Raw genomic sequence first — 72089 nt, 5'->3', positions numbered from 1 at the left:
GCCCGCGGATTGACCTATGCGCTAGGATCTCGTGGGTTAAGACTTGTAAGCCACGAATCTCGGGTGGTTTTTTTTTTTTTTTATACAAAAAGGCGTGAAGGGTGAAGGAGGATTGTAAGCACGCAAAGACTGGCTTTTAATCTAATTATCCTCACCTGGAAAGAAACCGAAGTGGGTTTCCCCCACCTTCACAGCTTTTTTTTTGTGTGTGACTCATCCAGCCTGGTCTCTCTCCGTTACCATCTTGTTACCCAAGGTTCTATCCACCCACCGCCACTTCCATTTACCCCCTTTCCGGTACTTCTCCCCCTACCCCACGTCGACCTTCCAGATAGCTTGTCACGCTGATCTGTCAGACTAGCTTGATACCCGGTCCCCACCTCATTGAATACATCCTCTCTAAAACCCAATTTTCGCACTTTTTTTAAAAATTTCTATATTCTCCTCTGTTCAAGTTCATCTTATTTCTCTACCTCCGAGTGATTTTTTAAAATTTCTTTCTTGCTTTAACAAGAGTCAAACAGGATAAATTAAGTGGGGGTAGAATCTTTTCCATGGCTTGTATCCGACGATTCGAGAAAGCTGACGATATGAAAAGCTTTTGAAGAAGAAGAAAAAGAAGACTTTGTTTGTTACAAGCCAGATTCAGTTTAAGGTTTGCCCTTTCAGGGTTCGACTGTATTTTTGCCAACTAGTGCCTTGTGTGGGCCATGCATGCCGGTGTTCAGAAGAAGAGAGCGGGTGGGAAGGGTGCGACACCCTGTTTGAAGTGTTTCGAGGTGTAGAAGGGTGCAGGGCGAGCGCACGCCCAGGACACCGTGACGGGTCGTGAGGAAGGTGTGGAGGGTCACGTGACCGGACGAGGGGAAGGTGTGGAGGATCAGTGGGACAGACAGTTTGATGCTCCGCGACCTTCAATCTCCGAGACGCCTGCGTGACACGCTTGAGCGGCCGCTGCTCAGCCAGGCGTTACCAAGCCGTCACGCTAGCCGAGGACGTCGAGACCACGTGATTGTTGCGCTTGCGCAGAGCGTGGGTTCTTTTATCATCCACCCAGACGTTTTCACGGTACAGGTAAAGCGCGCATGACAAACCTGTTGAAAGTTTTCAGGAAACAGTGGCAGAGCAGAGATCGTTCATGCGAGACCGTCAAGAGACCGGCAAGCAGTTGTAGACTATAGTCAAAGAGTCTTCAAAACAGTCATAGCTTCTCTCCTGGGACATATTGTTGGTTGGTTCGAATTTTAACTGAAGCATAGGCTATGCGACACAGTACCCTAGCTTAAATATGACAAAGGGCCGTAGAGGCAGCGAACAGTGAGTGGCTCAGTGTGTCAAGGAAACTTGCAGAAGTCTGCGTCTAACTCCCTCTTCCTCATCCGCTACCGCAGGTTATCAGAATACCAGAGATCTAGAAGGTTCTACAAATGTCTGAAATGCAGGAAGGCAAAGTTCATGATACTGTATTGAAAAAAAGAAGAGCAAACAAGAGGTCGACTATGAAAGATCTCTGACGGTTACAACGTTGATCCTTCAGATAAAAATACAGGAGCTAGGTACCTGACTGAAGGCAACATGAAGCATACTACGTTCTTGTTTTATTTTAAAGAAACTTTTTATTTCTCTTCTCAGAAGCAAGCCAGCATCCTTTGAAGTATGGAAGCAGGAGTATTTTTCCCCCGACAGAAGGAAATCCTGCCCCGCTGTTGCTGGCGATGGCAGGTTGATGATGCCGTGAAAACACCAGTAACGCTCGGCAGTAAAATGCGAGGGTTGTGGTGAATTGTTTTCATACTTTGGTGTGTTTGTTGCCGACAATAAGTGACGCCGCCTCTTGAGCCCCTTTTTCGCTTGTTTTGTTTGCGAGAAAAATGCTGTCAGGCTCATGCACCAAAGTCAGTATGTCATCTGTTCGTAGTTCATCTTCTGTCTGATGACGATGCCAAGGAAACATTTTATGGTTGTGCTGAAGGTAGTTTTGAATTCATCCGTCTTGCGATGTTGATTTTTTTTTTTTTTCGTCTGGCATGGTTTTGAATGAATAAATATCGGGACTCTCAACAGTATCAGAGCGATTTCATTTTTGGCAAAAAGGGAACGCTAATCAGAAGTAATTTTCTTTAAATTATGAGCAAAGGGACATAATTGACAAGAACTGGAGAGAAGCGAGGAAAGAAGGAATTTATTGACACTTTATTATTTTAACAAGTTGTAAATATGACAACAGTGTACATTTTGCCTATAATTTTGTTGTAACAGTATATTTCTACAATTTTCTGACCTTAATATATATAGCAGTTATCTTTCTTGAAAAGACATGCCAACATACTTTACCAGATCTGTTCGGAAGAGACTTACTAGTTCTTTTTGTGAAAAAGACCCCGCAACATTATTAATTCTTCTTTTGCGAGCGACCTTATCTCATTCTTTCCAATGCTATTAAATAACTTCTTCATTCCATTTTCAATTCTTATTTGGTCTCGGGCAGTGTCACAAAGAGAACAAGCTATAAATCGGGATTTTTTCCTAATATGAGGCATAGATACAGAAGGGGGTTCTTTGACTATTCACTAAGCTCTGGTATGACCGACATGTCTACACACACACACACGGACAGTCAGATGCACGACACGTGTACAAGCAGACGCCCCCGAGGTGCATATGCTTCTATTAGTCCCGCTCCACCCTGGGTGCTCAAGTGAGAGGCGAAGCGTGGAGAAGAAAGGACAACAAGAAAAGGGTGGAGAAGAGAAGCCTCTAACAATAACATCTTTGGCCTAAAGAGTAAACACCTTGCATTCAAAGTGTCCATTGCGAAAGGGTTCCTGACAGGTAGACCTGGATGTTGATCAATATTTACTCACACCAGGTCCTCCATTCAGACCTTTAGAGTCGACACAAGGCCTCAGGTATGTTTTTGTTCGTCGCCTTGTTTCAGTCCTACTGGAGGTTCTCTGTTGGTGTCATCACTCTCGGAAGATTTGCTTTATCGAAAGGGAAGCCGTTTCCTCTTACTCAGCAAACAAAATTGCAGAATAATTTTACAGATTCGGAATTTGTTAAATTTAATTTAATAAAAGGAGTTTAGGAAAAACAGCATTGGTGTAGTCGTTGAAGAATAATTTGATGTTTGAGAGGAGGAATGGAAACTGGGTTTCATCTCCTGTGCGGCGATAAAAAGGAAAAAAACCGACGTGGATCTCCTCAAGAGATTTTTTTGTCCGAAAATAAATGCCTTTTCTTATAATAAAATAAAAACTGCACATTTTTCATGTTAAAAGGTTTTCTCACAGGTGTCTTAAACATATTGTATTGGAATTTTATTCGCATTTTTTCGGTATTGGGAACGAAAGCATTCCATAATTTTTATTATTAGAAAATAATCTTTGCGGTAGGCGGATAGATAAACTTTGATTAATAGAGGGTGTGCATGTGCACTATATATATATATAGAGAGAGAGACAGACAGCATTGGATAACACTCTTTCCTCAATCATCTGTTTCTTCTTGTATTTACATTGTCTACATTTTTCCCTGGAAGGTTCTGTAGCCTGAAGTAAGTGTGCGCGACGAAGGAACAGGAGGTCGCTGGTTCAAGGCCTGATCAAGTCCTTGGAGCCTTTCCTTCTCTTCCACCGAGCCAGCAACTTCCCAAAACAAGCGGGTCCGTGATTAATCAGGGGAGGTAAATGCGGTGGAAAGGGGAGCTCAGCCTTTAAATCTTGTTCGTCGCTAATGTGCGGACATCTTTGTGTATTTGATTTTATGTTGTAGCGGTTAGTGTTTCTCTTTTTCATTTTTAAATTAGCGTTTTATTATTAGTAAATTAAATTAATGTAAGAACACTTCTCCCCAAACCTGCAAAATAGACAAACAATACACACAAACGACTTAAACGCCGCCTTACCAATGTGCACCGGGTACTGGGGTATCGACACCCCATCAGTAGGGAAGGTCAGGAAAGGTGAAGGAGATGCCACCTCATCAGCCAGAAGAAGGGCAAAGATGGTCAACTATGGCCCATCAGGGACGTCAGAAGGGCAAAGGTCGCACAAGAGATCAGCAAAAAGAAAATTCTTTGATTATGTGCATCACCTAAAGTCACGTGGTTTGCCCCTAAATTATGCTCAAGCTCCTACACCTCTCACTCCCTTCTGTTATCTTTTATTAGCTTTTAACTTCACCTTTTTTGTGTGTGGTGTTGTGCTTGTCTCCCCTGTTCCCTCCACTCGCTTTTGATCTCTTCTCGTGATAGTTTATTGTTTAGTTTTTAAATTTCCTGTCTGTCGTCGTTATCGTTTTGTGCATCTATACCTTCTCTTTCTTCTCCAGCTACTTTCTTTGTCTCGCTTCTCCGCTACAGTGAGCTGGTTGTCAGCTGGGTTGTATTTTTCGTGGCTTTTTCGTTTTTCCGCAGTCAGTAATACGGGTGCAGAAGGTGTTAGTGAATGAATCTTTCAGAGACTCGGTCGTTGCACCTGGGTGAGTGCAAGTCTGCCAAGAACTCTTCTTCCTGAAACACTCTGCCAGCTTGTGCACGGTACCCGGCGCTCGTTTGTCTTGGGACTTCTCCTTAGAGTCAGACTACACCCATTTCATTTTGCACTTGACGAGAGAATTTTGTGCCATTTCTCAACACTTTTCTTTGCAAAAAGAGCATCTGCACCTCGCTTTGATCATCATCATCGTCATCATGAAGATCAAGCAATTAAAGCTACACTGCATTATGACTTCGTTATTAGTGCATTCATCACCCGCTTTGTTAGTCTTGGTTCCAGATCCGATGTTTTTCCAGTTGGACCTTCCCTTCAGACTTCTCCATCAGGAATTTTTCTTTCGGTTGCTAGCGTCTCTGGATTCTTCCGTGGCGACAGAGACCAAGAATCGGATGCTACCCTAGGAAAGCTGTTCATTGAGAACAGTTTGCTTCGAGTTAGCAAGTTTCTTTGTCTGTCTCTCTTATCTCTCTGTCTCTCACACAAATCCCCATCTCTGCCCCTACCCCTTTCCATTGTTCCCTACGTCACACTCGTGCTCACACCGCAGACACGTACTCACTCTTGCACGCACGCGCGCAAAATTATGCACAGAGCAAATAAATATTTGCCGAGTTAGTCGAATGGCAGCCAGCTTGTTTTTTTCTCTATTTTTTTCCAACGTTTCGCAGCTATCTCGTCTTAATACTGGCGACCCCTTTGCTCCTTCTGAATGGAAAGCCCGAGTCGGGAAGCTGTTAGGGTTTCGCCACGGCAAGGCCACCGCAAGTGCCAGTCGCCCTGTAGTAACAAACGAGCCACTGTTACAACCCAAGTTCAAGCTGCCGAGGGATCGGTTTTCCTTTGGAAAGTATTTTAAACCCAGGCAACCCTCGCCCACTAGACCTTTCTTCTCACCTTGCCTCATTCCGATGCAGGGGCGAAGTCCTTATTGTGCCTGTCCCCGCAGTTTATGGACTTGCGTCTGTGGGGCTGTATCTTAGATGAAACCAGCTCAGGTTGTATGGGAGAGGAGTTTTTTTTATATTTTTTATACTTACCCTCTTCCTCTCTCCCCTTCTCTTCAAACCTTCTCTTTTTTCACCCACCTTGAGGTGGCATGTACATATTATTTTCTCCCTTTACTCCGAGTTGTCTGCCGCTGGCAGTTGTTCACCGGGATTACATCCCGTCTCTTGAATTTTCTTGTCAAGTCGAGCTTTGATCTACATTGGAGCTTTTAAAGTTAAAGTTTCGAGCAAGCTCTGGTGGGCTTTATTATCATTTGCTCGGTTGAATCCTTGTTTTCTTTGTCTTGGTTTTTTTTGGGGGGGACGAGGTGGAGGGCAGGGGGTCTCTTTCATCTTTATGGCAATCGTTTGCATCGTAAGGTAGAGGTTTATTATGTTACCTGGCAACATGATGTACTTTATTTTACATCTTTCTTACAGCCCTTGCTCGTGGCGGCGAGGAGAATAATTTTCCGTCAGATGGCTTTGAGTTTTTTCTCCATCACCATTCATTTTCCAACACTTTCTTTGATGGGAAATAAGCATACTGAGATTTTTTTTTGCAAAAGGGAGCGTTGGAATGGAGTATTCCTTTATTTCCGGCTTTTGCAGGTTTTCGCAGCTTGGACTTAATATACTAATCTTTACTCGACTGTTTATTTTTAAATCTTTAAATGGAGCTGTTTGTAATATAAGCACGATCCTATTCTTTGGTAGGGTTCTCTGTGTCCTGTTCTGTGATTGGTCAATTGCGATGCAGCTCGGCACTGATTGGTCCATTGCGATTACTGATTAGTAGCAAGACAGTCTTCACAATATAATGCATAAACACAAAGCTTGAGGACATGCTCTAAACACATCTTTGTTGATATCCCTACCTCCATCTCCTTACCTCCTTCAGAATATACTGTCTTCTTCAGCAACGTCAGAACGTCTGAAGACGTGTGCATCATCATCATCATCATCATCATCATCATCATCATCATCATCATCATCATCATCAATTCGTTGACTGATTCACTGGAAGTGAAATTCACATTCCAGAACTCTTTGAAGTTAGCTGCGTGGGCGTGGCCATAGATGACAGGTGCAGGTGTACCGGGAGTCAGGCGAGCGTGTCTGTTCGTCAGGAAGCTGATGGCGGCTGTCGGCGTTGTCTTGGTGATGGAGCACAGCTGCATCCTGAAAACACTCTGCTGTCTTTTCTGTCTTCAGTCGATAGTGTCGCAGTCAGTCGCATCCCTTTTCCAGTCTCCATGGATGAGGATTTTTGTGTTGGTAGACATATTGTCATTCTCGAAGTTGGAAGCCATTAATCTGCCTCGATGGTGAGAGCAGTATTTTAACAGGTGCCACTGTTCTAACTGATGCCGCAAATCACCATTAGACATCGTGCTGAAGCTCATTGTTCCCACTTGTCGTCGATGACTTCGGCGACGCCAGCTTAAAAAGAAAATATGTACTGACTGACCCTAGTTGCATCCTTGTCGGATGGTGTAAAAACTTGAGGAGTACAAAGCGAAGTTAAATCTGACACGAAACTCAATCACTAGCAGACCGAGACCACCTGATTGACAAAGGTGGTTCATCATTTCATTTTTTTTTCGACGAAGTCGTGGCCTCGGTGTTTGCACCTGTAGAGGCTCGGCCAGATGCAAAACGCACCCATTAAGATTCCTCTCTCTCTTGCTGTCACTTCCCCAACTCCCCTCCGAGACGTCGAAGGACAGACGTACCCCTCTCTACCCTGTTCGAGGTGTGTGGCAAGGGAGGTGCTAGCAGCCTGTTGTATCCTAAGGTTTCAGTGGGGGGCAGGGTGTGATGGGGGTGGCAGTCTAATAATAACCGTTTTCCTCCGCTTCCGCTTTTGTGAGGACGAGTTGGCAGCTCTGCGTTGGAGATGCTGCGTCAGCTGCTACGCACAACACCAGTGCGCATGTGCAGTGGACATGTGACATGCGCTGTGACGTGCTCGTGCTTGCGCCCACACCCAAGTACACATCCCATCCTCTTATTTACCAAAAATCCGGAGTGGGTGGGAAGCGATTTGTATGTTGTCAAACAGAACTTTTGTTGTAGCCTTAAGTTCATAACGAGGTTGTTTGATGTTGGTGAGAGAGAGAGAGGGTGGGATGAGAGAGAGAGGGTGGGATGGGGAGAGAGAGAGGGAGAACCAGCTTTCATTCGCGGGCAAGGAAAGTGAGAAACGTCAGGAGTTGAGAAAATAAAGTTTTCACTTTCTGCATACCACCGTGTCTTTAAATCCTGCAGTCCACACACAAGCTACTCACAACAGTTTAATTAATTTAATGACTTGCCATAGCAAAGGTGGGTAACCTTCCAAGTCAGGGGTCGACTTTCGTGAAGGTCAAAGGTCAGAATGATTTAGTTCTGTAAAGGCACTGACTGATGGGCGAGCTGATGTCAAAAGAAACGTGATACTGTTGTAACGTTGGTGATCTGAGAGGGCTCCTAATTATTTCTTTTCCACTTTTCTTTCTTTCCATTTTTCATTCATTCATTGTTTTTGCTGCTTGTCCTTTCTCACCCTATCATTCAGTTTTGGTTACATTTACCTGGGAATATAAAAGCAGGCTGAATGCATCCTACTACCACAAAAATGTCAGTAATGTTTGAAGTAATTTCCACACACCTCCCTCTTGCTCTTCTGCAATTTGTGGAATGGATGACCGCGGTTGCAAGAAGGTAGAGATGTTGTAGAGTACAGCTGTGTCTGCACGAGACGTTTTGGTGAGGATGAGGAATGAAGGAGGAGTGTGCAGGGGGCGCCAGAGACCATGCAAGTTGTATACCTGACATTTTTGTGACCCTGTGCGCCGGGTGCACTTATTCAAAGCGACGCCGAAGATTTGTCACGGCGAGTGATTTAGGCCGGTGTCAGCAGCAGGGTTGCTGCGGAAGGAGGAGAAGATGGCTTTTAGTGAAGAAGTATTTACCAGTTCTCTCTTCATTCGACCCTACGAGTCACACTGCCTATGCGCGCGCACGTTGATGGACTTCCGGTGGGATGTGGTTTGCATCGTCTCCACAGCTGCTGCAGTCTTCAGGAAGAACCGCAGTCTGCTGCTGACATTGTTCTCAGAGCAATATCTTTTCGCATGCAAGTTATTTTGACAGTTGCAGATTTTTTTTTTTTCATACCACTTTTACTAAAGTTGAATTACTGAATGCTAGTTGCTAACATTTAGACCTCACAAAATTACAGAAATAAATACCCTACCCACCAGAGAATTCTATCTTTTATCCCTGATATCACGAAACTGCTTTAAGTATGAGTGACATGTTGTCAGGTGTATAAACAGCCTCACTGATAGTTGATAACAAGCAATGATGACACACGCTCTTAAAAGTTTGACTTATTACAAAATGGATGCAATCTCCGACTTTACTTCGTATATGTTTTTTAAATCATCGACGGTATGTCATCTACATCTTCAAGACTGCGGTGTCAACGATTTCGAGCCGCCGGGTGCATCAGTAAAAGATTTATTAGAGACAAGGGAAACGTAAAGTCTTCGGTGCAGATGCTAGGTTTGGGAGCACACACACATTCTCACGTATGTGGCTTGCGGGGGGAGACCTGTGGGAATTCCAGTATCCTCCTCCCCTTCATACCCTCACAGTTGTTCCTCCCCTTCATACCCTCACCCTAGGTGGCTCCAACGAGAACCTGTAGCGCACGTGTTAACTTTCGTCTGTCCATCTCGAACTTTAAAATCTCTGATACACCAGGAAGGGTGGTAGGTTGGGGAAGCAGGGCGGATGTCGACAGGAAGCGAGCAGCCGAGAACACAAGACATTAAATAAATAAACTGTGACAACTTTCTGAATCCACGATTCAAGCTACAGTGTGCGTCTGAGGATGGAAGGAAGGGGTTATGAAAAAAGGGGAAAATGATGGAAAGAGTCGGGACACGTTCACATTCAGAATGCTATGTCATTCACATGGTAATGTCATTACTACTGTCATTCACATGTTACAATGGTAATGCCACTGCCATTGTCATCTCTACTGTCGTCTCCATCGTTATTCTTTGTCTTTTCTACCTTGACACATCACTACCTAACCGACAGGCAAACAGGGATGCTTGTCTCCGTCGTCGACTCCATAGTTGATGTCGAGGAACATGGAACGCCGGGTACTTGAAGACGCTTCATGTCCAGGTCTTTATGGCCACCTGGCCAAGCGCTACCCGACTTGCTTACCTGAGCAAAGGGTGGCACTCGGTTAGTAATCCCATCAACCCTCGGTGGCTTTTCGGCGTGTTAAACCGTCCAGACCTGCGAGAGAGTGCCTCACCTCCGTGACTTCATGGCGGGTAGACGTCCAGTCTTTGCTTGCTGCTGTCAACGACTCCTGATATTGTGTCCAGGTGGCGCAACTCAATGAGCTTAGTGTCAGGCGTGGGGTCTATCAAAAGCCCATTACAACCTTCACCAACCCTTCTGTCGGTGGTGCGTGCCAGGGTAAAACCAGGCTTTCTGATTGCTTTCTTTCTTGTGAAACAGTTGTGACCCAAGGTTCCAAGTTTTGGGTTGTCGAGTGCAAGAAATGTTGAAAACGGAAGGCAAAGGCTTTGTGCAGACAAGCCAGAGGTGATCTTTGATCAGACGTTGTTGCAGCCATTTTGACTTAACTAAGATGGAAGTAACACCAAAGATGATATTTTATATAAAATCTTTGGTAATACTGAAAGCAGGCCTGGGGGAAAATTGTGAGGTTCATGCCGACGTAACTTCATACTTGGTTACTAAAGTATAAAACTACACACACACATACTTCACGGACACGCATGCTTATACGTAGGGACAATGAGAAATGACAATGAGAATATTTTTGATAATTATTTAGCGCATACGCGGTCGTCGGTGGTTAAAACCTGGAGATTGGGGGTTCGACTGTTGCCTGTACCCAGATATACGAACATAAAGAGATGGGTGAAAAAAAGTAACGTTTATGTTACAAACTGCCACAACGTAAATTTTAAAAAAAGGAATGAGAAAATTTAGTATTATGTGCTTCCCCTCCAAAAAAGGAAAAAAAAAAAAAAACAGAAAGAAAATTGTGGTTGTGAGAGAGAACTTTGTGCTGACAGCAAACTCAACACAATATGATCGACATTTCCTATCAGGATTGGCAGAGTGATTTTTTTTACCTACTACGCTTAAATGAGTGTTTAAAAAAATCACCTATATATAAAAACAAGTAAGAAATGACACAACAGCCGTCTGTCTCTCTTACACACACACACGTATAGTAGAAAGTCACGTGAGAGCTGAGTGCTTTTATGATGATTGCGGTTTACGAACGTTGACATATTATGGAAGGATCTGCGAACCACAGCCGGTGGACCACGCCTGGAGACACACAACGATGTACAGGTGAGCTACACAACAAGGTACAGTTGAGCTGAGTAGTTTTCACTGGCGTTTATGAGCGGGTGTGCCAGGGGATCCCGCCATACCGACGACGTGGGCGGGGCTGGCTCTGATTTTGCATCTTTCAGGTCTATGGCAACGGTTGATAAGTCATGTGGTAAGTCTGTTAAAGTAGTTTTCCCGGAATCGGAAGGTCCGCTAAAGTGATATCAGTCCCATGGCTTAGCTGAACTTAGCTGGGGAGGATTTTGTTTTTTTCTTTACTTTGAGCAAATAATAAATATACGAATGCGAATACAGTAAACAAACACTTTTGATGAACTTGAAAACGATTGGAGACGGATTTAGATGAAGGGTTCTCAACACTGCCAACCCTTACTTCGCCAAAGTTCAGTGCGAAAAGCACATTGCAAAGCTCGTCAACTGAGGACACATGTCCCAGATTTTGGGCCCGAGTCAGGAGCTAAGGTTGGGCACTCAGAGTAATAATCCCCTTCCAACCTGTCTCCATCCCGACTTTATCTCAGTAGCTTCATTGTGCCGACTGAAACCAAATCTTTTATCGACTCCATAACTTCTATAAAAGTTTTTAATACCCGCGTCTTCTCCTGAGTGTAAGGGTGAAGTGAATATCATGTTCTAGCATTTGCATGAGTCACCTAAATGTCTGCGTACAGACAATCCAGTAATCCGAGGATTGCATATTATGGGGCTACGATGAGACTTACAAAATAAAATCACTCGCGGTGCATTGTTGGTAAGCTAAAAAGCTTAACGAAAATTGTTTGACTTCATCTTGCGAATGACTCACTGTGTCGGCGAGCTGCAATACAAAGAGGCAAATATCTGAACATTTGACCAAGTTTGTCATCATTGTTTGTGAATGTAATAGGAAACCATTCGGTTGAACATTTGGAACATATTCGTATCTCCTCTCCATCACTACCTTACCTTCTCGAATCCTCTACAAAGTCAGATACCTCTCCCCCTCCTCAGCTGCGGAAAACATATATATATATCTCACACACACATTTTCATAGAGAGAGAGAGAGGATTCTGTTATCTTCATCTATTCACTCCCTCATTCCTTCACTTCCGTCATATTAACCTCTACACACGCCCCGTATTCACTTCATATTGTGACTTTCGCCTCCATCAAAACACCATTTGTCCTCATCTTACCAGCCTCACAAGATGCTGCACAGAGACCTCTTTGCCCACCAGCGTCACAGAAGCGGTTGTTTCCCTGGCCCCCACGACAGGAAAAAATATCTATTTTTTCAATCTAGATAGTTCACCCGGATGTAAAGGATGTAAACGGAATTAGAAATGTTTATGTAAAAACGCTAAGCAATTTTTGAGGCGATGCGTGGATTTTCATGAGCTGGGGCCTGGATTCTTGTCTGGTGCACGTGTAGTTGGTGATTACTGATACAGCAGGCGCGCGGCGAACGTGGCCGCCCCTGAGACGAGAAGTGCAGCTGCCTGGAGAAGCCCGGAACCGGAAAGCGTCGGCGTGATGACCAGCTGCAGGAAGCTGCGCGGGGTGAGCGGGCTTGACGACTCTCGGTTGTCGCCTCTTGGTGGGTGGATTCCTGGCGTCGGCTGTAGTTATCTCTAAGAGAACTTTCGTTTGAAGATGAACCAGAACGACTGTCAGAAAAGATTCGACAGTAGACAGTGATGAGTGCTGGTAGCTTGAATGTTTTTCTGGAGGAGGGGATGTGTCAATGAGAGAGACAGGGAGAGACAGCAGCGCTTGTGATCTTTGTCCCTCACTTTCTCACTGTGATGTTCTCTGACAACAGTTTAACTGTCAACAGTTCCGCTCTCACTTTCGAGAACAGCTTTTATTCAATTATAAATTTGTTAAAACATTGAAAACCTTACGTTTACACAAGAAGAGGTCAAACATTGACACCACTTAACACAGATACGCCTAATAATATTTTCTGCCTGTAGGGACTGTAACTTTGTCGACATCCTTAACTGTTCGGACCTCTTTCTTTGTATGAAGATGTTTAAAACAAATTTCATGATGGGAAGTGACTTGGGAAATATGGTATCACACGAGAGAGCGCTAGAACTCATTGTTAGGACCTTTAACAATAATCTCATGATTGTCCACCTGACGGCATCGATGATACTTGATTAAAAAAAAAAAGGTGTAGGAGCAGGAAATCTCAGGTATTTCCGGTCTGTGATTGGCCAGTGTCAGCACGCGGGGGGCTGCACCAGCTCTCGTCAGTGATCCACAGAGCGGACACCCGCCATACCGGCGCGCTTTGACGTCATCAGCCCTTCCCGGCGTGCAACTGCGGTGGGAGGAAGCGTCTGGTGTTAATGGTTAATCGTGTTTATGGGAGGGATAACGAAGTTACTTCACTGTCACCCGATCCCGCCCCACCGCGAGACTTTCATGACCTCTTCATTCATTTGCATACCTTTTCTTTCTTTCTCCTTCTTTCTCTCTCGCGCTTCTAACGTGGAGGTTCGTGTGCAGGTTGTCATTGTTTGTGCTGTTCCCCAGTTAGCGAGTTGTCATCCAGAACCTGTCTATTTATTTATTTTTGCCAGTCAACCGTTTTCTGTCATTTTCTTTCACGAATATCATCCCCCATGCCCGCTCTCTCTCTCTCACCCGAGTTCTGCTCCCTGTTGTTGCCGTCAGTCTCTATCTGAATCCAGCCACCACCATCACCCTTCCTTCAACCTCCTAGCGGCATTTCGCCGCTAAAGATTTCTGACTGGCTTCTAAAGCGAGCCGTGGTCTCGACCCCTTGCTGTTCCCCCGACTCGCCATGCAACGGCTTCGCCTGTTGCCTTCTCCGCCGGCCTGCCTTCACAGCGCCTTGTATGTGGGTGGTCCTCCGCGGCTCCCCCCCACGCCGTGTTGAGCTTTCGTTTCTCGCTGTTCTCTGTAAAACACAACTTATTTTCCGATTGTGATAGCCGGCCCCCGGCCCTGCCCATGAGGGAGCGCGGTGGTGGTCGGGCCTTGCTGCTCATTGGTTCGTCTTGACCTCCCAACATCCCACCCCTCCTCACTCCCTGTCAAATTGCTGTGACTAACAACCCTTGGCAAACCTGGGTGGCAACCGAAGGAAGGAAGATGAAGTTGAGAAACTCTGTTGGGCTTCACCCCGCGCCGCACGCCACCCGGCACCCCTATCTCCAGGTCGCTTCTTCATCTCTCACCCTCCTTTCTTGAGTCTTTTTGTGAGTGTGTTCTGTGAGTCGAATTGAGGTTTCGCCGTGAGTAGAACCGCAGTGTGGTTCGTTGCTGCTGGGACAAAACGAGGACGGCGAGAGGAGGAACGCCGATTCTTGACGCTCTCGTCAGTCGGAGTCCTGTGTGGTCTGGATTGTCTTTTTTTCATCCTTCTTCCCACGCTTCGGACGTTGTGAGAGCCGGAGAGACAGGCGGAGGAAGAAGCAACAGCAGCGCGGTTTGGTGACGTCCTCGAAACAACTCCGGAAACGTCACCGGTTTGTGTTTACGAACATCAATCTCATCGAGTCGAGGTTTCTTCGAGGAGCAAACGACCGTGAGAGAAAGAAAGAGCAAGTACTCGATCATTTGACACCTGTTCGTGACGTTGAGTTTTCGCGCGAGCAAATGAAAAGGTACGTGGAATCCTTTCTTAAAAATCCCGTCTGGGTGTTTTGACCTGTGTGTACTCGCGCTTGAAGTGTGTGAGGGCATCATTCCCTTGTCCGTCGACACTGGATAGAAAGAAGAGTGATTTGTCCATCTGTCGATTCTGGATATCTGCGTGTTTGTTTGTCGGTCTTACAATCTGTAGAAGTGTGGCTCTACTCAGAGTGTTCGGTTAGAAAAGCTGGGTGGTGGTGTTCGGAAACCGTGAAGGCTGACTGGTGTTGGGGTCAAAGGTTTGGTCATTCGATTATCCCTGCCATCATGTCTTGCTGGCTTTGTTCTGACTTGCCAACAGTGAAGTTCGCGTGCACTGGAGACATAAACGCCTGTCTGTGTGTGTGTGTGGAGAATTCCACTGTCCGGGAATCTGTGAATCTGTGGCTGAGGGTAACCTGTGAACAGAGAGAGAACAGATGGTTAACTGTGTGAACATGTAAAGGATTTCAACCGTGAGGGCAACATACAGAGGAAAGGGGATCGTGAAGAGAGATTGTAAGAACCTGTTGAATTATCGTTGATGATCGTCGATTGGATTTTCTGTCGAGTTGAACTCTGGCACCACGCTGCAATGCTGCTAGCAGATGAATTATTTCCAATGAAAGCGGACATTTTTCTTGCTGCCATGGATACAAGGAGGGTGATTTTAATGTCATTAGACTGAGATCTTGAATGTTATTGGACAACATTAAGTGTGGCAATCATCTGAGAAGATCGACATTTCTAGCGGGATCGTGCAGTGGAGATGTGGCATCAATCGTAGATTATCATGAAAATAAAATGTGTTGGAATGACAAGCTCAGAAATACTCTTCTTGCCAGTGTCACAATGGCAACAAATAACGGCAAGAAGTTGGCATCAGTGCTTGAGTCATCAGACAGGACTGAGATGGCAAAGTGTGTTTAATATTACCTCTTGAATATACTCGGTGGCAGGAGTCCTTGGCACAAATTTTGACAGAACTAAATCTCGTCCAACGGAAAGTCTGGTAGAATTTTAAACTTAAAGTCGCACCATATTCAGATTTAAAAGAAGGCATAAAATATCTGAATAAGTTCTTCAGGAAGACGACAGGAATAAAATTAAAATATTAATATCTCACGACGTTGACATTTTACATTCTCTCAGATGTGTATATCATGTTGGTTGTAGAGGTTCTGTGTCAAAAGTTTTATTGGACAGTCAAGGAAACAATTTAAACTCTAGAAACATTTGTGAACGCAGACATAAATTTTGTGGCTGCATCGAACTTGATTCCTTTGTGATTTTAATCACGCGAAGTGCGAACTGCCATTTTGGTTAGACCCTCATATTGTGGCCACTAGCATCAGAAGTGTGGACACAGGTGAAAGGTAAGTAGTTTGCCGAGTATATAAGAATCTAAAATGAAGTCGCTTTGATGGCCTTATAAGTTGGAGGGTCATGACTCAGCCACGACCATACAAAACTGCTTCTGACGGGATGTCCTCGTGTGCGACGTAGCCTGCGATCGGTGTGGTTCAGAGGTCAAGGAGTGGCCGATGAGGAGGAGAGGAGTCTGAGCTTCTGGAGTTGAATAACAAGGACGATGACTCCAGAGACTGCGCGCGCTTGTTGATTCAATAACAACAACTGGCAAAAGTGTTTTCTCACCGGTGCGTTGACCTCTTTGGAAGTCTGCTGAAGGGTCACATTTGGGAGTCTTCTGGAAGGGATCGTCTGTAAAGTTTACTCGTTGACAAGACCAAGCTCCCAGCTGCCAGTTTTGTTGAAGTCCGAGAGGTTTGTCTCCTCAATTGAGGAAGAAGACTTCGCTACCTTCAAGATGACCTGTGGAGGTTGTACACCTGAGGTCACGGGGGTAGTAGCAGCGTGGATTGAGAGATCGTGCTTCGGAGGGTCGGACGGATCTTTGAGAGGGTTTCACGAGGGCAACATCGTGAGCTACAGCCAGGACAGTGACTCATCATTTGACGAAGATGTGATACGGCGCCTCTTGGAATTATATATCTCAGGTTTGTCTGTGTTGCTCGGGCCGCTAGATAAATAAGTTAGTCCGCGGTGTATATCTGGATGTGTGCTTGGTGATTAACTCCCGCAGTGAAAATTTACCCCGTGTGTGTTTAGCACAGTTTGTAAAATTTAATGAAAAAAATTTTCTTTGCTGTCACTGTGCGGCCACATGCTAATATGACTCTATGGCATTGGCTTACATACGTGGCATCCTGCAAGACACCAGCACTTGTATTTTTATTGATGTCTGTGTTCTGAACTTTTTGTGTATGGTGATGTTTTTATCATTTACGTATCTATGCATTTGTGAGCTCACCCTTCTCTTATCAAAGATCTTTACTTTGTAATCTTCTGCATCGACCGAGAAAAGATTTTTAAACAGTGTATCACGCCGTCTCTGGTTTTGTCAACACTTTGTCATAAGTATCCTATAGAAAGGCAGGGTAGTAGCGGAGGAAAACACTCATTCCTAACACCCTCTATATACAACCTTGGAGTATTGTCCCCCGCAACAGTCAAATAACAGATTTGAATCGCCGTTTGCCTGCCAGTGACACATTTGAAGGCAGCGAGTGACACAAGGTTTGAATGGAGAGAGGTCCCAGGTGGAAATAAAACACCATCTTACAGCGGAAACCTGTCGTTTATCGTTATATTCGTGATTAGGGGAACGCACGCACACCACAGGGTTGTCTTGTAATGATGATACACGAGTGTCAGTGTTTTCCTCTTTTTGTTTTGTTTCCTTTATGTCGGAGGAGCGCGGAGGGAAAAAAACAACACCCACCCTGTCGGTTTGGAACGATTTTGGATGGTACTCCTAGAAGAAAAGAAAACTGATGGATTGCTACTGTTGTTATATTCATAATTCTTTCACCAGGCAAACGTTTTCTCATGTCATTGGAAGACAAAGTTCAGTGTGCTGTGCCTGGGACAATGAACCAGAAACTAGAGAGACACGCGAAACCTGATTTTTCACAGGTTTGACTGGAGGTGCGTGAGCGAAAGAACATTTCTCACGACGATCTTTTTGTGTTCCGGCGCTTGATAACGATCAGTCTAAACAGTTTTTGTTTTAAAAATAAAATGTGTCCCTCCTGGCTCCTCCCCGCTACCCGGACCTCTACCACGTCTGAGGTTCCACAGATAGGATCTGAAGACGCACACCCCGAGTACCCCGAGTACCCCGACTCCTCACACCTTGCTCTCACCTGTATCTCATGTTTAGCGCGTTGTTCCGATAGAAGATAGCAAACACACACAGGATCAGAAGTGAACTTTTTTTAAATGTTCAATTTGCACTTGTACTTCAATTTTTGAAATGCCAATCCTGCAGGAATCTCAGAAGTCTGCTTGAAATGTAATATTTAGTGGGAACAGATATCGCTATCACGCCCCCCGTTAACTCGCCCAGATAGTGAGTCAGAACTGTATTTGCTAAGCAAATCTCCGAACCACCCGCCCTTCTTTTTGAAACAAAACTGCTAGGATTCAGATTTACTTCCTATTGTCTTTTTATGAAACTTTTTACTGTTTTTTGTTCCGAAACCCCTGGTGATCTCGCTTTTTTTGTAAAAGCTATTTTTTTTATTAACAAAACATAATAAATTGTATTCTTGGTGAGGTGAAAATCTAATCGTTTGAAAAAGAATAATTTATTAGCATAATTGTAAAAAGTGTAAATTGTATTTCTCATATTTCAGTTAATTCAGTAATTTGAAACCGTCCTTGATACCAGTGATTTCAGTCTTATTCGTGTTCATCAAGTTACTGTAAGACGAGAAGCCATCGTGTCAGTCAGTCGGTTAGGCAGGCGCTTGGTCTGGAAATAATTTTTACAGAAATTACAGAAAGTGACGAATTGTGAAACAACAGTAGATTTAGATGTTGATCATTTCCTTCCACTCCTGAAATCCTCTTCTATTTATGTGCGTGACCCTTTGAACTTTGTGAAATCAACGGTAAAGTGATTATTGGAAGTTTTAATGAACCTGAGTAGTTTCTTGGCTGCACCTGCTTTTTCTACCTGTGAGTTCAGCGCGATTACATGCAGTGTATTCACGAACTTTCTTTCATATGTCTGATGGACAGCCGACCGGTTGCATGAGACAATCACTTCCGTTTTGATTTTTATTCCTGATTTGTCTGATTCTAGGTTTAAATGAACACTTTTCCCCAAAATTTAAACTAAAGAACTTAACAATACCAGGAGAGAAAGAGACGAGAAATGTTTGTAGTTGTACATCGCGGGCTTTTAGTAATGTCAGCTGATTTGATTTCTTGGTGTGGTCGTGACGTCATCAGAATTAGGAGCCGTTACAAAACAGGTTAAAGGTCAGCGAAATGGTTCATCTCCTGCAGTGAGTGTGTAGCAGACCCTGTGTGTTAATGCCGATATTGCTGCTGTTGCTGCTGAATTGTTTCCAAAAATAAAGGTTTTTGTCACAGTGTAAGGGCATTTTAATTGTCAATTTTGAGTTGTTCAGCGTGCACAGAGCACACCATGAAGAACAAGGAGTCCATTTTCTTCGCGGCCTTTACATCCCCGGATAAAGGTAGCCGTGTTAGGTCTTAAAAGTTTGGAGTCACGTGCCGAGCGAGCTTCGAACCGCCAACCTCCTTCCTCTACCCAGTCTACTGTTCCATAAATCTGAATACACAAAGAAGGGACAGGTAGGTCGGTTATGTAAGACTGCTAACGGAGGCGAAGGAATGCATAAGTTATTTGTGCAAGGAGGGAGAGAGAAAGAGCATCTGGAGGTGGCTGTCGGAGAAACAACAGACGCTAGTCCCCCTCTACCCCATTGCTGTCTTTACACGATAATCCGATGCCAGGTTTATCAGATTCGTATCGGGGTTGAGGGCAGGCGGCCCACATCGGTAGCACGCAGCCAGGTGAAACACGATGTTCGCACTCACAAGGTGAGTCAGGTATCGGGTGCACAGATGCGTGCCCAACATCGTGTATGAACACGTTATCGCTAGCGGCACCCGACAAGCCGAGATTGCAGGTGTCGAGGGCAATGAACACAGCGACATGCTGCTCACCTGCACGCGCACGCACACACCTATATATATACACGCGCGCACCTATATTTTCTAACCCGTGTTGTGTGTGCGCGCGCACGTAATCACGTGCTCAAATCAGAACGCGAAAAAATTATTTTTTCAGGCAGACAACTGAACGATAACGTGTTCTTTTTCTATTGATAGAACAATTCAAAGAACTTATTTTTGAGCTTCTTTCACAAAAAAGAACAAAAGAACCATCTTTATCAGATTAGACCCACAGACATTTTTCATCGTTATAAATCGTCTTGGGGGGAAGAGAGAACAAAAGTCAAAGATCGGTATTGATTGTGAACGGTATTTCCGATTCCTTTTAATTACCGTTCATTATCTCCCATTACTGTCGCTCAGCGTCATGTATTGTTGTTACACTGTAGGAGCTGTCTCCTGCAATTCTTTTTCTGTGCATATACAGGCGTGTTATTAAGGTGGGTATTAATTGCTACCTCAATGAGTCTCTTACATCGCTGTACTTGGATTATGATTTATTTGATAATAAATGGATAGCTTGCACCTGCTTTGCATTATTCTCTAAAGTTTTTTTGCATCGACTGCAATCTAACCCCTAGATCGTCTCCATACCCCAGCCTCTCACCTGTACCTGTATGAGTACACGACTCCAGACATTACCTTGCACCTGCGCCGCTGCGAATAATGGTCTCCGCATTAACCAGAGGTTAACGACATATCTCGCCTGCCTGCGAGAAACATTCCGGCATCCTGTGTAGAGTATTCCTCGTGTTTAATCTGCCTCGGCAGGTGTGGTGGGAGGATGTCGGGGTGGAGAAAGAAATATACAGCAGGGCAGCAACGCAAGCCGTCTGCGTTCTTGCAGCTCCGTCTGTTGGTTTGTGTTCTGCGACTGTATTTGTGCAGCAAGCGGTACCTACCGTCTTGTTCCTCCTGGTCCTGGCCCCTCCCCAGCATCCCCTTGGTGCTTGGGAAGGTGTTGGGAAAGGGGGGTTAGCTTTGGTGCCCCCCCACCGGGTTCGGGGGGGTCAACCGTGCTCAGCACGTGCGAACCGTGGCGCAGCAAGCCAAGCGTGTGCGAGGGCCGGAAACACTGACCCCGCGGAGGAGAGGCGGAGGAGACGGAGGAGAGGCCGGAGGACCGTGCGGCTAAGTGCGGCTTCGCGTGTACACCGTGCTGCGATAAGATACCGGGGCTCCGGTTCTCCTCCGCCCGGGATTTTTACAGTTGAGTTTCAAGCGGAGAAAGCTAGGCCGTGACATGTTTACCCCCTTTTCTTGGCATTTTTCTAGGCGAAGGATGAAATTTTTGCAGGACGGGTAAGTTCAAGGTTGGCTGAAACTAGAATTCAGCGAATCGTTTAGTTCAGGAACAGAACCCTGTGGGACAGACTTATGACTTCAGCAGAGTATAGACTAATTATTGTCGACATCTACTGCTTGACAGTTGAGAGATTTATAGTTGCAACCAGTTCTGGTCTCTTGGAAACTTCTCCCATTTCTTTATGTTGCGTGATCTTAGCTGTTTGGGTAGATGCATGGTTGGCTGGTTGGTTAATTCAGCAGGAAAGTGCTTCAACCTTGAGACGATTTCGAACTATGAAATGAGGAAAAAACCGAAGTACTTTCGAGAAGCCTCCGATTCCCTTCCTTGCGAATAGGCGTCATGTACAGTGTCCCGAGACGGGATCTGAACCCAGGACCTCTTACTGTAGCGGCGCCAAACGAGTTCTCTAACCACTACAATACCTGGCGCCCTCCGAGTAGAGTCAGTTATCACGAACGTTTGTATGATAGACTAACCAACTGGTCACGTGGGACCAATCGCATACGTCATGCCTGATTAGTCCAGCTGATAGCAATTATAGTGTAAATGTAACACTTTTTTTTTTCAACTTTGTTTGCTGGACTTCTCAACTTCGACTCTGAAATTCAAAGCAGATTCATACTTAAAGTACATGCTTAAAGTACAAATATGACCTACCTAGGATTCTGAAAAGAGAGGGGGTGTAAGGTAAGTAACCTCCCCCTCACCAGAGGTGCAGTTGCAGTCACTCATTTTTCTCTCCTGAAGTCGCCCTCCCTGTGTGTTCTCCCACAGGCGAGCAGCCAGCCTGTCTACACACTGGTCCGTCACAACTGCATTGTAATTACCTGCCACAGGTATGCAGGCGCACGGGGGACTACCCATGGTGCATTAGTGTCGCGTCATCTCGAGAGGACGCCAACTGCGCGCAGCAAAGAAAATCGTCTGCGTCTCGTCCAGCCTCCGTGTTTGCCGCCGCACCAACGCTGCCAGGTAAAGTAGGACCCAGGGCCCACACCTTTTCGCGAAGCATGAAAAGTCACCTGTAAATTGGCCCCAACGTCACCTAATTGCCCGTGACGTCACTGCATTTAAATTCAAGAACTGAGACAGAGGCGCGAGGAGAATACTAGATGAGCGAGGGTTGGAGGCGGGGTGTCTGGGTGTGCCGTGATGATGGCTGAACTGGGGTATCATCACGGATAGATAAAAAGATCCATGGCATCATCTGCCAGAAGTTGTTGTTCGCACACACTGCACACCAGGAGTGAAAGAAGAGGGAGAGAAGAGAGTTGGGTTTCTTTGATGGTTGTTAGTGTTCATGGCGCGCCAGCAATCAGGATTCCATCATAGCAACAGTTCATAGACATGGACAAAGTTTTCATGCTGAAGCAAGATCTGAAGACCTTTCGCCAACGATCCCGCCATTCTTCTCTCTCTTTCTCTCCGAAGGTATGAGAGCGAATCATCTTCCCGCCAGCCCCCTATTCACTGTTTGTCTCGACCGCGACATCGTATGAAGAGTTAGGGAACTTGATGCCGGCTTAGGGCTTGGAAGTGCTCGCCCTTGGATCAAGAGTCTTAAGCATCTTCGGGAAGGCACTTCCTCCCGCTGCCATGTTGTGTTTAGTCACGAGGTGTACCTTGCAGGGCTTGACAAGAGAATGTTTCTGAGAGTTTGGATTAGGCTCCAGTCACAAGTTTCTGACGTCAGCAATGACGTCACTGACTGACCCTCGGTTTCTGGCTCGCTGCTTCAACTCACGCGTCTCCACTACCACCACCACGACATTCTTTGCCGGATAGAAAAATTTATAACAAAACAGTTTTATTCGTCCCAATTCCTCACCCACCCGTCTTTTCTTTTCCATCCCGTGGAAGCTGAAGTTATCAGGTTCCGCCGAGAAAATTGTTCCGTGGACCGAAGTCAGGTGCCCGAGGCTTGGTATATCAAGTACACTCCAACAAGCTTGTGCTTACAAGGGGGCGCTCTAACGCTAACAGCCCTACTCTTCTCGCCGGCTTGTCGTAAACACACGAGAAATTGAGGGCGAAGGAACAAAAATTGTTTAGTTTGGGGCTAACCCAGGGGCGATTGTTTGTAATAATGGGATGCTTACATATTCCTGCGCCCCCTCCTCCACGTCCCATCCTCTTCCATTTAGGAGTCGTCGGGAAGGGGGTGGATTGGTTAGAAGGGTGGAGAGGGGAGGGCTCTTCCTCCGTTGGAATCTGTAAACAGTCTTGAGGGCCCCTCTCGTGCGTGGGTGCATATATCAAGGTGATACATTTCGGCGAAAATCTAAGGCCTGATTTCTTACAGATGCACCCCTAGACACGGGGGCATATATCTGTAAGTCTGTCTTAAGGGGAAAGGGGTTTTAATGTTCCCCTTCCTTTTTATGACCTCAACCTTTTTGCACGTGAGAAACGAAACAGCCAGATGTTGAATTTTGCAAGCTGGTCTCGTACTGTGTGTGAAGCACTTTCGCGAGTCCGTCCCACCCGCTTCCACAGCGATAATGCGGCAGAAAAAAAAAATAAAAAGAAGAGACGGAGGTGTGTTGAGGAGGGGACGGGGGAATGCAGTTAAAAATAGTGATTATGGAGGTAGAGAGCCGACAGCCTCGTCGGCAAAAAAAAAAAAAAAAATACAAAAAAAAATCTACGTTTGCTGCTGACGCGGCGTAAACGATCTTGAACAAACTTCCGCAGCACACTCTGTCCTCTCGCATCGGAAGTATTTTTGACATTTAGCCTTTCCCTCCATCCCCTCTCACTGATCTGTCCCTCCCTTCCCCGTTCTGTATTTTGATGCCGCCATTCTTGTCCTTGTATTTACCCAAGTTTTATAAACGCCTGCGGTGTCTTGCATCTTCTCTGAAGTCTTTGTCTTTCCCGAACGATAGGAAGGCCTACACACCAACATCGCGATCTCCCGAACATTCGCGAACATTCCAGTAGCTTCAAGAGCGGGAATCGCCTTAACGAGCCGATAGGTGTACGGAACACGAGCTCCAGTTCTCATGCAACCGGCACAGCATGGCAACATGGCAAATATAGTCGTCATCACGATCCTACATTTTGTGGACTTCTGTTTCTAGAAACGTTCTTGTCTGTTGTACGGATTGCCACCTCTATGGGCACTATCCGCCGGGGTTGCAAATGACTCAACCGTCTGGCGAGGGGAATATGTTTATTTTAATTTGCTTTGTTTATTTTTGCGCACCTGCAACGTCGGTTGTGCTGAAAGTTTATTGAATTTTAGAGGTTCATAGACATTTTTTCCAACAGGCAGTTAAAAGAAAATGAGTTTGAGTTTTAGAATTCGATCGGCTGGAGGCAGAGCCGCCATAGCGAGAAACGAACCTCCTCGTCGTTGTCTCTCACCTGGTGCTTGCTGCTTCTTTGAATACCAGAAGGTCATGGGCAACTGGGGCACGGGCTACTTACAGAAGGGCATGGACAACTAGGAGGACATGGGCTTCTTATAGAAAGGCATGGGCAGCTAGGAGGACACGGCCTACTTACAGAAAGAAGGGCATGGGCAACTAGGACACGGGCTCCACGTCTCGTCTTGAAGAAGTGGAGTGTGAAACAAGGGCTTTCATGAACCAGTGACGTACGCTGACGTGATTTCCCGGCGCTGTTTACAGACCGCGGGCTGATGACCTCGGGTGACATCACACGGGAAAGGCCCCTTCGTACACCGAAATGCCAGACACATAAAAATTGTGTGTCTGTGAAGATTTTACCATTGTAAATTAGTCATAATTTTAATTATTTTTCCGTCTTACCCATCTTCCCCAAGAGAAGCTATCAAAGATTATAGTCTTGACTGGCTGAGATTGTGGTTGAGTCTTAGCGCACTGCAGTGTCGAGATAAGCGGGTGGAGAACATCGCCTTTCCCTTGATACCTTCGCAGCACCGGAGAAGAGTTGGCAATGGCCGATAAGCAGCTTACTAATCCGATGTAATTACTCCGTTTTCTCGTGGCATGAAAGACAGACAGCACAGCAACAGCTGCAGGGTCCACCCCATGCTGCTAGACCATTTTTTTTTCGGAGTGGAAGGGTGAAAGACCGGGGTGGAGGAGGGTTGCACCGTGAAAACCGAAGCGCGAAGCATCCTCGTGTGGGCGTCAAGCCCCCGACTGACAGACGAGCCGACAGTATCTGAGTGCGCATCTGTTCCTTCTATGTCTTCTGTCATTCGGGTAGTGACGGTTGCTAGGGAGGGGTATGCTGGTTTGGAGGGGTGGGGTAGGTTTGAGGGTGGGGGAGGGACAGCGGTAAGGGACGGGGAATATGACAGGGTCTGTCAAAACCAAAGTCTGGCGCGGGCCCGTGAAAGGGGTAACGTGCGCGTGTACGGGTAGGAAGAGAACGCGAGAGGCAAACTGCGAGAGGTCTTACAATTTTGTGATCTTTTCTGTAAGCTACTGCCACTCCCCCAACTCCCACCCCAACACACCGTTCTCACTTTTCTTTATATATCTCACGTGCGACAACATTCGTACACGTGCACCCAAGGATGATGGCTGGAAGAATTCTTGCCAGCGCATCACTCAAGCAGCACAGAGCAGCGATTAGCTTCCCGCTACCCCCGTAAAGAAATATCATCATCATCCCCTTTCCCATACCCCACTCCCCCCAAAAAAATATGTTTTATAAAGAATTAAAAGTCTGAGCCAATGGAAGCTGGACGAGGGTGCTGCAATTAGACCTCGTGTCAAGCACATCTCTGTTCCCTCTCCACCTTTTTTTCGTTGTCATGGCAGCGCCCTAGAGCGACTCAATAATAAACAATAGACAGCTGCCACAGCGGAACAGAGTGAAAAAACAAACAGAAGTTTGTATGAGGATCGGTTTGAGAAGCATCCTGTAAGAAAAAGTTGTCGTCAGATGCTTGGCACAGTTATAGGGGATACTCGGGGGGTAACATATAGAGACGGGTGGTGCATCCTGATTTATTTAGAAGGAACTTTGAAGGGGTGGGGGAGTCATCTGAACTCCAGACAGAGGGGAGGCGGTCTGTTTGCAAATCTGTTTCTTGTCTTCATTACAAGCATTAGCAGAAATCAGCAGCAGATCTTTGCCTTGGATACTCCGCGCAGCTCCCACTTGGCAGCTGCAATGCAGCTGAAGATGTCGGCTGCTATGGAGAAGGGAGGGGACGGGGTGAGACTGTAGGGAGAGACTTTCAGTGTCTACCCGTGTAGATAATGGTGCTGTCGTGACCCACTTTTACCTGGCGGTGTGTCCCGCCAACTCGAGGTCTGGGTGTTTAGAACCCGCTAGTGGAATCCACCCAGACCAATAAAGAGGGCAGGGCTGTCTTGCCAGCACCCCGATGTCGGAAAAGTGTTCTCAGGTGAAGTATGTAAAGAAACGGAGCTTGATTTCACCGGGGAAAAGGATTTTTCGTAAAATTACTGAATTTTTTTAAAGCCTAAAAATAAATAGCAAACACTGGCAGTCTTTCCACTTCTGTCAGCTCCACCCGTCCCAGAAATATGTAGACATAAATAACCATTCTTTAAGATTTAAATAACATTGACGATCAGATATGTCACAATACAGTAGCATTGAGTGAATATTGTTCTTGCGGTGTATGGGGATAGAGGAAAATGCAAATTCTGGCCGTTTTTGCAGTTTTATCAGCATCGCCCCTCCCCCTCCAAAAAAATCCCGATGCACGAATAAAGAACATTTTTAGACATATTATTAAATATTAAACAGCAGCCCTCCTGTTATGCTTACAGTCGTAAGAAAATGGCTGTTGATGTTGAGGAAATTTAAACATTAACCAGCAAAACGTGGGCGTGTAAGTGAGCACGTGCGTGCAGACATGCTTGCAGGTGAAATATTTGACGCAGTTCAGATGTCGGATGATTTGAAATAGAATGAGGAATGATAACTTTAAACGTTGAACACCACTGTAGTGTATTTAAAAATAATCTGATTACCAAGCGGTGAGATTAGAATGTTGCGACTGCTGACTCCTGATGTATTTAAGTATTTGTCCCATCGACGTATAGTCAGGACGAGTATATGTATATATGTACTACTGTGTTTATGTGATTAAGTTAGAGATAAGTCAAACAAAGGCGATTTGCGCTCAAGTTTTCTGCCTCATAAAAATAGTGAAATTATCCCCTCCCACCTTCCAACATTTTTAGACCGTATAGACATATTTTCAAAGCACGTAAGTGAAATGCCCGGATGATTGTACTCCCTGTTTTTCTCAGCGCAGACCCGAAGGTTTTCATCGTCCACCACCCCTTACCCGGGACTGTATCTCGACGGTCGTTTCACGGGTATGATGTTGATGCCTTCTAGCGGGCGCAGTGTAGTGTGAATAGTTGCCCGCCATTTCCTGCGTTTTCCCCTCGTGACGGGGGGGAAGCCTCTCCGCTTGACTGACACAGACCTTATAATAACTGTCGAGACGAGTCCGCATCATCGCTCTCGTCTGCCTTCCCCTCCTCTCCCCACCCCAACCTTTCCCTTTATGCTTCCTCTCCTCGCTTCTTCGCTACCTGTTAAATCAGCGAGTGTTTGTGTGCATGCCGCCACCTGTGCATTATTCCGTCTGCAGCCGTCGTGATGTTATCGCAGTCGTCGCTCTACGTGGTTTTACGTGGTCTCGCCGTGTGGAAGATCGGGTGCGTGAAAGGCTAAATCGCAACCCTCCGATTGTTTCCTCCGCGCGCTTAGCCATCCACCCGTGTGTCGTACACGTTGCATGATACACGCTTGCTTAGTTTTCCTCTTAGTTCCGGGTCAGTGCAGGTAGGGTGTGTGACCCTTGGTGGAACGGAGGACATTGGGGAAAAAAAAAACGTCTGGTGGGAGGTTTGCTGGGGTTACCATGGCAAATAGTTTGTGCATGTGTTACTGGGGATTTATCATGCCTTACAGCAGAAATGATCACGGCATGAGAAAAAGCACTTTAAAATGATTTGGGAGGTAAGGATACGAACTCCTGCTTTTAACTTGAATGTGGAGTCGGTCCTTCACCACCACCATCATCGTCTTTGTGGTCGTCATTATTGTCATCTCTGGATGCAGGGGAGCCGCGTTGGCTCTGCGGGTTTAGCAGAAGCCAGGAATATTGTTGCGTTATTGTTGTTTACTGGATGTATACTTTATGGCTCAGTCATATCAAAAGTCAACAGTAGCGCTCACTTATCTGGCGTCGTGATGACAAGGCTTCTTAAAGCTACCTTTCGATCCTTTTGTTTATGCAACATTCATGAAGCAGTTAATCATGAGTTCAGGGAGCAAAAACAAAAAGGTTTTGATTATTTAGATAAAATTGACTAATATCTTAATAAAAATATTATTAAGGGAAAAAAACCCAACAGCTTCAGCTCCTTTTCTTGTTGTGTGGTCTGGCATTCAAGGAGACAAGCATTTCTCTAAACTGAGAGTGGACTAAGAAATACGACCCGAAATGAGGGGCGGTTGACTTAGGAAATACCCGACCTGCAAGCTCTGTAAACTGTCGTGATGGTGAGTTGACTCAAGAAACGCGATCGCAAAGCGCTATCTTTAAATCACCGAGCAATTAGAGTTGACTAAGTAACGCTATCCGCGAGCGCTCTCCACCCTGGGCCCCCGTGCAGTCGGGTAGAGTAAGAAACGTGATTCACAGACTCGCAGGGTATGTCACGAGTAAGGAGCACAAAGATGTTCACTTGAAGTAGTCCGAGGCGCACATCGTGTCACGATGGTGTTTGATACCCGTGGGGGCGACCTGTACGTGATAAGGGTAGGCTGGTGGGTGGAGAGGTAACCCCGTCTTAGCTCGGGTAGGTGACTGACGTGTTTGTCATCGCCGGGAAGTTGAGAAAGGGAGATTACCGCGGAGGTGAGTGACGGTTCGGGGATGGGGATCAAAAACACACACACTCACTCGCGACCCTCGCATCACCCTCCATTCCCTTCAACCACCCTCTACCCTCATCACACGACGGGTGTCCGTCACTTATAACGGTGAATATAACGTCTCTGGGAATTTCTGTCTTCGGGTATAGACTGACCCCGGGGGAGAAAAAAAGTCAAAAGCTCTACCAAAGTCTGGCGCACATTTAGAAAACCTTGACATGCGGTTTCTTAACTTTCTACCCGGATATTTGTCAGTTTTACGGGCGTCAGGGACGTCCGGTGCCGATGACGCTGATGGAATTTTAGGGGGAGTAAGGGGAGGGTCAGGCTGGAGCGAGTCACGTGGTACAGATCGCACACCAAACCAGGGTCGAGACGTATCGTGGACGTCTTGTACGGGACCTCTGATGCCACTTCCTGTACAAGCTTTGCCGGCGGTCGTGGCATCTGTACAAACCGAACCTCCAGCCGCCAGAAAACGAGGAGGAACTGTCGACTGCACTCACGCAGCTCCTCCAGCGCGCTCTGACGTCAAGGCTCCGTGGCCGCCGAGGCAGCCACCCCACAAATGTCGCTTGTAAAATATCTTCCAGATGGCACAATATGCAAGCATGCCGCCGTCTTATAAATCTGCCCTGGCCTCTGGCACCTTTTCGTTTCGCCGTGTGCCTGTCGAAAGCCTTTTCTCTGGGGTCGCATGGTCAGGGTCGTTAGGTTGGGGGGAAGAAGAAATAGGAGGCACTTTTGTGGCTTCAGGTAGATGTTACGGAGATGGAGTTGATTAAGTGAGGCGTTCGTTCTCCCCTTCTTTCTTTTTTTTATTTTTCCTCCTTCATTTCCTCCATATCTTTTTTTTCTTTTTCATCAACTTCCTAAACATTCTATATTATATATACATATGTGTGCACCCGTATGTACCTACTTTGTGGTTATCGCCTACCATGGACCAGATGTGGGTGAAAAAGAAAACAACGACAAGTATTTATCATGCCTGCCTCCCTTTCTGACATCCACTGTTTGTCTTTCTGTGTGCAGACGCCGCCCAGAAGCTACGGCGAGGGCACACGGTCAGCCGACCACCCAGCAGCCATATCACCCGGGTGGACGAGGAGTCGAGCGCCTCGGACAGTGGGGGTCGGTCTGGCTCTCGGCACCTGCTGCGTCCTGGGTCGGTGGGGGTCTCGGCCCGCTTGGTGGAGACCGTCGACCGGGGGGTGGGACCCACACCACATCCCTTACCGCCCTCGGTGTCGGATTACCCGCCCTTTCCGAACTTCCTGTTGCCGCCTTATGTGGACCCCAGAAACGGATTGTTAGAGCCTCCCTATGGTAAGGAGGGGGAAAGAAATAAAGAATTCACACTTTTGTTTCTGAGTGTGTGTGTATATGTGTGGCTTTTTTTTTTTTGGAGGGGATATCACCTTCACCAACATTTCTAAGTTAAAAAAAAAATGGCTAGCCGGCCTTTTTCTTGTCACCAACAAACAGATAAGTAGTATGATTTATTTTAAAATGGCTTTACCTGTTTATATGTTTAGTACAGCTAACCCTGAGATGTATACTGATTTTCTTCAGGCCTGGGGTACCCATATCCTTCACACTACTCTCCCTATGTAAACCCGCCCTTGCCGCTCAGCACTTCCACCCTGGAGGGGCGATATCATTGGCCACCCCCTCTCCCCACCTTTCACCAGCCCCTCCCTCCGTGAGTACAGACACTTTAAAATGTTTATACGTGTTATGTGAGATTTGGAGCTAATGCACTGTTATCTCTAAAGACACGAGAGTTGTTGAGTTTCAGGCAGTTTTTAATGATATGGTAGTTTATGTAGGTAACAAGTATTTTTTGAATCTTTCTAGCATAAAAATATAAAAGGAGAAAGCTATTAAAGTGTAGGCCATAAGCATTTTTTCATTATTTCAAATTTGCATTTGTGAGTCTGCATTAGCGAAAAAAAGTATTCTTGCTGGTATTCCTACCTGCGCTATCCTAATGCTTTTTTCTAGCAATATCTCTGGCAACAGTATCTTTATAATGTCACACATAAATGTGGGAAATGATGATGTTCAAGCAAATGTTATTTGATGAAAGTGTGTGCTTTCTTGCACACATATATATATGTCTTTAGAGAAGAGAGAATTTACTTCTAGATGTTTATTTTAAAGCAGTTAAAATATCCTGTTCTCTTGGGCATGTCTTTGACTCTGTGATTGTTGCCCTTAGCTTTCCCTAATTAAAAAGATTGTAAAGTAATAGGATGCAGGAACTGATAGTCATAAAAATAATAAAGACTTTTTTGGATTTTAATAATTTAATAATGTCATGCACAGGGGACTAGCACCAAGCCCTGTGCAGTCGGACATCTCCATATTGAGCATGCGCAGTCCTGTCCTGCCAGGTGAGTCGGTCACACAGCTGGCCTCACGAATCCAATGGGAGCATCTACAACGGGCATACTATCACAGTCCTGGACCCGGACGTCGATTTAGTCCAGCAAGCCTTGCTGGTGAGAGAGCTTGTCATATAACAAAAGCTTTACTTTGGGTTCTTTAGTCGTGGAACAGTTTTAGAGTTAATTTTTTGTTTTATGTCTGCACCTTCATGTCACACTTTTTGTTGCTAACTCAGTTAACCTGGGTGATTCATAATTCTGATTGCTGTTGAGCTAACATGCAGTGACCAAAGGTCACACAACTTCTTTAGTAATATCTGGAAATAGTGTGTTAATATTCAGACAGTACTTTTCTGGTGCTTCTAAATCTCTCTGTATATATCATATTATGATGCAAACAGCTAGTAAGTGTAGACATATTTCACTTGGATGGCAACAACTTGAGCAAGTTACCTCTTAGCAGCATGCCTTTCCCTCATTATCACGGTTGTTTTAGTATAATGAAAAAGCTTAATTTTTTAAAGGTGCCACAAATTATTTTACCAGTTTAATGACAGTGATAACAAGACAAAACACTCTTAAAATTTTGTTCTCCACCATTTACAATGCTCACCAAAGTGTTGCTTTGCTGTCTCAGGGCTACCTCTGGCAGGATCCCTGGGAGATCTTTTCCCACCGTCCCTCAGTCAACGTGGTGTGGGTGGGGGGACAGCGAGTGGCTATGTCTCAGGCTCTGATGCCCGTGGCTACATCTCAGGGTCAGAAATCCGTGGCTATGCATCAGGGTCAGATGTGCCCCCTACTCCTGGTAGTGGCAGCATTACTCTTCCCGGCTCTCTTGAAGGTTTGTTATGGTCATAGTCTGAGCTGTTAATAAAAACATGACTGTTTTGCCATGCTTGTCTGTGTGATAGCTGTGTATTCATTACAATAATGCAGCTCAAAGCATTATTAAATAAGACAGTGTCTTTTATGTGTTCAACCCAGGATCTCGGCTGACCAGCCCTCGCCCTAGCATTGTGGGCAAGAGTCGCAAGCGTGCATTGTCCCATTCTCCAATTCCGACTACCTCGACATTCAAAGTCTCACAAGAAGCTCTGAAGGTTCACTGCAGCTAACATCATTTTTACAGCACAATTCCCGTAGCTCCAGTGCTGCCAGTGGATCTTATGGCCATTTGTCTGCAGGTGTGCTCATTTTCTGATTTCTCAGAAGCATACAGAGAGTTTCATTGTTTCATAAAAGTCCATTCTCTTTTGGAAATGGGGAATGCTGATATACTAACACTATTTATGTTGTCATAAAAAGAATGATAATTTGTGGAAGGGACATCTTTGCCAAAATGTATTTAAAAATTAAAAGAAGATGGTAGACATGTTTGTGAGGATGGTTACAGCTTGTTTTATTGTTTTGCTTTCTGTATCTACCAGCATCTTTGGGTACTGTCAGCCCTCATCCTCCACTGCCTCCGAATCCTTATTTCCGCCATGGACCAATGGCTCCGGCGCCACCATTCTACTATCCACCCATCCTTGCCTCCAGCCCTAATGGGCAGACAACCACCTGGTGTCACTCTGCTTCCACCAGGCCCCCATCCTCTTCTGCCACAGCCACCTCCTGCCAAGTTTGATCATCAGGCAAGAATATTTGTGAAGTATACTGAAGTATTATGTTCAGACTGGGACAGCTCATTTAACAAACATCTTCCTTTAGACACTTTGGCAAAATATTATGTGCTTTAGATATTTATAAGTTTAAGTCCTGCACTTATGTACGATAGCATTTTATCTTAAAAAAATTTCTTGAGCTGAAAGTTTCTCTTTTTACTACTGTATTTTTTTCTTTGTCACTTAGAACTTCAAACTCATTTCGTCAGCAGTCTGAATGAAAGAGGGAACTCGTAAAGTGTTTGCTACCATTACATACATCATTAGAAATAGACATTGTATTACATGCTTTTGGAAATGCTGAAGGTTATTATAGTCAAATAAGTAAATGTGGTTATCTGTGTTTCTCACATGTAGATCTCAACAACAATGAAAGATGCTGGTAGCAGTGTAGTGAGTAGCACTATGGATAACAGTGAGAATAAAAAGTCCAAAATCAAGAAAGAGGCAGAAACTATAGGTAGGTGTCCAGTACATTAGTATATTTCTCTTTTGCCGCTCTTACTGTTTTTTGCCATGCTTTTCTCAACTCCAGACTATTTTTCACTATCTTCTGCCTGTTTGGCTCCATGATGTTGTTTGTTGCTCAACACAGCTTTCAACTGCTTGAAGCCTAGATTGCCAGTGCTTTATCAATGTTTTTTAAGAGAGAGGAGGACGAGACTGAAGATGAGGGTGGAGATTGGTTACAAACATTACAATGGTTGCAAAGGTTACAAAGGTTATAAATGTTACAAGCATTACAATGGTTTCAAATGTCTGTTTCCAGAGAGGGAGGAGGGAGATGAAGAGGATGAAGGGGGGGATGGTTATGGAGCGGGTCATGTGCCACAGGAAGGGGAGCCAGACTTCATTGAAACCAACTGCCACTGGATTGATTGTGCACGAGAATTTGAAACACAGGATGAACTAGTCAAGGTAGGATAATGTGTCAGTAATGTCCTTCCATTGATTATATGCATATCATTATAACTGGAAGCACACATGGAATTTCTGAGGATTTGCATATAGTTTGTGAGATTGCCACTAAGCAGAGAAATTTAGGATTCATTTCAGTGCTTGTATTGATTGATACAACTTTTCAATGGCCAAAATGTGCATTACATCACTGTGGTCAGCTCTAGACATTTTACTCAGCAGTATGTTACTTGACTAAGAAATGTACTTAGAAAGTCCTGTAACCAATGATGACTGTTTATCTGCAGCATATCAATCAGGATCACATCCAGGCAAACAAGAAGTCCTTCGTCTGCCGCTGGAAAGACTGTAGTAGGGAGGAAAAACCTTTTAAGGCCCAGTATATGCTGGTTGTCCATATGCGTCGGCACACTGGAGAAAAACCACATCGTTGTACAGTAGGTTTTGCCTCTTAACTTTTTCTTTCATTCTTTTTCTATTTTTCCATTTTTCCTTTTTTCTATCCCTTTCTTTAAAAAAATGATTTGTCTGTTCCTGTTTATTATGCTCATCCTTTTTAATTTTTTTTTTTTACTGTGATTGCAAAAGTAATGATGTCTTATTACTTTCAGACAGTCTCTTAGACATGAGGTAATTAAAGATTAAAGTGCAATAGACAATGATTTATTGCATAAAGTGTTTAGAAAAGCAGATCTTGAAAGTGCGTAAGTAGCCTATAACATAGTCTGTTTCTGGATTTACAGTTTGAAGGTTGTTCTAAGGCATATTCCCGTCTTGAGAATCTGAAGACACACCTGAGATCTCACACAGGTGAGAAACCATACCTGTGTGAGTTTCCTGGCTGCACAAAAGCCTTCAGCAATGCTTCGGACAGGGCTAAGCATCAGAATCGCACACACTCTAATGCAGTAAGTTTTTTTGTCTTTCGATTTTTTTAGCTACATTTTTCTAGAAAAGTTTCATAAAATATTGTGACAGATTGTCAGAAAATGACAGAGAATAGCATTATGATATTGGTTTTTATTTCAGAATTTAAATAACTGAACTTGAATTTATAGGTGTGGTTCCTGGAATGAAAGCAGGCTTGTTGATCTTCCTGCTACAACCCCTTTCAGTTATGACCCGAGTTTGGTGGATTTTAGTGAGTCTTAATAGTGAGGTTTTACTGCATACATTTTATTATTATTATTAAACCTCATGCTATAATATGTATGTAAAAAATGGTCAAATGTTCGTTTTGGCAAGAGTGATTTTTTATATGGGAACATCTTGTTTCAGAAACCATATGCATGTAAAGCTGCAGGCTGCTCGAAGAGGTACACTGACCCTAGTTCTTTGAGGAAACATGTGAAAACAGTCCATGGACCAGAGTTTTATGCCAACAAGAAGCACAAAGGCGATGGATGCAAGAAAGAGGACCCTGATCAGGTAATAAGAAAACATTTACATAATCTTACATCATGTAATTCTCCTCTTAAATCAGGCCTATTGCTTCTTGGTACCACTGACACCAACATATTGATCGCATCTGGAAATATTTAAAAGGAAATGGGTTCATTCACAACAATCATTACTATACTAAACAAAGTATGCAGCATTATTGACAACTTCGAAGATTTATAACATTGATATCAAGCTTATCTGACTTAAAACACATTTTTTTTTTCAAGTGCAGAAACACAAGGGAACTGATGACAAACCTACAGTAAGCATGTAGCTACAATCAAGAGAGTACACTGTACAATAATTCGCACTGTATTACACAACATTTTGTGGTTTGCAGCAACATCATACATTCCTATGCAAGGAAGGAAACATCAAAGCTTTTTGACTTTTTGATCAGCTGAGATTTCTTGTTGTTCATTAGGATCTAGATGGTAAAGATGATGAGAACAACAGACGAGTGGAGGACTGCCCTGCTGTCATTTCCCCACAAGGGATGGCTCCTGGTGAGAGAGCCAGAATGCAGGTGAGTCCAGCTTGCTTCTTTTTCTTGTTAACAAATTCTGTAAATTGAAGTAGAATGTTTCAAATATGTTTTCTTCATTTCAAGAAATTCTTAGCATAAGACTTGAAAAAAAAAATTCCATCAGAGTGCTTCTTATTAAAACAAAAGCTGTTTGACTGTGACCAGGACACTATGGAGTCGGGGCCACAATCCCAGCCATCTCCACAGAGCAGCCCGGAGGTCAACGTTACGTGCAGTGTTCAACCAGATTTGATTGATGAGCATGTTGGGAGTTCTGCTGTGTTGTCAAACTCTGTAGAAGAAGAAGTGGATATCCCAGAACCTGATGAAGCCGATGTGAGTTGGGTATCTGTTGAATACTGCAAAAAAAATATTCTTTTGCTGCTATTGTCAGAAATGAGCTCTTCAGCCTCTAAATGGGAAAAAAAGGGTTATGCCGTGTTAACCAGGAATTGGCTGCTTTTAACACACCTAACTTCTGCTGCCATGCCAATCTGCTTACATTGGCTGAAATGGCAACCTTTAATGCTAGTTAAAAATATCAGCCGTGGTACGCACAACACACAACAAGCCAGTCTACGATAGTTTCCCGATGAATAAACTTCATATAATAAACTGAGTCACAGCTAATGATCACAATACTGTTCATTAATCAGATTGTGAAATAAAATGTATATTTCTAGGGAGAAAGTGTCATCAGATTTGTATTGTTCATAGCCCATGGTGCTTTTTTTATATACAAAATCAGAAACTGCCTTAAAAATCATATCTGCTGAGGTATTTTTATATTATTTCAGGTGCCTGGATCAAATGCTCTCCTCACACGGCGGCGAGATATAAGCACAGGCCAAGTATTGCAGAATAGAATGAAAGGGCGTCTTAGTGCCAAAACATCCTCACCATCTGTTTTGCCCCAGATCCCATCTATGCACAGTCCAGGTCAGTTTTGGTAAACAGATTGAAAGTTATTGAGTCTCTGCCGCTTGTTTTGTTTTAATTTTTATTGATACTGTCGTTGTTAAGTGAACACATTTCTCCTACTATTTGCCATGTGCATTCTGTTTATAATGTTTCTCTAGTTTATATTAATTTTTTTTTCTTTTTTGCTACCTGCATGCAGGTGTTCTTTGAGGAATGCTTATATGTATACACATGCACAAGCCAAAGAGATAGAGTGAGGGGGGCATAAGAGACAGTAAGCCAGAGCAGAAAATCTGGCTGAAAGAGGGAGGATTGAAATGTTTGGTCTGAGTTCTACTGGACAGATGAACTTTTATTCGCTTTCAGGAAGTTTGCGAGGCAGCCACTCCATAATTGCAGAGCTTGGAGGGAAGTCATCACAACACAAATGCAACAGTACCTTGCACAAGCGTACTTCAGATTTTTCTTGTAAGTGCTCCTTTTTCCAGAGCAAGGAATAGGACTTTGAAATTTTCATCTACCACAAAAACATAAGCAGTTCGTATAGTGTAGTTCACTTGCAGATTTTCTTTTTTCATGTATATTTCAGTTTTTAAGTCTTTCAATTGTCTTAGTGTGTTTCCCTTAGTGTGGTTGTGTTCCTGTGTAACATGACTGTATTCATGTGCAACATGACTGTATTCCTGTGTGACATTTATGTGTGACACGACAGGCAAATTTTCCTTTTTCTCTCCATATATTCCCTCATGTCTATATCATATAATATGTTAAGTTCCCTCTTTGTTGTATTCCCATGCATTGCTGTTTCATCCTGCATTTTCTTTACTTACAGTCTAACTTGCATGCTTATCAACAAATGCTCTTTGTGTTTAGCACGTGAGCAGACTAGCCTGATGTTACCCAGCAGTCGACGGAACAGCAGTACAAGTACACTGAGTTCCTACATGAGCAGCATGCGTTCAGACACGAGTCCCTTCCCTCCCAACAGCAGCAAACTGTCCTCGCGGCGTTCATCAGAAGCATCACAGGTACGCATACTTGATGTATTAAATTATTAAAATTATTATTAAAAAATTATTATAATTATTAAAATTTTGATGCTTTTGGAATGCTAGTTTAAGAACTAGGATGTATTGCAACAGAAAGAAAATTGAGCTGGAAATCAGGATTTGGGGAAATAGGGCGTGCTTCAAAAACTAGTATAACCCTTCGCAGTGTTAAAAATAATTTTAGACTCAAAAAGGCTTATATTACTTGAAGCAGCAATTAATTCATAGTTTTAATACTCAGACAATTTTTATTGTGTTGTATTTCACTGAAGTAAACCTGATCATTTTTGTTGATTTAAGTAGAATTTGAAAAAAGCATCTTCAGAAGTTTACTTTTTTTCATTTTTGTATATAAAATCGCTGATTTATTCACTAGGTATCTAACAATCGGCTCAGCATCAACAACTCTCCATATGAATATGACATCACGGGCAATCGGCCACAGAATTCAGTAAATGGCTCAAGCAGCTGTTCACGACGATCAAGTGAAAGCAGTAACTGTAATGTTGGAACCATGTCCGCCATGATGCAGAAAGCCAATCTGGGTTCTCATCCAAACTTGGTTGTCCAGTCACAAGGAAACATGCTGCAGAATCCAGCTAACAAGTATTCTAATGAAAGACTAGCCAGGTATAACCTTGACTGTGTATCCTGTTAGCTTCAGAAAACTTTGAGTTCTTGAGCTTTAATTTCTCTGCTTTCTAGGTATTTTTTTATGCTTGACAAATTTATTGAGGCATTTTTTTTTTTTTAGAAATCTGACGTTAATGTCAAATTTCTTACATGGTTTAGGAGGAGAGGAAGATTGTTTGTCTGTTGATAACTGTACAGAGAAGTGTCTAACCTATTTTAATGCTGAAACATTCATAAGGAATTTTGTTTCACATGCAGTGAAACTTCTATAGGTTGAAGCTTCAAATTTGAGTTAAGGAGAATTTCAGCTTATGGAAGGTTGACTTACAGGAGCCTGACTGTATTAATTGCGTGCTTTTTCAGCTATTACATTTAAGCCTTCACTAAAAATAGATATCTTTGCCTCTGCATTTTTCAGATACTTTGCTGCAAGAAAGGACTTTACTGATGCTTGCAATGCAAGAAACTGCACTCCCACTCGCACTCCTTTGCCGCATGAAGTGCCAGGCCGAGAAGTTCGCCGTGCAAGTGACCCTTGTCGTGCCCAGGATCCTAATTTTGAGTCTCTTCGACGGTTACAGAGGTTTCACAGTCTGAACATGGTGAAACCTTTGCCCATCCCACCGTCCATGCGGAGCTTGCAAAACAAAGCGAGTTCCAACCAGACTTTCCATTCTTCTCGAAGCAGCATTGCTACAGATTACTCCTTACCAGAGAACTGCAACAGTGAGCATGGCTCACCAGAGTACAGTTTTCCTGGGGACTTGGATACTGAGGCAGCTTTGGATGAAAGAATGCTGGAAGACAATGAGGATATGATCATTCCCGATGATATGCAGCGGTTTTTGAATGAGCGTTATCACAACAACCAGCCTTTGTCGGATGACATGCAAAGGTTCTTGAGTGACCGCTACAGCAGCAATGTGAGTAGCATAAATGGCAGCGACAACCATCAGCAACCATCCCAAATGTCCTTCGTAGACTCTGGAGGACTGGATTCTTTGTGCACTAGTCGTATGTCGCATGATGGTAGCAACAGTGTAGGCAGCTACCTTCAGGACCACTCACAGCTTTCCCCTCACATGCCCAGCCAGTCCATGCACCACATGAGAGGCCATGGACAGTTCTCTCCCAATCTGCACGTCCAGACTGGATTTGACAGTAACATCAGTTCACCCCTGCCAAGCTTGAGCAGTCCTTATGGCAGCCAAGGGGGCTCATCAGGGGCCCCAATGCCAATGTCTCCTTGGCCTCAGACGCAGCAATCCTCCATGGTCAACCATCACTGTCAGGCCCAGCAGCATCCAATGCCACCCCCACCTGTGCAGAACCACCAACATCAGCACAACAACAACAACCACAACCACAACCACATGACAGCCAGAAATGTTCAGCTAATGTCACAAGGTGGACACTGCCCAAACAACCTTGTGAATGGCAGTGCAGGTTGTGGCATGGCTAACCTGAGTGGCATGGGGAATGGTCAGAATTGTGTTGGCATAGGTGTGCATGGAGGGGAGGGCATGAATTCCATGAAGTCTGGAGCCATTGGTCATGTGGGTATGCCAGGTATGCAGAACCCTGGGGCTGCTGGACCATGGCAAGTCCCAATGCCTGGCACATCTGGCAATAGCAGTTTCAGTCAGTATCACCACCACAAGCAGCAGCTGCAACAACAGCAGATGTCACAGAGTGCAATGATGGGTGGAGAACTGCCAGGAGGTGCATACACTCCTGTGCCTCCACCCATGAACAAGAACATGCTGGTGGCAGGAGTGCCTGGGATGGTAGAAATGAGCAAACCTCATCGCACCAGCCCGCAAGTGCAGGTTCCCCACATTAGCCAGTCCCAGATCCCACCCAACGCCAAGCGCAACATGTTGCGGCAACAACAATCGCAGTCTCAGCAGGGTATGATGTCACATCAAATGCAGCCACAGCGCCAGATGTCTTTGCCACCTCTGCATCACCCAGTTCAACCTACAGCACAATTGCAGGCACCAGCCATGCACCAACACCATCACCAGCAGCACATACAACCACAGCAGCAATCAGTGTACTTTGACAGTCATGCTGGCTGTCAGTCTCAGGCCATGAAAGGGCCCCTCCAGCAGAATTATTTGAACAAGTGGAGGCGGGCAGATGCAAAACTCTGTGATGGATAACATGGGAACTAGTAATAATGCATACAATCAGCGGTACCACCATCCACACACATCCTCCACATCACACCACCACCGAGGTGCCATGATTTCACCAAGTGGCACCAGCACACCTTCAGGAATGTTCTGCCAACCCCATCCACCCTCTAACCAGCACCCAGGATATAACTCTCACCTGTCGCCTCACCCTCCTTATTCTTACCCCATGGAAATGTCACCTGGTTGCAATCAAGTGACAAGTTCTACCGATTGCAAAGAAACCACAGCTCCACCCATCGAGGATTTCATGGACAACATCACTTCTCTGTCGACTGAGAATCTTATAGAAAACATATCCACTGACAATGTGTTTGGCTCTATGACTGGTTTGCCAAACCGCTCTGCTTCTCAAAACTCCAATCGTTACAATCCCATTCTAAACACCTCCAACATGGCCGTGAATGATATGAGCTCCATGCTGACACAACTTGCCGAGGAGAATAAATATCTGAGCATGAGACCGTGATGTTTTTGTGAATCTTGAAATAAAGAAACAGGTAAAATAGTCCCAAGAAGGCAGTCATATATATTTTTAGGAGTGGATATTTGGAACTTTGTCTCAGTTTCTGAAATAATTGAAGGTGTTTTGTTTGGGGCAAGAAAGAGTTTGACGTGCATAAAAGGATGCAGAAATTGATTCACTAGTGTATTTTACTGTAATGCTGGTCATCTAGGTCAACATTAAACCTTTGTGTGGCAAACATTCTACCAGTTTATCATCTGTTTGAAATATGTAATTTGATAAAAGTCTGATGCAGGATCAAGAAGTCTGTTTGTGGCCTTGTGAGCATGAACATGTCCTGAAATTGTGACCATGGTCTGTAATTACTTGTGCCTATTTGATCCTATTTGCTGACAATCAGTTGCTGAAAAAGGAATAGAGATGTGAAACATGTGAAACATAGCAAGAGCAACTTGAGGTAAAGAGAAGGGTAATTCTGAATGACACAAGGAGAAATAAATATGGTGGCCGGTCTGGAGATGAAGTGCAGTAGTCCTGAGTGGACAGAGGTGCCCATGAATCTATGAATTATAGGAGGTTCTGGGAGAGCGCCGATAAATATGCAGACGAAAGTGAAGGGTATTCATGGGCGATGAAGATGTCAAGTGATGGGGTTCTTGGATGATACTGTGGTTAGTGAGATGGAATACGATGTAGCAGTTTATAAGCTCTTCAAGAGCAAGTGAAAACTGGTTGTTTGCAGCTGACGTGATGGTTCTGAGAAGATGATTACTGATGGTGACTGTAGCGGAAGCAGGAATTGGTAAACAAGGTGTCCAGCAAAAGAAAGCTGAATTAGGAAGATAGAGCTGCAGAAAATGGAAGCAAGAAGCTCCAACTGCTCTGTGCTGGCCATTGAAGGCTATAGTGGACTTATGATTCAGGGGCCATCTGCACAAACTTTCTCTTCTTTGGCTTGTTGTGAAGACGTGCCATCTGCAATATTTTTTCTGTCCTAGATTTTCTTGTCTGTTTTATTTCCTTAGTGTAACAACATTCATATTTTCCTCATTTTTGCAAAAAATTCACAGGTTGTCAAGACATAACATTGGTCAGACATGTTGAAGTCATTACGCTAAACTTAACCTTGTGCCTTTTTTTTAAAACACTGTTTGAAAGAATAATAAAGCCAAGAAGAAACACCCTTTTTCATCATTTACTATGCAGATAGGCTTCCTGGCATGAGGAAAGCGGCTGTTAAATGCATTGTTGCTATGGCTGATCACAGTGACATAAAATTGTCCTTTTTCCTGCATCAGCTACTAAGATCAGTTTAAGATCTCAGAAAATAAGTGGCTGGAAAAGGTAATGTGTGTAAATTAAAATGGTGGCTGCAGTTATGTTGCAGATTAACACTTTCTTCTTGCTTTCTAATGCAAGAAATTTTTGAGTGCATAGAGTCTAGTCCCCATCATCTGTATGTCTTTGTCTTTTTTTATAAACCTGTCTGAATGATCTGACTCAGTAACATGAAAGGGGTTTTATAATTCCTCAGACTGCTTTATTGCCTCTTGAAGCACTTACCTGTTGTGCGTTTTATGGAAGGACCAAACATATCTCCTTAAGGTGAAGAGTTACACCCAATTAAAATATAAAAGCAAACTAAATGTTGATGTGGACATATTTTCATTTCACTGCTCTTAATGTCCCTCACAGATCTTAGTGGTCCATTTCTCAGTCACTCTCACGTTTGTGTGTGCATGTAGAAATAAATGTCCATGATTAGTGCAACAGTGAAAACATAATGACATTTGATGATATATAATTTAGAAATGGTTATTCTACTCCAGAGCAGTTTATGGCAAATAAAATCTTTCAATAGGTGCTAGATTTTAAACTGCAACCCTGGGTACAGCAAAATGTTGCTAATATGTTGACTTAAGTTTTTCACAGAAGTGCCTCAGCTGTTCATCTTCATTCTTGTATGAACAGTGCTCATCCAGATAACCTCATGTACCATCGACTTAAAGATTGTTGAATTCTTCAGTTTAGTGCATGCCGCCCAGGATTAATTTAAGAACCTGTCAGATAAATGCAATACTCAACTATCAGCGCTCTCTATCCCTAAAAATAAAAGTGGTTTTCTTCCACACAGAGTGGATAAAATTATCTAAATCATAAATACTTCTTAATTCTTACCAGCAATAATAAACACTCAGAATATAACCACTGAGGAATTTATTAGCATAATATTTGTTTAACAGTTGACTTAGTTTGCAACATGGTTCTTTAAGGCAATATGCAGGGGTGTGTTTAGTAAAAATGTTCTCTTTGTTCGTGTGTATGCATGGGTACTTGCAAGAGTAAAGTTTCTAATCTTGTCGAGTTTGTGCAAAAAATGTCTCTCTCAGAATGTCATCTTGGGTTGCTAAGCAATCGTTACAGATTACATGTATACTGATTTTAACTGCCTGCATTTTACTCCTTTCCTTTGCACAAGAATGTAAGCACTTGCATTGTTTTATGGAAAAGAATGATTGTTTGAAAGGGATTGCATGTAGCTTGCTTCTTCTACCTCTAGGTATTCAGCACATGAAATGTGCTTTGAAATATCTCAACTTACCTATTTATCTATGTGCACAAGATTTCTTTGTTATGAAAAGCATGTTCATTTTGCTTCTCAACCATTATCATGGATAGTATGTACTGTTGCAGGTAGACCTGTGTGTTCTTTTTGAAAGCCTTTGAGAGGCATTTTTGGTAGCATGCAAATATACCATGTTCCATATCTCTTGTTATGAAAGTGCATATTTTTCTATAATTCATGTTTAATTTTTTAATAGAAACATTTATAAATATCATAGTTTACATCAAGCATAACGGATATTCAATACTCAATACAGCTATGCATAATTTTCTTTTTTATCTCGTTCATGATATTCAGCTATGGCTAGCTTTGCTACTTTGTGTCTAATTTCTTTGTTAAAAAAGATATTACATTTTAAAATAAATCCTTGTTAAGTTTTTGTTCTGACTTTTAAAATTGAAATTCTCTTATTAAAAGAGGCTTTAGTAAGTAGCAAGATTCCTCTGCTTCAATCTAAACAAAAGCTTAGATAAGGTGAAAATTTAAACCATTGTTTTTTAAGGGGCAATGTGAACACAACGAAAACAGGTTTTGATTGTTATTCAGATTTTCTCCAAGTCTTTCATGGCTGCATAAGTCTTCCTCCACTTAGCACTTTTGCTAACCCTTGCAGAATGTGATGCAAATTCAAGTTTAACATCAAAAGATTCCTGAAACTGTTGGAGTAAAGATGGATAAATAAAAATATAAATGATAATAAAGGGAGATACAAATTAGGCTGTGCATTACAATAATGAGAGCCTGTTTGAATTTTTTTAAACCTTTCTCTAGTTCTATTTTAGATGAGTATACATCTCAAAATTGATTTAAAACTAATTATCCACTTCTCCCTTTGCTATGTGACATTTTAAACTCTGCAAGATTTTCAGGGGACATGAATTTACTATGTTAAATAACAAAAGCCTTTTATATAGATAGATGAAAATGTGTTTTGATATTTGTTTACATAGACTTTTTTAAAATATGTTTTTTTGGCCTAGCAAGGTGCCTTAACCCTATTTTGAGGCTTAATGCTTTGTTCCCCACAAAAGAATTAAAATTATAGAGTAACAAAAATACCTTTGCTAGTTATCATATTCTATGCATTATGCATTATTTTATGAGTGTAAACTCAGTTATGTGCCTTTACTATTTGAGCATCTTTTTACTGTTCTGTCCATGGATTTTTTTTCAAATGGTATTTACCATGGTAAATAAATGAATGCATCTGCACTTTTCTAAAACCATTATCTAAAATGTTTGCATTTCTGACCAGAGCAGGCCAGTTTCTGGGAAGATACAAAGAATTGGAAGGTGTTGAGATAGTGTTGCATCATGTTTACTAAAGTACATAGATGATTACTGGTACTTTGCACATGGGTGCCTTTTGTATGAAAGGAAGAGGTTGGCGTTGTACAGAGAAAAAGAAATCAGGAGATTTAGAAATTCTAGGAAGAGTAGCTTGCTTACTTGAGAAACTGTATGACTTCATGTATGAATGTAATATGCTAGATGTAGGTGGGGAGAGAAAGAGGATTTATACATAAAACTGATGGAGGACAAAAGAAAAAAAAAAGTGAAGCCATACATTAATTTTCCGATATAGTTCCTTTTCATCCCAATGTAAAGGTTCTTCACTTTTGATAAAGAACTGGTAATTTTTTAGCTTCTCTTCTGTATTAACTCTTTAGAGAGGTTGCACAAAATGTGCCTAAAGTCTATATGCTGATATTTTGGATTCTTTGTCTTGAATATAGAAGTAAATGAAAAGAAAGATTGAGGGAGTGAATGTACAAAACAAGTGTCACAATTTGCATGCTTATAAGAGCATCCTCTGCTAAGCAAGATTTTTATTATTCTTAGAAATCCTAGTTTAGGCTTCTGCAAGTGTGTCAAGAACTCTTGAAAAGATTTTCTATAACACTGTGCACAAGATTAGCTCAATTTTCCTTAAAATAGATTGTCTTTCAATGCACACATTTGTTCCAGATCTCAAATATACAATTATTTCTTCCCCTGTCTTGTATTAGATCATTGGGATTCTTCATTTGTGCAGTTTGGGAATAGTATTCTTTTTTTTTTTTTTCTTTAGCTATATAGAAATGTAACTTCTATTTGCTTATATGAAACTGGCAATTGTAGCTGACTTATGAATGGAATGATAGTGTGACTTGTCTCAGAAATGTAAATGAATCCAGGATGGATGAAATCCATTCAAAAGGCAGTGTTGTCACTCTTCTAGCTCCATTTATTCTTGTCGGTTATCCCAGCTTGCTATACTTACCCTGTCTTGTCAGACTTTGACAGCATTGCATTAGGTACCCTTGTTGACAAACCACTGGTTTCTTTCCTATGACGATGCCTGTGTGTATATATATACTTTAAAAATGAAAAGTGCATTTCTTTTAAAAGTGGTTTTTTTTTTTTTTGCAGTTGTTACTGCAGTATCACTTTGTTTTCAATTTTAATTTGCTACAATATAAAAATGTCCTGAAGAGATTCTTCGTTTTTGAATGTTTGTGTAGATTTCGTCATACAATATTTGTCATTGTTAAAGAATGCATGTTATGTTATATATAACTTGCGATGTGAACAGTGACAGCATACTAAAAAGAAAAGAAACGAGAATTCAGTATCATATAAAAGCTGATGTCAATGTGTCATTCTGTTTCATGCTAAAGTTTATTGGTTGCAGCATACACATGTATTAGCTGCAATGTTATTTTGTGTATCCAATTTGTTAAATATTTGTCCACTTTGTGCAACTCTACCATAAATAAACATCCAAAATGATTGCTTGTGCAGCTTACAGCAGACTTGTTTATCTAATTTGTGCATTAACAGTCCATGGAATGTTGCTCCATGTGCACACATACAAAGTTAAATGAGTAAAGAGGTAAATTCAAGTTTTTTCTTTCAAAGCTGTATTTGAGAATAATCACAATAAGACACTAAAGATTTTTAGCAGAAATCTGCTAATCTGTTTTGTCTCCTTGACCATTTTAGAGATCAGCACAAATCCAAGATGATTTTATTCAATGTGCTTGAGGTAATGGCATATTCGTCGCAGCTCAAAACATTTCATTGTAAAAAGAAAATATACGAGTCTGGAATCATCTACATAAAACAAAAACCATAAAGCATGAAAACAAGCACCTCTTTGCACCAGTTTAATTTTAAATCAATGATCACAAAATAAAAACATTTTGACTGAAAGAGTAGCGATTGTCTACAAACTTTTTTATTTATAACTAGCAAGTTCAATATATTTTTTTAAAAGATGTTCATTTTAAGAAATGTATAAAAAATATAGTAATGGAAAGTGTTATTGAACTGCTGGCTGAGAGACTGGCATTCGGTGTATTAAAACATCAAATTAAAATGAAAGTAAAAGTCAAAGGCCTTGTCCTACATCAATTGCTACTCTTTAAGGTTACACTAACACACTGGACTCTTTTACATAATCAACTTTGCCAGAGATTAGGATAAAAGAAATAACAAAAAAAATGGAAAAAGAAAACTTGTTTTGCACTAACGAATGTCATACTTTTATCTTTCTCTTCTGCCATGCATGTGTGAAGTGCCACAGCAATAGCACAACACAAAGTCCTCTTAGCACTTCCATCTTGATCAAGTTCAATAACAGAATTAAAGTACAGTGCAATATCATCCAGTGTACAGCTGTGCTTGCCTATCATTTAAAAAAAACCTATCTAAATACAAAAACAAAAAAACGAATAAAAGATTATGGAAAAATACAGAAAGATAAGGTAAAAAGAATATACTAAAATAAAAAAAAAACAAGTTTAAGGAAAAATATGATTGTTTTTTCATTAATATGACAGTTTTTAGGGCACACATTAAAATGTATACCTCTTCACTCATCTTTCTTGCGCTTGATTTTCTTCACAATCCGATGATTTTGATTAGTGTAGAATGCTTTAAACTATGGAGGGAGTACATGATGAGGCCACTACAACCATAGATGCAGAAAACTAGGAGTGACTGGGGGACATCAATATGTGAAGTATATTCCATTTAAAGTAAATTTTATCAAAAAAAGCAAATGATTTTGAAAAAAATACTGATTCAGTTTTGTAATATTAGCAATGTGGTCCTACAGGTATGTGGGACAGTCACCAACATGAAAATGCAGATCATAGCTTCTAAAATTTAACACAGCCTATGAATGATAGTTGATGAAAAATGATAAAAAGTCATTTTGTACATAAATGCAAGCCAAAAGATGCAAATCATGTGGGACACTAATCCAAAAATTGAAAAAAAAATCTGACCCTCTCCAACCCACTGTACCTAGTAGCAGCTTGACTAGCGAGCTTTCAACACATATTTTACACTTAACATTTAATATGCAAGCATACATCCTTGCCACTATACAGACAGAACATTTCAATGCCATCCAGCCCACTTAGAAATGCACATCTAGACACTAATCTTTGTAGATTCAGTTCATATTTAAAATTAATATATATATATGAACCTTTAATAACAAAGTGTATTCCTTTAGCATCCTTCCCTAAACTTTTCCAGACTTAAAGGGCTTTATATACAGGCACACACAACGCTAAATAGAAACTCAGAGGGACACCACATTGCAGCTTGTTAGCACGACTATCTTCATTCATGGATACACAAACACATGCACCTTTAGACATGTTTTAGCCATGTCTCTGACTAAAATTACTTGTGCTAATCTTAAAATCTTGTTGCTATGGTATCACTCTTACTTCTCAATCTTTATAAGCTTTTTTAGTGCTGGTTACGTTAATAGTAACCACCATTTTTTCCTGCTAGCTGGTAACAAGAACAAGCCAATCTTCAGGCCACCTTCCATTTCATTCTACCTGCTTCTTCAAACAAGCTTCTTTCTCCAGAAACCACTTATTCTCTGATAGGTACTAGAACAATATTGCCTTTTTATTTCCGTAATTGCTCCTTTTGACATAACAAGCTCCATGTTAGCCTTTTAATTTTGCATTTTGTCTGCATTAATAAATATTTACTTTTTATATGCCCTTTTATTTTAATAACTATTAATGTACCTTCTTGTCACCTAAAATACTCAAACATCACCATAAAACCATTCCTTGAAGTAAATTTTTATAAGAAAGCAGGTATTCCTTTCTATAAAAATTTTCTAAGACCTATAGAAAAATAAAAGAAATCACATACCTATTAACTTTTACCAAAATTCTTATGTTTAAATTCAAGATGCACACTTCTTCACAATACCTAATACACATGTTAGTCTCTTTGGTGATAGCACACTTTACAATGTCACAATGAAGTGGATATGGTGTAAGGTTAGCACCCCTACTCATACAAAACATCTGTGGTAATAGATATCAATGTAAGGTACTAGAGGATCAAGACAAGAAAAGAAATAAAACACCAAAAGTGTGCTGAAGTAGACTGCAATATAATCTATATGTAAACCTCAGACTGGAAGTGGGACATCATACAAGACTAAGTTGTTAGTTCTGGCTGTAAAGGAAATCCCATGGTATTGCCTTGGACTAAATCATTAATGAGGACAGCTTTACTATCAGGAGTGTTGTATAGAACTCTGAAGTAGCATTTATATCCTAACTACTCAAACTTATATCCTAACTTTTCAAACTACTACTAAGAACTAAAATCTTAAAAAAACTCACTTGATAAATTACACACAGATATGACACATACAATATAAACAGGTCAAGTATTGGACAGTGCACTCGGGATCAGCAATTTGCTAGTTTTTTTTAAGGCTGTTATTCCAACCTCAGATGTCAGTTAAATGCCAGTAGGCAATCTGCCTTCCCAATGTAAATGTAAGTGGGAAGAATTTATGTAAATGACTTTAAAACAAGCAAACCCCTCCCCCAGTTATTAACATTCTCTGGTACTTTTTCTATCCATACAATCTTCTCCCAGGTGAACTTGAAATGACAAAGCTATCTTTAAACAAAAAAATACAGCAAATACTAAAACCTGTTACTAAAAGTAAAATGCTGGAAATGTTTTAAGCAATATTACTGATCATTAACATTCCCTACACACACACCGCATCACCTTCTCCCATTTCCTTATCGGAAAACACTATAACTGCTTTGAATAGTTTTTGTAGTTAATTTCTTTCACTATGTTGACCATTTAATCAGTCTGATTTAATTATAATATATCTTCAATCAAGCAGTATTGTCAGTTCAGGAAATTTGTATTGTTTATTTTTTCTTAGACTCTGCTTCTTCTAGAATCTGCTTGGCATAGTATTCCTTGTACTGACGATCAGTGCCATAAATTTTGTCCCACCAAGTGAATGTAGAAGCATAGTTTCCATGAAAATTCTGGTGGTGAAAGTCATGGAATTTTGCCCCTGTAGAGACAAATGGAAACAGAATATGCTATTTACATTCACACAGCTTAAGCACATTTCTTAGCTTTGATAAGCAAACTTTATAAACTTAAGCTACTTTACAAGAAGTCCTCTCTGCTTCCTTTAAATACAATTTCTCTTTGCTTATTAATGCAATAAATGGAATTTTTGAAAGTAAATTAACACAGACTCACCAGCGTAAAAGGGGAAGAGGTGAAACACATTCAAAAATGGAAGGTAATAGCCGCTGTGAACATCGATAGTTTCAAATAGGCGCACAGTGACCCATACCCACAGCAGCACCACGTGGTTGGTGAAGATCATGATGCCAATGAAAAAGCCCAGTCCAAGAACTGTGAAAAAGAGAAGAAAAAAGAGTACATAAATACTTAGAATCTGCCAACTGGGATCAGCTAAAGTGAATGGATGATGTGAACAAATTCTGATAAAACTTTTTTGCTTTCTGTTAAAAGTAGAAACGCACCATTTTCCAAAACAATAAATGTCTAAAAATTCAGTTCAACTCACTGAGAGTTTCAGCTGGATGTGCATACTCTGCTGTCATTCCAAACGGTGCCTGAAACAATTTATGGATTATCAAAGGAATGAAGCCAAAGCTCTTGTAAAATATGTTTATGAGCAATCAAAGCTGAGATTAAGCATTGCAAAGAGGTGAAAGTCCTACCTGAACAAGAATAAAAGCAATAGAACAAACTATTCAAAAATAATTCTACAAAAAATTCACAGTAATGTAATTTTTGTGTGTGGAAAAAGGGTACTAACTATATCCTAGTGCTGATGTAAAGTGCTTGACCATGTCTCAAGCATGGTATATGCAAGGCAGAGCCCAATCCTCTCCATCCAACATTTATCTTCCCTAATAAATCAGGTATCAATCACCTTTGGGCAGAAAGGAAGAACTTTCTGGTCACCAGCCTTAGATAACCTTAAACCTTTGAGTTTGTGCTTGGAAGCAGAGTGCAATAGCTAGTCTACAGATGTTCTTTAAGTAGTTTCACCTGCTTGACCTCATATACCAAGCTGACTAACTGATTATAATTATTTACATCAATAAGTTAATATTTCTGCATTTTCTATGTACCACTATCACAGACTTAAGTCACAGTTATGTAAAACATTTATTTATACATCAATATCCAGAAGTCCTGAAAAAAACCACAACTGGACAGCTCAAACACATTCTATAATGCCACTAAACAATGACTCATCAAACAGTTCTGTCTGAAAGATACATGGTACACATACTGGGAAGCTGTGATGAATTTTGTGAATGTACTTGTAGATTCTTTTGTCATGCAGTGCATAATGGAGGTAGTAATGCCAGGCATCTTCTACAACAGCACAACCAAACACGCGGAGTGCTAGATTCCACCTTCAGAAAAAAATATGAAAGTCTCAGTCAAGTGCAATAACACACACAGAATTATAAGATATATTTGTATCTGAACATCAGTCAATGACTTATGGCAGAAACACAACTGTTGACGAGAGAAACTGCAATCAGTTATGAAAACTGCTGTACTTTTGAGAAAAATACCATACTTTAAAATATAACAGATTTCTACAATTTGTATGAGTTGGAAAACTATCAACCAAAATTACAAAAGAAATTATTGTACACTCTTCTTCACTCTTCAAGTCATGCAGGGAGAGGTTATGGCCTTATTCTTTTGGAGCTGTTAGATTTTGAAATTTTGATATCTTACCATGGAGGCATGTGGTCCCAATCATAAGGAATGTTGAAAAACTCAGTAAAAACATAGGTCCCAGCAATCAAAGGTGTCTGGCAATAATAATAATAAATCACAGCATTGAACTATGCTGCACTCAACAAAGAGGAATGTATGAAAGGAGGAGAGAGAAATGAGGGACTGCATTACATACTGACATGAATAAATGATGGTTACATACTTGGATAAAGGACTTGGATCGAATAAAGTAGCATTATCCCACTTATCAGGTGTTTATAAGCTACCACTGACCCAACATTATAAAACATTATATATATTCCTCGTCTGTGCCAGCAGTACTGCAAATCATCCTCACAATTTTGATTATAATCATCACCATATTAATTATCTTCTTTTTTCATAATTGATGATGTTTACCTGGATGCAGAAGTGATTGAACATGAGAAGCTTGAAGCATTGCCACTGATCTTTTGCTGTCTCTGGCTTATTCTGGAAAATATAGTGTAATAGTGCCAATGATAGGGTGATTCTAACCAGAGGGTTGGGTGGAGTGGGGATGGGGTGAAATGCGTTTTACACTGAGTCAGTCTGTAAAGAGATACTGCATACAGAGAAAAAAACAAAATGCCCAAAATGAGAGCTGAATCAGGACAGCCCATCCGATTAATACTACTACTAATAATAATTATGAGGATCTATATAACACCTTACCAAAAATTTTGCTCTGAGCGCTTTACATAAATCATATAAAGACTAAGTCATAAACCATGCACCCATATTTACATATCACAGACTCACTCATTTCTGCTACTGATGCTACTTATCCGCAAAGTAAATACAGATACACGTTATGCACACTCAGGGTCAGGACAGGATCACAGTGAAGTCATTCGGAAAAGATATGCCTTAAGCTTGGACTTAAAGGTGGTAAGAGAAAATCAGAGTGATGAAAGTTGATTGATAATCTGTTTCAAGTTGATGGGGCTTGGTAGGAGAAAGACCTCTGTCCATACATCTCTAAACCAGTGGAAAAAGTGTTACAATCAAACTTACTAAAATTAGAAGACTTTATTTCATGAGGTGTGTGGATAATTATACATATACATGTTTCACTCTATATACGGTTGCAGAAAAAGTGTAACACACTGGCAGTGAGAAGGCATGTAACATTTAAGCAATAATGATTCGTGAAAATATTAAGAATATTCTAGTCTCTCATCAAATCCTTTGGAATAGTATAATGAAAGAAATTACCTTTTGAATTTTGAACCTTTTCATAAAAGGAATGAACTGGAACACAAAGCCTGGTAAGCAGGCAGCAAAATACACCAACTGAAAAATAATTTAATTGTAAATTACATGAAAGGAATGGGTAATAAGATAAAAAGGAGTTCATTGTACAAACTGAGTGTTTACTGCAGTTTCAGGTTTATAATATAAACGTCACTATATAATGTAGCTCCCTATAACAAAATATATAATGTTACTATAACTATGTAATTTATTCGACCCTTTAAATTCTCGTGCGAGAAAATTTCTTTGCTCAATACAAACATTTAATATGTAACTATAACAACGCTACCGGGATTCTTCGTTGTGTGCCTACAGCCATATCTGACGTGATATTTAAAAAGCAACGTCTGACCACCATTAAAAACTCATTAATGAAGAAAAATAAATATAAATGAGCTACAAACCTCATGCACTATCAACGATCCAAACGTTGCGATTTGAAACTTTGTATAATGGTCAGTCATGTAGATCCAGGCATTCTTGAATGGATCGCGAATTTCGGGTACATACTGAAATAAATCTGTAACATCAAAATCTGTGTTTGTTGCGTTATCCATCTTGTTAATAAAGATGTTCTAGTTCTATAGACTTCTAAAATGACAAGTGAAAACACTTTCTATGAGCATAAATAGTAATTCTAGCCCGTCGTCACATCACAGCCTCAGCTGATCGGCACAAAAGCAGACGGTCTTTATCTGAACAAGAGGCTTTCTAACGAGCCTTTTGATTGGTTCTTGTTCGTCATGCGACCTCCCCCATTTGAGCATACGACCAGACGATTAAATCACTAAAAAAATCTTAACGAAGGCTTATTACATGAAATATCACCAGGTGACCACATTGCAATTCAGCCACAAGTTTTGTCAGTTGTACTCTAACGCAAATAACAGAAATTTCCCTTTTCATTAATTAGTTATTCATTAATAGCAATCAGCTGATCGTGAAAGCAATTAAAAGGCGGTAAACATTACTTTAAGAATTTAATGAGGAGTTTCCCATTAGCGTACTGTAAACACAAAGTACTTATTCGTTACGCTTTTTATAAGGTAGGGAATTTAACTGTTTTGATTCTGGTTTTCAGAGAAAAATTATGCATGCATGTGATCTTCGGTCACTTCCGGTTTACTTCCCTTCCGCTGCTTGGGGTCGACTTGTCGTAGCTCAGGAGTGGGGAAGTGTTTTTTTCTTCTAAGTGCCATTTGAATGTTTATAACATCATTGGTGGGACATCGGCTTAAAAAATTACCCTACTTTATTTGGTAAGGCCGCAGTTTAACCAGAGTGTGTTAACACTTCCGCGCACACTCACAGGCTTCTGGCACCACGGAGTCAAATGGGGCGAAGAAGGCGCGGGGTCGCCAGCTGCTCCTCCATGTAACTCCGTGGCTGGCACTCTCCTCTTGAGTCACCACGATACAGGCAGATGGGCTGCAGGTGTTGCATAAAGAAAAAGTTCCTTACCTCTATTTTTTTTAACCAGTTTGCATCACATCTCGTTAGCGCTCATTTAGTCCTTGTCTCCTAAGGTGACCACAATTTTTTGGGGCCAATCAGTGGACACGGAGGGGTATGTGTGTGTGTGTGGGGGACTAGAAAAGCGTAGATTACATAAGTCTCGAGAAGAAATCATGCCTGGTTAATTGTGAAAATGCAGTTTCATTACGACGTGCGTGCCTACACTATAACGAGTAAAACTTAACGCAAGATTGTGCAAGCACTGGAAATGCGGACAATTTTGTAAATCATACAGTCTGCATCAGTTCAACAAACACGATTTTTGTATGGACAGTATACTTACATTTCCATTTACTGATAATTTACGTTTTTTTCCCTGCGGGACGTAGACCTTGCTCACAGAATCGGAGCGATGGATCCTAGTGTTCAGGAGATTCCTTTGGATCTCCTGCAGGAAATGGAAGACAAAGGAATTCAGCTTAGTCACCTGCTTAGTGGGTCCCAAGAAGCCTCGATCTGCCCGCCACCGTCAAGCGACAAAAGGTGGGGTTCGGTCGTGACACCTTGCCGAAGATGGTTTTCTAGGGTTGTCAACGCGGAGAAAAGCAAAAAAAAAAAAAAAAAGCAGGGCACGAGACAATATTATCAGAGAGGAAAGGAGCCTCTTTCAGATAAGCTTAAACCTCAAAAGTTTTATGGATCGCTTGTCACATTTAGAACTCTTTGTAACAGAAACGACTTACAGAGTAGTGCCAGCATTGAGAGATATAAAAGGAAAAAAATTCTCTCTCTCTCTCACACACACACAGCCTTAAAAATATTTTATGGTAATAATACTATTTCATGAAACCGAAAATGTTTCTTGTGGAAATTCAAGCTAAAACGCAACTCAAAAGTAGTTTCTATTATCAAAATTATTTAGGAAATTAAATTAATTCGAACGTGCGATTACTAGATATTTTTCTGTCTTTTTTATTATTTATTTATTTTTGTTTATATTTAACAATTCTTTCCTTAAAGCTATGACATTGATACCCAGAATAAAATTCCGTATAAAAAATTTGTAGAACCAGTCAGGCAAAATAAACACAATGACCTGTGTAGGCGATAACCGACATTTAGTTTTAATGCCTGAGACCCCCCGCCCCAAGAAAAACAAATTAAATGTCACGAGGGCTTAAAAAGTGACAGTTCCTTGTCGTTAGTCTTGTAGTAAGGACAATGGTAATGTGCTAAGGTTTTTTAAATCATCTTCAGTATTCTGTCTCAGTATTTAAGTTGCCTTTGTCGTACTTACCGTACATCTCTTTCGAGGAATGACAAACCTATGTTTGCGTGCAGTCTTTTGCCAGAACATCGAGGAGTCCAAAAGAGGGTATATTACATGCTAGGTATATTGATACTGGACAATATAACTAAAGATGTGAGATTTGATACTGTATAAATGGATCGAAGCAAGTAGCTTAACTGGTCATCAGAAGGGTTGGTCAAAAAGGAGAAGTGAATGTCGGTCCTACTTGGGTGAAGTGAATGTAAGCAGAAGAGTATGATGTTTGAAAAAAAATGATTGGCTATCGTGGCTGACAGGACTGGCTGCCTCGATCGTCAGTAACGAGGGAGACTACATCTGTAGTCCTTGGTTACGACTGTGACCAGGTAAAAGAGAAAAGGAGAGAAGGAATGCCAGGAATTTAAGAGGAAAAGTAGAGACGAAAGAGGAAATACCTTAGAAAACGTGGCTGCTGTGCTGTTCCGAGCTTCCAGAAAAAGTTATCTAGATCAGTAAACTACCAATTAAAGCCAATGAAGCCTGCTTTTCTTTTAATTCTGTTTTTCTAAAGCGTTAGGAGGCACATCCTCGAAAACGTCTTTGACAGAACTAGAAAAACTATTGTCAAGACTAACCTACTCTCTTGCTGTTCAAAACAATAGCTCGCCACGGAGCTTCAGACAACGACGATTGGAAAGACGAGGGCGTGTTCTGGCAGAACGCATTGTTTCTCTTTGTCATTGCACTTGCGACTTTATATAGATTAATTGCTCACCTGGGGCTTACAACAGTTTTTATCATCCCAAGCAGCTCAGTCGTTTGTTTGTTAGTTTTCTTTTTTGCTTTGATTTCAGTTTGATGTGGTATTAACGTGCCTAAGAGCTGGACAATTACTATCAGCCCTCCACCAACCGTTTTGTAGAAGTTTTAACAAACTATAATTCAATAGGTTAACAAGAGGACACTAATACCCAGGCTACAGGTTAAGTCGACCAAAAGAAAGCAGGAAGATATAATCATGAACGCATCCTTGGCAAAGTATAACGCTTCGTCCAATCTTGAACTATACCGGACATACATGAGGATGGTGGAAGTAGCTGACATGATCTGGATCTACGTTCCGCCATTGATTTTAATTCTCGGCACGTTCGGCAACGGAATGTCCATAGCCATTCTGAGTAAAATGAACAGAAGAGGCGAGTCGACTGTGACCACCTACCTGATAGCTTTGGCGGTGTCCGATCTTCTGCTTCTGTACTTCGGCCTTCTCCGACTGTGGCTGTACTTTGAGTTTGGCTTCGATTTCATGTCCGTAAGTAGCTTCGTGTGCAAACTGTGCAAGTGGGTGGTGTACATGAGCGGCGCCATGTCGGCGTGGTTCCTGGTGGCCGTGACACTGCAGCGAACCGTGTCTGTGGTGTGGCCGCACCGCATGAACGCCGTGTGCACACCCAGGACGTCCCGCAGGCTGGTGGCCGCCATCGCCATGTTCCTCATGGCCGTGCACCTGCACGTGCTGTACGGCGTGGAGGTCGTTCCACTCGAAGAGATCGGTAACAATTCAAGCTACTGGTGCCACATCGAAAACAAAAATTACCTGAATTTCTTCTCTAAGGTCTGGTCGTGGGTCGACCTGATGATCTTCTCTCTCACGCCCTTTGCTATCCTGCTCGTCTCCAACGCCATCTTGCTTAAGACCGTTGTGATGTCAGCAAGACGAGCCCTACAGACGTTGACAGTCCGCGATACAAAGCAGATTTCTGAGAGAGAAAAAAAGGCTTCGTCGATGACCGTGACACTGATAACCATATCCTTCACCTTCTTCCTCCTGACCGGTCCATTCTGCATCTACCTTCTCATTAAACCTTATATTCTTTTAAACGATATAAGCGACCTACGCGAGAAAGGCATACGAGAGGTTGTCCTGGTCTCTATCAACATGCTGTGGTATTCAAACAGTGCAATTAATTTTTATCTGTATTGTTTAACCGGAAGTAGGTTTCGGCTAGAGTTCAAGAACATTTTCACATGCCGCAACCATACAAAGTGATACAAGAATGATTGACGCGTACAGAAGATGGACGGGCAAAATACGACACTATGAGTAAAGTTATTAATCCTTCTGTAATGGTACAATTATACTTTTTTTTTTTTTTTTAGAAAAATCAGGCAAAAGCGATTAAGCACTGCATCAATTTTAATTCGTATGTCCTCCAGCAGAATTTCTCTTACCCCATCCCTCATATTGCCAAAAAAAAAAAAATCGTTCTGGAGGAGACTAAACAAGTAATTTTTTTTTAAAAAAAGGAACTATGCTCACATGGTAGGCTATTTGCACATGGTCAAGTGTGAAAATCAAATTCTGTTTACTCTGAGACTCTAGAAACTCATCCGAGCCTGTAACATCTCTAACGACAATAATCTTTCACCAGTTAGATGACTGTTTATGCCACGGAACTTTACTGCAACGAGTATTGTAACTAATAGTGAAACTGATTAAAGAAGGTTTATTATTTGGTAAATAAGCATTAAAAGAGAAAAGAAGGTTTAATTTTCAATCTTAATTGTTAATATAAAGCAAGAATCAGTTTGGGAACCATCAAACCTGATGTCGCGAAAATTTCTCACGTAAGTACCACAAATACTTTTATTTATTTTATTTCGGGTCGCTGATTTCTAGAAACAAATACTTTTGTTCCATTATGTTTTATTATGGAGGGACCAACCTCGCGTTTAGATTACTTGAAAATTTTCTATTTCCTTCCCAAGCTCAGGGAGTATGGAGGTCTGTGGTCTCTGTCGTCTACATGTCAAGCTGGAAATTCGTTCACAAAGCTTTCTATCCCTGCACCATAAGGCTAAGGGACCTGCAATGTGTTTTAACTTATTTGTTAATGAATTCGGAATACGACGCCAAAGTTCGATAAGTAAATAGTTTAAAAATCTTGCATCTCAACGCAAAAGTCAGTAACAAAGATTACAATGGGAAATAAGGACAGACCGTTGTCACATCTGACTTCCTGCTTTTAATCTCTCGACATGTTAGAAAATAACAGACAAAACTCCTAGCTACTTGCCGACGTGCTCAAAATCAGTTTGGTTGTGTACAGAGAAAACTGTTGCTTGAAACCTTTAGTATTTTCAAACTTGAATTAAGTTTCCACGCGCTTCTGTTGCTTGTTGGTAAATAATGTTTGTCCGCCTCCTCAGCCCGCACGTGTGAACGTCAGTGTTCAGTGAACGCGAACAAAAACATGCTCCCCGCTGTACATCAACAGCATGCCAAACAGTCGTAGGACTGCTGTGACACATTCACCCTGTTTTCAACTAACTGCTGTAGGTTTTTACTCGGAAGTTTGTTAGTTTGAAGCTTAACACCGCAGCAGGTGACGAGAAATTTATTCTTATCCACCCCAGAGCTCTCGAACAGAAAGTCCTATGTGATTAATCAGAAGAGGTAATGGTGGAAAGATATAGTTAGGCTCCTCCTTCCATAATGATACTATACCCTAGACACGGTTAATCACTTACTTTGATGACGGAGACTATGGGCATTCTTAGCTTTAAGTGAAATTAAATACATTTTTTCGCGAGGGTAGTCGCTCGTTCATCGTCGGATTTGGGAATACTACAAAAGTAGTTACAAAATATCTTAATTTTGGTCTCTTTGATGTCTTGATTTCTAATTTGCTGATATTATAAGCAAATCTGTGTTCTGTACTGCAAGATCTATGTGCCGAATGTTACTAACTACAATGTGGAGAATTTTGTCTGACTAGCATCCGAATAAATTATAGGAGTATGATCGGATTTAAAGGCCAGAATATTATCATTTGTAGTCTGTAATTTCAGTATTATATGAAATATATAATGACATTATAGATTAGTGGAACCATATTTATACCTCGGAAAACACAATATTGCAAATATGACCGGATAAAGGTTTGTAGGATGGCAAGGCTCCGAGTCGCACAGTGTCAAACTTCTTGATTAAAAAAAAAATTCGCTTCAAAGTATAGGAACTTTACTAAATTTTGTATGAACTCCTCTGTGATATTAAGAAATAGGCAAAATATTCATGAAATATTTTGTCAACTATGTCGTTCAAACTTCGTTTTATTATTATTAAGCAAAGCCACACCCATGGCACCTCTGGTATTTCCGATATATATAGCGCGTGAAATTTATTTCTTGATGTCAAAACTGCAAATATTACAGTATGGTTTCTTGTGATCCACGATCATTATAACAAATGATATATATATAATATTTTTATAGCGAAGTCGGCTGGTTTGCAAAGGGAGACAATTGCACGTTCTGCCTCACTGCAGTTAGCCCCCTTTTCCTATTGTCTGATGGCGAGAGGGTTTTTTTTTTCGCTTAGTTTAGCATCTAAGCAAGGATAGTAAGATTTCTGAAAGGCATCATGGACGTCCTCACAATTTTGCTGTCGAAGAAGAAGAAAAAAAAAAACCAACTTTTAATTACTATGTCATTCTCCACACCAAACAACATCGTAGCACTCACATTCTTCTGCGATATCACCCGGCTGCCGGGAAAACAATGTATCAGGTGTCGACAAGGAAAAAAAATTGAATAATATTTATTTGGAAATGAATGTAGCATGCACTGAACATGCAGTATTAACTTTATTCTTGTTAATTTTTCGAAAAAAGTACTAACAGTAAACCTGGTAGAGACTGGAATCACCTTCACACAGATACCAGCGGCTGAGTTCCCACAAAGGAATCAAATTCAAGAACGTTCGAGTCGGAAAAGGAAGAAGGTAAGGAGAAAGATGAAGAAATAAATTTCAAGGATTGCACCAAAGTCGAAAGTACGAAAGATAAGATGTGGTAAAGTATTTGACATTGGCAGAAACAGATATACTCTCTCCATTCGCTGTTGATGAATGTTACCACGGCAACTACCTCGAAAAAATATCATCACGAAAATCTACAAACAGGAAGGAAAGTGATTTGTTTAGTTCGTTCTTTTTCCAGGTCTTGTCTCATGTACACTGAGCCTTTGAATGTATAGATTGTGATGCGGAGAAACTACATGCATTATGGTCTGTGCCATGTGAAATAAAGTTGGACTTGTTTGTGACAAACATTTAGTGATACGCACATCTCAGGGAGCGGGTTGTTAAAACTGCTGCAGATGAATGGTCATACAGAAGTAAAGGTTGCCACGGCACATAATCATGCTTACCATGTTCTTTGTACATATACATAATAAATACATAATAAATAAAATGACAAAAAAGGTTCGCCAGATATTTCTCTTCGGAGCCATGTATAACTAATGTATACTCAGTTGCCATGGTGATATGTTTTAGTATTGGTGGAGATTATGCACATTAGAGTTCAGTCAAAGTACAGTGAAACCATATTTGCTCGGTGATTAAATAAGAAATTCAGAACAGTACAGATGTGATACTGGATGGAACTTTCTTCCAGGACCACATTTCTCTTTCTAGCAAAAATTTCCCTTGATGTACGACGAGCGGATGGAACGAAACAGTACGGAAGTTTATCTCAGGAATATTATTACAGCTTGCATTTTGCTGTTTCTTGTCTGTGGGTTCTTACCTTCTTTTTCTGTCTATCTTTTAAATATTCTGTACATATTACCTGTTTCCCATTGGTTTTCTACAATTGTAGTTACATTTTTTTTCTCTCCTTCGCCCGCTCCCCCTTTTTTTCTTCCTCGTCATCGTCTCCACTATCATCTAAAAACTCTTTCCTTGTGGTATTGATAGTGTATCAGAATAAATGTTGTCCAAGGAATGACATCTACTTTGTTCAAGGAAAGTTAAAACCATTAACAAAGCGCGATACTGTTCATGACATAGTAAAATAAGGACAACACCAGCTGCCAGGATCCAAGAAATTTTGAAGGGATTCTGAAAATAAAAGCAAACACGACTGGAAGTGAATGCATTTTGTATTCAAATTACGTGATTAAGTATGACAGACTTGTGCTTTCCCTCCTTCTGTATCTGTCTGTTACCTTTCCACTCGAGAAGATTGGGAGAGAGCAGAAAATCTATATCGGTTACCATGGCTACCATCAAAGAGTTGAAGTGAAACCATAAATGACAGCGACACGTGAGCTGCATGAAAGTGAAGCTCAGCTGGAAACAATAGAGAGGTTGAGATCCTCCAGGTGTAGACAACACAGGTACGGGTACGTGTGACGTTGTCCTGTACAGGTGCGCGGTGCGTCAAGCGCTTGACATCGAGCGACAGCAACGCGCAAAGCAAGGGAGTAACTGTGCATTTGTGGAAGTGAGATTTGATAGAAAGTCCACGGCAACTACTTGATCTGCTATAGATGACGACTATAGTGATTAAGATCACGAGCACTTCAGTAAAATCGTAGTTAAAAGTCCTGAATTAATAAAAGAGGGAAATAATCATGCGAAGGTGTCATTTTTATGCACGACTATTTTATCTGGATTAAAAAAAAATAATTATATTTTCATATTTTTTATAAATATTACAAGGATATCAAAGGTAAATAATGAACTAAATAATCACCAAACAAATATAGACGAAAAGTAAAATGGATAAAACATATAACTGAACTGAAAAACTAGCAAAATAAATTTAAAAATTAGAAAATTAGAAGGCGGACACTATAGCTTCAAAATTGCAAAGATGTTAAGTAATTAAGATGTAGCAGACAATCTTTCTTATATAATAAAAGACTGACAAAAAGAACATCAGAAACAACCTCTGCTTTACTTCCAACCACAATGTTATATTCCAGAAAACCTGACACTATATACTTTAGAAACATGATTTCATATTGTAGAAGCTTGACTTTATGTCCATAGTGTTTAGTCCACGATGACGTACTGTGCGCCCCTATGGTCAGGAAAGACAATCCAGCATCAATATACTTCGTTTAACCCTTTCCCGGGCTCAGCGGAGAAGAAATGGCGTTGGGAGGAGATCCGTTAAACGGCCACATCGGTAAAGGACCGTCTCCACTGTCCTGCATGACCCAGTTCCAAGTGGCACCGACCTTGACCCACTCTGATGAGGTCAGCGGTCACCAGGAAGTCTTGCATGTGAACTCTAATGGATCGAGACTTTCGCTAGCGGGAGACTTCGAAAGTTCTTACAGTTGTTCTGATGGGCAACGATGCGCGGTAGGGGACAACCCCTCCCCAGTGTTTCGGATGGGTGCAGGGGATCGAGTGTACAGGTCTCACCTCTTCAAGCCTGGCGTTCAAGGTGTAAATCCGTGGCAGTTTGCAGCAGACGGCAAGGACGGGTTCTTCTTTGGATCAGGGTTGACTCCTCCAGTGGCTCCCAGCAGTGGTCCGTTGACACCATGTTTCCAAACTGCCTCTCATTGCCTCTCACTCGGCCACGACATGTTCACAAGACCAACTCACTTCAGCGCAGAGTCATCAGACTCGTACCTCTTTTGGTCCCAGGAGGCAAGAGTAAGTGACCCATTAGAGCGGATGGTGTTGAAAGACGGGAAGAAAAAGAGGTGTCAGAAGATGAAAAGTCCGTACTCCAAGAATGAAAAACATGGCGGCGCTGCCGATCCTTCTGACAATGCTTCAGAGACCAACACAGCCTCTCGTTATTTTGCGAATCGTGGTATCTTCACCTTTGTTGCCTCTTCGCTGGGTGCAAACCAAGACATTTTAGGGTATTCTACAGCAGATAAGTACATTCTGGCCCAGAAGGTCCTGTGCCAAAGACTTGCTGAGGTGGCGCTGCCTTCCAAAGTGGCTTACGTGTACAACCCACTGGAGTACGCCTTCGAGACACATTACAAGTTTGTGCAAAAGTACTACAACTCTGCAAAGAGAGTTCTCTTCCTTGGCATGAACCCTGGTCCTTTTGGCATGTCCCAGAATGGGGTGAGTCTGTTCTTAGAGACACGTACAAAAATACAATAACGGACTGGTGGGGAAATTTAACTGTCGCGCACACACACACACATGCACGCACTCGCATACAGATCTGAGTTCAGGGCATGATAAAGAAATACATATTTACACATGCCAGGAATCGTGCATAAGAGCACACAGCACACAGACACCCATGCATACAAATACACAGACGCATGCATCTGCTCATAAATGTTATGAATGCGTTCGAATGGTGAGATATTTGTAATTAAAACGAGAAGATAAATTTAACAAGTTTATTGAACACTCTCACACAAAGACACGTTGAAGTTTGCAGTGAAAATGGTGACAGTTCTTAATATACTGTCCTAGTATTGACTCCGGTACTCATGTTGCAGAGACTCCCAACAGCATTTAATGCAACACCTCATGTATTGTCCTCAGGTGCCGTTTGGCGAGTGCAGCATCGTCAAACACTGGATGCAGATTGATGGCGAGGTGCAGAGGCCGATAAAGGAGCATCCCAGACGACCGGTCAAGGGGATGAAGTGTAGACGAACAGAAGTAGGTGCTGTTAGGTCATATCACAGAATTACGGCACAGAGATTTCTGTCACCAAGCAGGTTTCCATATGTTCAACACCGATGACACTAAGACAATCGCTTTTCTGTCATCACCAAAGGCAGAATGCCGTACATAGGCTTAGTAGGCATAACAGACCTTCGTAACCAGACACATTACTGAATACATGACTATTTGGGGGAAATGTTGTTATCTGACCATCATATGACTATGTGAATTTCGCTACATGACCATCCTGTAAAAATTTGCGATGCATAGTCACATAGTCGGCAGTGGATAAATAGGGAGAGAAAGGTTATCAAAAGCACTGTGTTCTATTTTTAGTTTTCTAGGTAAAAGGTGTTGGTAGATAGTAGTAGACAGGTGATAAAAAGGAAGAAACACATGATAGCAAACTATTTAAATTCTGAGTACCTCTGTATGTATGACAAGATGTCAGGAAACTTACCCGACTTGGTTTAATTCAGATATCCACGGCAAGATTCTGGGAGCTTTTCCGAAAGCTGTGCCACACCCTGAAGGTTTCTTCAGCAACTGCGCCATCCACAACCTCTGCCCTATGACCTTCATGACCGGAACAGGAAAGAACGTGGCGCCGTCTGACATGCCCATCAACGTCCTTCGTCACTTTACCTTCCTGTGCGGCATGACCTTCCTGGAAGTGGCCTCCCTTTTTGAGGTGGAGCACGTGATCGCAGTGGGCAAGTACGCGTTTACCGTCGCGCAGCAAGCACTGAGGAATACCAATATTAGTCACGTGACCTTACATTGCCTGCTGCATCCCAGTCCAGCAAACCCCTCGGCCAACAAGGGATGGGTCAGCATCGCCGAAGCACAGCTTAGAGAATTTGGAGTTTATGACATCATAACTTTCGGCTCTCGACACCCAGAGTACCCTTTGACGAAAAGGTGCAACGATCATCAACAGCGCCTACAGCACGTGGAACAGCAGCAACATCTGGAACCGTCACAGCAGCTTCGCAAGCAACAGCAGCAACACCTTAACGTGCAGTTTCCTTCGCTTTTCCAGCCTGCGATGTTCGACCGTGTTCCGGAAGCTTCCACCATATACACCAAGCTCCCATCCTCACCAGCTTCACAGCTTTCATCCCCATTATCCCCAGCAGCAGCAGTATCAGGCTTCTTTCTTCCTATAATTAGATAGATGAATTATTCATTTTCGTTTGCTATCTCTTGCGGTCAACAGCTATGTACAAGAAGACAATGGAGAAGAAGTGGAGGACGATGACAGGACTGAGGAGACGATGCTGTGGTCGCCATTGAATGATGTAGGGAAAGTTAACTGCAGTCATACGATGGCTGAGGCTGTGGATATTGATGGTTAGATGCAAGAACATATGATTGGTATCCATTATATTTTTGGTTGTGGTGAAACTGTAATCTGTGAACTCAGTCACATCATTTAAAAAAAAAATCATCTATTTCTGTTGGGTTTTACAAATCGTAGATAACGGTTATTTTTACAGCTTGAGTCAACTTCTTAATATATCGATATGTAATTCAAACATTTAATACTATGTACTCTTGACCGTGTGTTGTGATTGGTATACCTGATATAATGCTTTCTATGTGACATGTGCCTGAACTCAATGTAGTATGTGTTAAACAATTTTGATGAAATTTAAGATATAGTTTATAAGCTTACATTTTTCAAAAATATAAAATCTCAAGCCATCGTCAGGCAAAGAGTTGTTACATGTGTATACTAGTTCATGTGTATACAACCTTCATTCGACATGCGTTAGACACTCTTTATATAGTGTTTTCATTATGGATACTGGACAGCTCTCTCTCCCTCACACACCACACAGTCTCTCATTCACACACACAAACACACCTGCGAGCGCTGGATTTATAAATGTGCAGACGCTCCGTATGTAATATGTATTATAATGAATTATACATTTCCTGAATTATCCGACTTACGCGACTTGACAACTGTACGGTGTAAGCTTCTTTTATTTTATTTCAGACTCTCTGCATGCCTATCGGTCTTTAGGGCAAAGTCTGTGTACAGGGACATAACCCTGACTTTTCAGCAGTGACGCGCTTACTTCCCTTGTGCTGAAATATGTCTGTTCTACACAGTTATAAACAATATACGTTACTCTATAGTCTATACGTTACTCAGATGGACAGTTCGTCTCTGTGTCACTGAATAATACAACGGGCTAACCTAGCCAGGAAGAGAAAGAAAAAAAAGAAAATATGGAAGACAGATAAAAAGCAAACGTTTTGATAAATGCTGTGCTGTTCCTCGAGGAATTAACATTTTGTTTGCACATTTAATTTTCACTACAAGTGAGAAACAGTAGCATTAATCAACCTCACTAAAAAGTGAGAATAAATATGCATACATTTTGCTCCCCGTTATCTCTCTGTTATAATCATACATAGATAACATAGCACACACACACATCAAATGTTTCATGCCGTTTACTACATCGGTTATACTGAGACTGATTAAAAAAATCCTCATCATGATCATCATTTAGCCCTGGTTCGCCATAAAAGTGTCAACTCTCACCAGATCCATGAGTTGTCTGCAGTTCTCTGAGACTGAAAGGCTAGTCCACACATAAAGTTTGTCTGCCAGTTATTCTTTGTCTGTCTCTTCCCTTTTTTTACAGCGTGTTGTTCGATGAATTACAGTAACTAGACGCGGTGACTAAAAACAAATACCATCAAATGCCCTGCAATTAATTTCAGCTAAATACAAAAACATGTTTTCACATTGTTCAAAAGGTGTTCTGAATTCTAGCACGTGTCTGCTTATTTACTTTATATCATCAAGCATCAATCCGCCTCCCCAACCACTGATGTCAAGCGTTGACAGATACATCCTCAACATCCTCGATGATAACACTTTTAGTTTCTATCAAGCACTCAGTAGTGACATCTTCAAACCATCAACAAAGGACTCATACTCTACTCTTTAACTATGCTTCTGTTTTCGGTGGCATCTTTAGATTGTTCATCCAATCATTTCATCCACGCTTATGATCACGTTTGAAAACATCGATTAAATTAAAATCTTACATTGTTGAAACCTGTGAATAAATATTACTCACCTTTCATCGTCCGATGGAAATCTGAAAAATGATAGCTCGTTGCAGGTTGCTTCCTGGTGAACTTCCGTGCAGTTAATTGCACTGCAAACATTGTGACCAGACCTACTCTTAATCTTTAGCGTGATCCAAAAGAGCATGGAGGAACAAAGGGACTGAACTCTCATCTCGTGCTTACAGAATTCCCCGAAATGGATGGTCTTGTTATATAAAGTTTTTTTTAGGCCTGTTTCAGCCAAGGATGAATTTACAGAGTAATGGTAGCCCCCGCACACAGTCTCAAAAACCAGTATAATTACACGATTTGATGAAACCGAAACAATTTGCGGTGGAAATTCGAGGTACAACCAAACTTGAAAATAGTTCGCATCACTAGAATTATTTTCGGAAATTTCTCCCTTTTATTTATTTTGTTCAGATTTTTAAATTGTTTCCTGATACACTGAAACCGGGAAAAAAATCTTTCGTAAAAAATTTCTAGAATCAGGCCGTCAATTAGGCACATCGACTGGTATGGGCGGCACCCGCAACTATTTTGAAGCCTGAGATCCTCCGCCCTCTTTTCGAGAAAAAAAAACTAAATGTCACGAGGGCTTAAAAAGCGACAGTTCCTTGTCGTTGTAGTAATGACAGTGATAATGAGCAAAGTTTTTTTTTTTTATGCTATTCTGTCTCAGTATTTAAGAGGCTTTGTAGTAAAAACCTATCTTTGCGTGAAGTCTTTTGCCAGAACTTCGAGGACTCCAAAAGAGGGTATATTGCATGCTAGGTATATTGATAGTGGACAATATAACTGAAGATGTGAGATTTGATACTGTGTAAATGGTTCGGAGCAAGTAAAACAGGTCATCAGAGGATCTGCTCAGAAAATGCCGAACCTACTTTGGTGAAGTGAATGTAAGGATAAGATTATGATGTTTGAAAAATGATTGGCTATCATGGCTGACAGGACTGGCTGCCTCGATCGTCAGTAACGAGGGAGACTACATCTGTCGTCCTTGGTTACGACTGTGACCAGGTAAAATAGAAAAAGGAGAGAAGGAGTGACAGGGATTTAAGAGGAAAAGTAGAGACGAAAGAGGAGATACCATAGAAAACAGCTTCTGTCTCTTCCGAGCTTCCAGAAAAAGACAGAAGCCAATGCTTTTCTTTTAATTCTATTTTTCGTAAAGCGTTAGGAGGCACATCCTCGAAAAAGTTTTTTATAGAACTAGAAAAACTATTGTCAAGACTAACATACTCTCTTACTGTTCAAAACAATAGCTCGCCACGTGAGCTTCAGACAACGACGATTGGAAAGACGAGGGCGTGTTCTGGCTGAAAGAATTGTTTCTCTTTGTCCTTGTACTTGACATACTTTGTATAGATTATTTGATTACCTGGCGCTTACAACAGTTTTTTTTCTCCCAAGCAGCTCAGTTTTTTTTCTTTGGTTTTGTTTTGGTGTGGTATTAACGTGTCTAAGAACTGGCCATTTACTATCGGCCCTCCACCAACCATGTTGTAGACGTCTTAAACTATAATTTAACAGGTTAACAAGAGGACACTAATACCCAAGCTACAGGTTGAGTAAGTCGACCAAAAGAAAGCAGGAAGATAACCATGAATACATCTTTGACAAGGTATAACACCTCTTTCGATCTTGAACTATACAGGACATACATGAGGATGGTGGAAGCAGCTGACATGATCTGGATCTACGTTCCGCCATTGATTTTAATTCTCGGCACGTTCGGCAACGGAATGTCCATAGCTATTCTGAGTAAAATGAACAGAAGAGGCGAGTCGACTGTGACCACCTATCTGATAGCTTTGGCGGTGTCCGATCTTCTGCTTCTGTACTTCGGCCTTCTCCGACTGTGGCTGTACTTTGAGTTTGGCTTCGATTTCATGTCCGTAAGTAGCTTCGTGTGCAAACTGTGCAAGTGGGTGGTGTACATGAGCGGCGCCATGTCGGCGTGGTTCCTGGTGGCCGTGACACTGCAGCGAACCGTGTCTGTGGTGTGGCCGCACCGCATGAACGCCGTGTGCACACCCAGGACGTCCCGCAGGCTGGTGGCCGGCATCGCCATGTTCCTCATGGCCGTGCACCTGCACGTGCTGTACGGCGTGGAGGTCGTTGGATTCGAAGACGGCAACGCCACCATCTACCAGTGCCACATCGCTGATGAAGGTTACCTGAATTTCTTCTCTAAGATTTGGTCGTGGGTCGACCTGATGATCTTCTCTCTCACGCCCTTTGCTATCCTGCTCGTCTCCAACGCCATCTTGCTCAAGACCGTTGTGACGTCAGCGAGACGAGCCCTACAGACGTTGACAGTCCGCGATACGAAGCAGATTTCTGAGAGAGAAAAGAAGGCTTCGTCGATGACAGTGACACTGATAACCATATCCTTCACCTTCTTCCTCCTGACCGGTCCGTTCTGCATCTACCTTCTCATTAAACCTTATGTCCTTCTAAATAGATCAACCGACCTACGTGAGAAAGGTATACAGGAGGTTGTTCTGGTCTCCATCAACATGCTGTGGTATTCAAACAGTGCAGTTAATTTTTATCTGTATTGTTTAACCGGAAGTAGGTTTCGGCTAGAGTTCAAGAACATTTTCACATGCAGCAACCATAAAAAGTGATAAAAGAATGATTGACGCGTACAGAAGATGGAAGGCAGAACACGATACTAAGTGAAAAGTTATTCATCCTTCTATACTTTAATTCCGGTCTCTTTTGCTGGTCTGCTGGTACAATTATTCAGTTTTGAGCAGAAGCGATTATGCACTGAATCAATTTTATTTCGTATGTCCTCCAGCAGAATTTAATTAATTGGTGATGGAAACATCGAGAGAGAGAGAGAGAAAGGAATGCTTAACTTCCATAGTCTTCATTGTTAATATAAAGCAAGAATAAATTGGGGAACCATTAAACCTGATGTCGCGAAATTTGTAACATAAGTACCACCACAAATACGATAGACAAATACTAATATTTACGAATACTTTTAGGTTGCTGATTTCTAGAAACAAATGATTTTGTTTCACTATGTTTTATTATGGAGAGGACAACTTCGAGTTTCGATTACTGGAAAATTTCCCATTTCCTTCCCAAGCTCAGGAGTATGGAGGTCTGTGGTCTCTGTCGTCTACATGTCAAGTTGGAAATTCATTCACAAAGTTTTCTGCCCTTGCACTATTAGGCTGATGGACATGTAAGATGTTTCGAACTTATAATTTTTTGTTAATGAATTCGGAATACGACGCTGTAGTTCGATAAGTAAATAGTTTAAAAATCTTGTGTCTTTACGCAAAAGTCAGTAACAAAGATTACAATGGGAAATAAGGACAGACCGTTGTCACATCTGACTTCATATCTTTAATCTCTCGACATGTTAGAAAATAACAGACAATTTTACACATTTAGTAATTTTCACATTGGATTAAGTTTCCACGAGCTTCGGTTTCTTGTTGGTAAATAAATGTGTCCCCCTCCTCAGCCCGCACGTGTGATTAATCAGAAGAGCTAATGAAGATGTAGTTAGGCTCCTCCTTTCATACTGACCTATGATAATGAAATGTTTTAGCAACACAGTCGTCTGGAGGGTGAGAGTTGGTGTCGTGTCACAAGGTGAGGGCGTGACTGCAGAACAAGTGGAGCGGAAAGGTATAAAAGTCTTCAATGATGCCGAAGTAGATGTTTCTGTTACTGTCATCGCTGTGGCTCACCGCAGGTAAGGCAGTCAGGTGTGTTGATCACCTTTGTTTGTAGGTGCAAACGAAATAAAGCGATGGCAAAAAAGAAATAAACCATCGCATCTTCATCAACGATTGATATCAGTCCACTTCATGGATGATATCAGTCCACTTCATGCAGGTTGGTCGGTCCAGTCAAGGGTTTGAGTTACATGGGGTGGACTGTAGACGGCAAAATAATGTGCACTAAGAAATTGTATCCTGTAGAACATCCAAAACCAACTGTCATCTAGACCCCAGATGATCTTTACAAGCTTCAGGTGAAAGTTATCGACTATACTTCTCTTGGTCTTTGGTATATGTATGCAACACCTGTTCCTGGAGTCTGTTGAACCTGAAGATGAAACCCCTGTGATCAGTCTACATGCTTAGGTCAGCCCAGTGAGGTATAATTCTGTTTTCCCGATTATATTACTATACTATATTACTAACCCTGAATCTTTGCGACTGGCAGATGAAAATCCCGACTTTTCAATAGTTAAAGCTACGTCGAAATACACATGTTTAAGCGGACTATTAGAAAATGTTCATGATGCTACGATGTTACTCAGTCAAGTGTAAATGAAGTGTCGGAAAAAGTAACAGATATCATCACGTCCTCAGCAAAAATGTCTTGCATGGTAAATTCTCATAAAAGTGAAAAAAAAAAACCTAACAAAACTACTAATTAAGGGCTTCTTCTCTGATTTTATTACAAATGTCGACAAAACGATATGGAGGTCTGTAAAGCCAAGCGAAGTAATCGCAATAATGTTAAACAAGCCTTCAAAAACTACAAATCCACTATAAGTAAGAAGTATGTCAAATACAAAAGTCCTTTACACGAGAAGCTACGAACCACGCGATGAAAAAATCCCAGATGGTATTGAAAGCTTCTTAAATTATTTGCTACAAGTAGGAATAAGACAGTAGATAACATTCCATCCCATGACGAATTTGTGCACCACTTGGAAAAATTGGGAAAGATTCCTGATTAAGATATCTTACCTGATCCATTCCCCTTAGCTGGAATGATGATGCAATTTTTAATGATGCCTTCAACAAAGAAATGTCTATTGATGAGGTACAAAGAGGCATTGACAGACTAAAAA

At 41.8% G+C, this 72089-nt stretch overlaps 4 protein-coding genes across 4 annotated transcripts; 3 read left to right on the top strand and 1 right to left on the bottom strand.

Moving 5' to 3' along the window:
* The first annotated feature begins 12760 nt into the window (after window positions 1-12760).
* On the top strand, window positions 12761-45169 carry LOC112556014 (zinc finger protein GLI2-like). The gene is given in 21 exon segments (XM_025224617.1): window positions 12761-16537; window positions 29809-30102; window positions 30349-30478; window positions 31105-31280; window positions 31804-32010; window positions 32154-32222; window positions 32225-32349; window positions 32597-32803; window positions 33191-33293; window positions 33603-33751; window positions 34039-34188; window positions 34495-34659; window positions 35030-35179; window positions 35619-35720; window positions 35886-36056; window positions 36518-36659; window positions 37008-37109; window positions 37515-37669; window positions 38067-38320; window positions 38742-40491; window positions 40493-45169. Coding segments are annotated over 21 exon segments (5289 nt in total). The 5' UTR covers window positions 12761-16347; the 3' UTR covers window positions 40991-45169.
* Window positions 45170-46499: 1330 nt separating this feature from the next.
* LOC112556490 (methylsterol monooxygenase 1-like) lies at window positions 46500-53692 on the bottom strand. Its single transcript, XM_025225540.1, has 8 exons — window positions 53381-53692; window positions 52938-53015; window positions 52101-52172; window positions 51699-51775; window positions 51238-51364; window positions 50500-50548; window positions 50166-50324; window positions 46500-49971 (listed from the first exon to the last, which is right to left on the bottom strand). Exons 1-8 carry the CDS (start codon window positions 53531-53533, stop codon window positions 49820-49822), a joined length of 867 nt encoding a protein of 288 aa, XP_025081325.1. The 5' UTR covers window positions 53534-53692; the 3' UTR covers window positions 46500-49819.
* Window positions 53693-56413: 2721 nt separating this feature from the next.
* On the top strand, window positions 56414-57777 carry LOC112557691 (probable G-protein coupled receptor 139). Its single transcript, XM_025227685.1, has one exon. The coding sequence runs from the start codon at window positions 56720-56722 to the stop codon at window positions 57749-57751; it is 1032 nt and encodes a 343-aa protein (XP_025083470.1). The 5' UTR covers window positions 56414-56719; the 3' UTR covers window positions 57752-57777.
* An 11079-nt stretch (window positions 57778-68856) lies between these two features.
* Window positions 68857-69885, top strand: LOC112556011 (probable G-protein coupled receptor 139). The gene has a single exon (XM_025224604.1). The coding sequence runs from the start codon at window positions 68857-68859 to the stop codon at window positions 69883-69885; it is 1029 nt and encodes a 342-aa protein (XP_025080389.1).
* The last annotated feature ends 2204 nt before the right edge of the window (window positions 69886-72089 follow it).

This window comes from Pomacea canaliculata, linkage group LG2 (assembly GCF_003073045.1).
Source record: "Pomacea canaliculata isolate SZHN2017 linkage group LG2, ASM307304v1, whole genome shotgun sequence".
In the NCBI taxonomy this organism is placed as follows: domain Eukaryota; kingdom Metazoa; phylum Mollusca; class Gastropoda; order Architaenioglossa; family Ampullariidae; genus Pomacea; species Pomacea canaliculata.
Note: the sequence above shows the minus strand (reverse complement) of the source record. Positions and strands in the feature narration are given on the sequence as shown.

Bases quoted from the DNA above. Each gene is read 5' to 3' on its own strand.
- LOC112556490 (XM_025225540.1), bottom strand. From the start codon at position 53,533: ATGGATAACGCAACAAACACAGATTTTGATGTTACAGATTTATTTCAG. The intron at 51,365-51,698 runs GTAAGATATCAA...TTTTTTCTGAAG, and splicing joins TGGGACCACATGCCTCCATG to GTGGAATCTAGCACTCCGCG. The intron at 50,325-50,499 runs GTGAGTTGAACT...TCTTTTTCACAG, and splicing joins ACATCCAGCTGAAACTCTCA to TTCTTGGACTGGGCTTTTTC.
- LOC112557691 (XM_025227685.1), top strand. From the start codon at position 56,720: ATGAACGCATCCTTGGCAAAGTATAACGCTTCGTCCAATCTTGAACTA.
- LOC112556011 (XM_025224604.1), top strand. From the start codon at position 68,857: ATGAATACATCTTTGACAAGGTATAACACCTCTTTCGATCTTGAACTA.